The sequence below is a fragment of the Oncorhynchus kisutch genome, linkage group LG6, assembly GCF_002021735.2.
Source record: "Oncorhynchus kisutch isolate 150728-3 linkage group LG6, Okis_V2, whole genome shotgun sequence".
Taxonomy (NCBI): Eukaryota; Metazoa; Chordata; class Actinopteri; order Salmoniformes; family Salmonidae; genus Oncorhynchus; species Oncorhynchus kisutch.
In genome coordinates this window covers 80,105,830-80,166,777 of record NC_034179.2, presented here as the reverse complement: position 1 = coordinate 80,166,777, position 60,948 = coordinate 80,105,830, and the positions used below count along the sequence as shown (strand labels likewise).

General features: G+C 42.8%; 1 protein-coding gene and 1 pseudogene across 1 annotated transcript; both read right to left on the bottom strand.

The window, feature by feature from the left end:
- Positions 1–527: 527 nt before the first annotated feature.
- Positions 528–7,115, bottom strand: LOC109879638 (chromobox protein homolog 2-like). The gene is made up of 5 exons (XM_020471803.2): positions 6,829–7,115; positions 6,698–6,741; positions 5,322–5,387; positions 4,457–4,526; positions 528–4,359 (listed from the first exon to the last, which is right to left on the bottom strand). Exons 1-5 carry the CDS (start codon positions 6,898–6,900, stop codon positions 2,929–2,931), a joined length of 1,683 nt encoding a protein of 560 aa, XP_020327392.2. The 5' UTR covers positions 6,901–7,115; the 3' UTR covers positions 528–2,928.
- Positions 7,116–13,231: 6,116 nt separating this feature from the next.
- Positions 13,232–23,053, bottom strand: LOC109879635 (ectonucleotide pyrophosphatase/phosphodiesterase family member 7 pseudogene; annotated as a pseudogene).
- Between the last annotated feature and the right edge of the window lie 37,895 nt (positions 23,054–60,948).

Here is a 60,948-nt window from a genome sequence, read left to right as displayed (position 1 = left end):
GGAGGGGGCTGTAGATTTGAACACACTGTAGAATGAAGGGAAATGATATATTTCCAATTGGATCAATTAGGAGCTAAACCAGATAGTGATTTGATCTGTCAGAGTGAAAAAATGTGAATATGTGCTTTTTAAATGGAACAGTAAGTCTCACAACCCCGTGAGTGCGACCCCTCTTTACATTGGTGAACCCATCCATCTGTTACACCTACAGGGGAAGAAACATAGTACGCCATTCTGAATGGGCCTTGTTTGAAATGCAACAGCAGCATCTAGTGACTGAATGAATAACTACATTATATTCAGGAGGCTCCTGCAAAGAGTATTTTTGCAAAGTATTTTTGTAACACACACTCGCACATACACGTACCTAATAATTTAATTCAAACTCCTATTGGCTATTTAAATTCAGCAGAATTTTTAATGCTAAGGCAAATTAACAGAAAATGTATGACTTGGGTTGGCATTATGCGTTGAGGGTTAAGGGGCACCCCCAACATGATCAGTGAAAACAGAAATGATTACCAGACTTAAGAAAGTACTATTTATTAAAGGTTAATATCACGACAACATGCACAATACAAAGATTGGTGACATTGTCCTATCCTGAAGACCTCGTTTAAATAAATAGTTTGAAGAATACAGCCTTCAGTTGAAATGGTTAGTATATCAAAAGAAGATTACAAATGTGTAAAGACCACAGCCCAACAATTGTCTTTTCTTGTATGTATTCACTCCCTTGCATCACAGTTTGAGAAATGGAGCGAGGAAAACATAAAACCACTGTTACAGGAGTCCGTAGCCTGGCTCCAGCTAATGTCAAATGTGAGATACAACTGGATTGCTTTGATAATTGTAAGTACCCCATCCTCCCATAAATTGTCAAATGTCATTAACATTTAAGAAACCTGGATGAGGGTCATTTCTCACCTATCAAGGCACAATGCCTTGTCTTCCTTCAAGGTTCTGATTAATCATGTCAGTAATGTTTGCATATGAACATATTTGAGAGAACATTTTTCCAAATCCAGGGTCCAGATAGCCTCAAATAGTGTTTATGGCAAATAGAAACCATCAACACAAACAGCTGAATACAAGCACTTAAAACAACCTAAGTGGTTTCTGGTCCTAGTCTAGTCAATTTGACCGTAAAGCTGTTAGTATTGTAAATCTAGTCTTGTCAATGCCTGGACATGTCTGGACAATGCCTAGCTACTCTGATCTGTATGAGAGGTAAATCACACTCAAATGTTGTGTCTCCAGAATTCTCACTAAAAACATATATTGTTGTATTTGTTTAAACAATACACTACCACATAGGTTACATCATGACACAACTGCACTTTCAAACACGGTGCATCTGCGTGGCAAGATTTAAACAAGTAGAGAGCAATGATTACCACTTCTGTGTATAATTAACAGATGCACTAGAATAACCATCCTTCTCTGCAAACCTGACACGTTGGCTCTCTTTGGGGTAACGCCTTTGTTGATTCATTTTAGTAAAACATTTAAAGCATGGTCTGCAGAGTACGATTAGAGTGGGGAGTTCAGTTGAAGTGGTGTAGCTAAACTCCTCTCTAGGGAGCAGAAAGACAGTAGACGGTGGTTTCTTTTCAGTTACATCAGATAAACACATTTTTCTTTTGTGGGTAGCAGAGCCTAACTCCTGATCCCATGCAGCCGAGTAAAATGAGATTGTGGTGTGTGTATGTATGCACACTGCATGTAACAAAGGAAAATATCTAGCATTTCATCGGCCTACACTTTGAACACCAGCTGCTAAACACTCAATCTGGTATTTTTTTTGTGGTCAAGGAAAAACAATATCAGGCAGTTAGTTCATTGTTGGGTTTCCTTTGCCTCCACCCTTCCTACAGTGGTGAAATCCCTTGCCCTCAGCACTCATAAAGGCACAAAGAGGCACCTCACGGGGAACTGTGGCTGGGGCAGGGGAGGAGTCACGTCAGGTGTGCTGTCCATCATCCTGCCATATCTATACCGACAATTATTCACTGGGCTCGTCCATAATAATCACCAGTTTTGACAGGAGTACACCCGCCAGTGAATGCTCTAGTGGGGTTATGGGGGCACAGACCTGAAGGGAGAGGAGTTACCTCGGCCAGTAACCGGTCTTATCTGAGCACTAGGGGGAGAACAGAGATAGTGTATCTTCTTCCCTCGTACTCCAGCCTGGGTGGAATACTTCACTGATAAGAATGACTGCACTGAGGAATTAAATGTATTTTCAACTGATGAGAACTTGGTCCTCACCGCAACACCGGGTTTGCCTTGCAAACTTCTTTGTTAATGTTATAGCTTCAAGAGCTCTTCCAGTAATTACAACATTTTCAAATCGGAAAATGTTGCCTAAGGAAATGTTGCTATTATTTGTCCTTTCATTGGAATTTTACACTTCATATAAGACTACAGTGCTTTACACTAATGTGAATTGGCAAATTGATTGTAATGGTCATAACATCTTATACTCAAGGGAGAAAAAAACAGTACTCACAAGAATATTGAATACAAAACGAGAGCTGGATTAAACTAGAGGTAGCTACATTACAATGACATCCCTAAGAGTTGCATTACTACTTTGTAATCAAACAAGCTACCAATCTAGTTTACACCTGGCCCTGAATAGTTCCCTTAAGACAAAGCTTCTCTCCAGTTGATTAGCTTGTTTTGTTGCATGTGTACAATATATCAAAAGTACATTGTTTTACTAACAGAGCAAAACAAAAGAGTAAGAGTAAGTCTGCAGATTTCAGAGTAAAACACTGTAGAGAAGGGGAAACTTCGCATCACTGCAGTAAACTTATGTGCATTAACACTGCTAACTTATCTACTTCATTCAATACCCCACTTAAGGCGTCTGCTGTCTACTTTGAAGCCCCTTTGCTAGGCAGCTCAATTACCGGTGTTCAGTCAATAATTATGTATGTTGAAGAAGCCCACACTGGTTGGGGACTCCTTGACTGTGACAGTGACAAGGTTGGCAGTGACGTCAGTAACAAACACATGCTCGATCAGGCTGTGAGTGGGCTTCCAGTCCTGGCCGGTCTGGACTGAGATGGACAAGTCCTGACTGTTACTTGGGTAGGGGGAATCCTGGTCAGAGTCTGAGGTGCTCTCCTCACCGGTGCTCATCTCACTCAGGAGGACCTTGGCCTGTTTGCCACTGTCTTTGGAGGCAGATCTCTCCCGCTTGCCCAGGATGTCTCTGGCCTCTGTGGAGGTGTTCTGGACAATGCTCTTCTCAACCCTCCCTTGCGCCCTTGTTGTAGTCAGCCTCTCTGCCGTGAAACCCACTTCACTGGTCTCCTCAGCTTTGACCTTATCAACTCCAGGATGGTTCTTTCTGGGCTGTTGTCCACCAGGCGTGGCAGGACTCTGTACAGGATTTTGCTCTTGACCATACTGACCAACTGTGTTTTTCCGTGCTGGGTTGGCGGTGCTTCGCAGGTTGGACACTGGCGCGGTGCCATTGCCTGGGGTACCATTGCCCTGTGTTGATTTGTTCACACTCTGCAGGTTTAGTGCCTGAAGGCTTGCAGCTTGGTTGGCAGGGCCTTTAGGAGTGGAGAAGGGGGAAGCAGGTTTGTTATTGGGTACCTGCTGCAGTGGTGTTTGCCCAGGGGCATCTGGTTTCTTCTGCCCGTTGTGGGAACCCAGCTGTGGCTGAAAAGCTCCTTGTGGGTTGCCATTGCTGGTTGAGAGTTTGGAGTTATGCAAATTCAACACGGCTACTCCAGATTTGCTTGCAGTCGTTTTTAAGTCCAAACCTGCTCCACTGTCCACATCAGAGACTGACAGTTTGAAGTCAGAAGCTTGACTCTTGCTCTGGTTGGATCTCTGGTTGAAAGAGAGAGAAGCTGAGGTATTTGACCGGCCAGAGCCTGCAGTGTTCATGGAGTTTTTAGTAGTCCCACCCTGGGCCAGGGAACATCTGCCCTGGACACTCAGAGGGCCTCTGCTGTTCAACCCCATGAAGGTGAAGCTGGCTGGGTGAAAGGGTTTCTTGATTCCACCTCGGAGGTCTGCAGGGGAGTCTTTGGCAACTGTCTTTATAATCTTGCGCTGGCCCTTGTTCTGTTGAATGGCCTTCATTTCTGCAGGCAGTGCTTTCCTGCCTCGCTTCTTCCTCGGGGGCTCCGGCTTAGCCACAACAATCTGTGCTTTCTTCTGAGGGACAGGGTGGAGCTCCCGTGTTCTGGGACCCGGCTTTGCCTTTCTATCATTGTTATCATCGTCATCGTCATCCGATGAGGAGGAAGAGGAAGAAGATGACGAGGATGAGCCAGACGAAGATGACGATGATGAAGAACTGCTTGACTTTGACACTTCAGGCACAGTTTCCTGAAATGAGGAAGAGAGAAGTCATATTACATTATATTTATGACATTTTGGTTGAAAATACTTTTCAATATTTGTAAAGGTCTTGTTGAAAGCATACCACTACTTTTCGAGGTCTCCCCCTCGGCCTTTTCCCTCTCTTGCAGATCAGAATTTCCTTTTCTTGTTCACTGTAAAAACAAAATATAGGAAACAGTCTTCAGCAGTAGTTATGGTAGAAGTAGCGCAGGAGTCAAGGATACAAACCGAGCACTGTTGAGTGTTTTGGAAACCATCGGAGGAGAGGGTATTCTATCACTAAACATATACACTGTGATCCAATACTTGTAGCCTTCTTCTTGACAGAGACATATGGACTGTGTGTTCATGGCGAGACAGAATTTTTTTTACAAGTAACATCTTGTGAAGTATTGTCTGGGTTTGCAATGCCCAATGCTGGGCAAAAACAAATCAGGGGTTGCAATACAAATCCCCAGATGCTCATCTGAAAACATTAGATACGCTTTCACTTTTGGAAATTCGGTTCCTGTTTTTGTTCTACCCCCTCATTTCCTGCTGTATATGCGTTTAAATCATTGTTATCCTTCTACAAATGTATGTTTGCAAAGGAAAGTATACATTTGAAATGAAATATTTTCCCTGCTTCAGTTTTAAGATTAACTGGCACTTATGACTCCTTTTATTTTACAAATGCATTATTTTATCCCTTACCAATACAAAATAATGTATTTTTATATCAAATGTATATTGAACAGAACGACCATCAAATAAAACTTGAAAGGTTGGGAAAACCTAAACTCATATCGATGTGTTTACAGCCTGAAAACACAGATTGTATGCCTATCTGTGGGCTCCACATTGGCTTGAATGGGGCACTATTAACCCCTGCTGGAGCATTTCAGAGGGCATTGTTTGGATATAGTGGATAGCTCACTCAGTGAGTTCCTGGGCAAATAGAAACTCACCTCTTGTTAAATGCAGCCAATAATCTTGGGTCAAGGATGTTCGCTTGGGGCTCCCAGCTATTGTGCCTGAAGCAAAAGGAAAATATGTCCATCAAAATACTCAAATCACTTAAAATGTCCACATTGCAGTACTTCTTGGTAAAAGTTGATGATACAAATTAGTCAATGCACTGATTGGACCATAGTGTACCACTAATGAAATTTAGGCCTAGTGTAACCTAACCTAGTGACTAGAGACCTAGCATAACCTATACCTTAGTGACTGTGTAGAGATAAGAGGCCTGGTGTAACCTAACATAGTGATTAGAGAAAGGAGGCCTAGTGTAACCTAGTGTAGAGATATGAGGCATATGCAAAGAGCTGTGAGTGGGAGGGTTAACCACATAGCAAAGGGGGAAGATAAGGAGAGAAGTTTATTTAAAGCCAAGTATGTAGGATCTGCCACCTTCACAGGAATCAGAGAATCTCAGGAGGGCCAATATTGAGTTAATGTAGAAAAAGATTGCGAATTGGCATGCACATTATAATTTCCACCAGCCACGTCTTACTTGTTTATATCACAACAAGTAAATAACTGACCGAGTCGATGGCGCTGGCAGAATCCGAGAGCAACGTGAGGATGTGGGTTAAGAACTGGGTGTGAGTGACAGGCAGAATGCCCATTGATGATGGGATTAATAGCAACAATGAAACAGAAAGGACAAGGGAAAAGGGCAACTGTGACAAGGACGCGCTGGCAGCTGGAGAGCTCGAAAGGGGGGGAAAGACTGATTTACGAAGATTCTATGTATACTACCGAGACACGTTAGGCAATAAATAAACTATATCACATACATTTAAACAACTAATCACAAAAATTAGGCAAGTGTACCAACTGGACACCGTATTTTGTGGGATGTGTGAGAGACTCGGCATACGTTTCCCAACACAAACTTCTACCAACTCCTGCTTGTAATTTATTTATCAATAAAGCTAGATTGATAAACCATTAACTTGAGCTCCAGTAAGCGAGTGATCAAATAGGAGTTTCTATAGTCTAGTTTGTGTGGCCTAATTACTAAGATAATGTCAAATAGACAAACCAGCAGATATTGAATACGAGAAACCAAAACGATCTGTTTGTTTTGCATAACTAACTAGGTTAATTTCCAAACCTTAAAACCAACAACAATAATAATAATAATAATAATAATAGTAGTAGCAGGAGGAGGTAAGCGTAAACCCATAATTTCTCGTTTTCACGTGCAGCATGTTTTCGAGCAAATTTAGGTAATTTATGAATCCTTTTACTACAACAGTGAAGCAAAAAGCGACACGTTGTTGTTGTTTTCATTGTTTGAGGCTGCACTCGCAGCTGCAGCACCACTTGTACTTACTTGGATGACCATCCCCTCCACTTTACAAGAAACTCTAACTTCCCCTGCGAAAATAGAGAAGGGAAATGTTACCAAACTGTGGGCAGAAAATATTTTGGGATATGAGAAAATTATATTTTACAACATCTAACCTTTCTTAGTCGTTTGTTCAGGATGCATTCAGCGTCGAAAACCTGTTCTCCTACGGCGCTCAATTCCTCCATGTTCGCTGTTGCCTACTCTAGTATTTTATGAAAAGAATGGAAAAGAGGGCGGAAAGAAAACGCATTCTCGAAGCTTGTCCCTTGGCAGATACCGTCCCTGTTAACATCACACCTCGACGTGTGACCAATCAAATCGTTTTCACATAATGTGGTAAAAAATGGTCTATTATATTGACAAGATAATCGAGTGACCGCTCACGCAATGGAACTACATGTCCTCAAAGATGGAAGGCAGGAGGGAGGAGGCCAGATCAGGTGAGAACATTCTAGCCAATGAAAGGACAGATACGTGTCTGAACAACAATATAACATAGTTTTTTTGTTTCCGAAATGTCACGTACGTCCACATATCAGCGAATTTCTAACATAACCATTATGAAACTTATAACAGATCAAATAAGCCTCATGTAACAAATGAGCAATTACATTTTTTGTTGACCAAATTGGACACTCTCTCATTGACCTCCATGCAAAAATGCCTCACTTCGTGGCCTGTTTGGTGGACAGATTTTGGGCGGAGTAAACTCTCTCCCTCCCCTCTTCCTCTCTGTTGTGGTTTATTGAGCACCACAGTGGCAGCGTCATAATACCCATAAAACCTAGCGGTCCAACAGGGAAATGGTTCCAATAATTTTTCCATCATTCATTTTTCCCATAGTGGATTTTAGAAACACTTAAAAATAAGGGCTGTACTCCGTGTAGGCTTACCCTGGCGTGACATTTTGATAACCATATAAACCTCTCGGGCAAGGTGACTTTTATAAATATATTCGGCTCCGTTTACGCTCAGATTCGAAAATGCTAGTTAGCATCATGCACTACTACATGCAAGCTCCTGCACGTCATCTCTAGCTGACACCTTGTCTAACAGAAGTTTAGCCAATTTATTCATTACTACATTTAGCCAACATTAGATGGTAAGAATCTCTGGATTAACTTTTACCCTGATTTGACAGTCTCGTCCAGATCATCATGGCATTTGTAGCCAATTATCATTTCATTTTTGGGGGGTAAATACAGGCGAATATATTGATAAAAGTCACCTTGTCCAAGAGAGATTTACATGGTTATCAAAATGTCACGCCAGGGTAAGCCTACACAAAACATGGCCCTTATTTTAAGTGTTACTAAAAATCCCTATGGGAAAAATGAAGGGTGGAAAAATGATTGGACCCATTTCCCTGTTTGACCGCTAGGTTTTATGGGTATAATGACTCATACTGTGGTACTCTATTGAATATTTCCCGGGAAATATGTTACTGAAAGCCTTGTATGAAAAATAAAACAGTTGCTTATCCCCCCCCCCCCCCCTTAACCAATATCTTTTCTATTATTTAAAATGGAAGGCCTTTAGTCAGTCCTGTTACTTTATTGTAATTGTATTACTCTTCTGGTAATGTTCACTAGCATAATGATGACCTGTAATGATAGTTTACATTATAATTAAAAAAGTTAAAATGGAGATTTATGTAATTTCCTATTAACTTAGATAATTATCTTGTCACGTGTTGTATTTCCAACATATTTTTTTTAAACAATTAGTAATCCCCATGTTAAATCCAGTTATGTCATCAAATGACAATACATATCAAATATATCTGTAAGGTCATGTCAAGAAATACAGTACTGTGCAAAAGTTTTAGGTAGGTGTGAAGAAATGCTGTAAAGTAAGAATGCTTTCAAAAGTAGACATGTTAATAGATCATATTTATCAATTAACAAAATTCAAAGTGAGTGAACAGAAGAAAAATCCAAATCAAATCCATATTTGGTGTGACCACCCTTTGCCTTCAAAACAGCATCAATTCTTCTCGGTACACTTGCACAAAGTCAGGGATTTTGTAGACATAGTCAGGTGTATGATTAAACAATTATACCAAACAGGTGCTAATGATCATCAATTCAATATGTAGGTTGAAACACAATCATTAACTGAAACAGAAACAGCTGTGTTGGAGGAATACAACTCTGGGAGGAACGGCCATGTTCAGCTAACCAGGTGAGGTTGCTGAAGACAGTTTACTGTTAAAAGTCATACACCATGGCAAGACTGAGCACAGCAACAAGACACAAGGTATTTATACTACATCAGCAAGGTCTCTCCCAGGCAGACAGGGGTTTTCAGATGTGCTGTCCAAGCTCTTTTGAAGAACACAAAGAAATGGGCAAGGTTGAGGACTGTAGATGCAGTGGTTGACCAAGGAAACTTACTGTAGCAGATGAAAGACACATCATGCTTACTTCCCTTCGCAATCGGAAGATATCCAGCAGTGCCATCAGCCCAGAATTGGCAGAAAAGTGGGACCCTAGTGCACCCACCTACTGTCTGGTCAAAAGTGGCCTTCATGGAAGACTAGCAGCCAAAAAGCCATTCCTCCAATGTGGAAACCAGGCCAAGTGACTCAACTATGCACGAAAACACAGGAACTGGGGTGCAGAAAAATGGCAGCAGGTGCTCTGGACAAAATTTGAAATATTTGGCTGTAGCAGAAGGCAGTTTGTTTGCTGAAGGGCTGGAGAGCGGTACACAAATGAGTGTCTGCAGGCAACAGTGAAGGATGGTGGAGATTTCTTGTAAGTTTGGAGCTTCATTTCTGCAAATGGAGTTGGAGATTTGGTCAGAATTAATGGTCTCCTCAATGCTGAGAAGTACAGGCAGATACTTATCCATCATGCAAAGGCATCAGGGAGGCATCTGATTGTCCCAAAATCTATTCTGCAGCATGACAACAACCCCAAACACACAGTTCTTAACAGCTTTCACTATCTTCAGCGTGAAGGAGTTCTGGAAGTGACGGTATGGCCCCCACATAGCCCTGATCTCAACATTGAGTCTGTCTGGGATTACATGAAGAGCGAGAAGCACCTGAGGCTCCCTAAATACACAGAACTGTGGTTAGTTCTCCAAGACGTTTGGGCCAACCTACCTGCCAAGTTCCTTCAAACTGTCTGCATGTGTATCTAGTAGAATTTATGCTGTTTTGAAGAGAATGGGTGGTCACACCAAATATTCATTTGCTGTAGATGTTTCTTCTGTTCAGTCACTTTGCATTTAGTTAATTGATAAAAAAATGTGAAAGCATTCTTACTTTACAGCATTTTCACACCTGCCTAAAACTTTGGCACAGTGTTAATGTACAGGATATTTTCCCTAAACAAAGGACCTATTCAGACTCTTGAAAGGTATTTCCATTCCTTTATTTATACAGAAACTTATAGGTCCACTCACTCACTGCAGAGTCAGTATCCTGCTGACTACAATCAGCAACAGGACGTGAACAGATTGAGATCAATCTGGAGCTCAGCCAGCATGCAAATCAGTCTCTGTCCCTAATTGACAGCCCATATCTACCCTGACCATCAAGTGTATTAACAGACAGATCACTTGACTTTTCCTTTTTATTCTTTACCCCTGACAGATTGTTTCCACCGCTCGACTTGTTCAGTTTGTTTACCTGTCTCTAGGAATTACACCTTAACTATAGAAAGCTTCCAATCAGTCCATTATTGTCTTGAGTTATGGCAGAGGAAGAAACCGTGACAGTAGCGGAGAGACTGGCGGAATCCAACATTGGCAGTAAACAAAAGAAATGAAGCATTTAAAGCAATGTTGTTTGCAACTCTGTACTTGCCAGTGGGCAAATATCTGTCTGCTTGTTTATTTTAATACTGTATGTTTGAGGTATCAGTTGCCCTTTAACCACTAGGAGAATGATACCTATCTGAGCCTGTATCTGTGGTTAGTCAAATTCTACTTTTTTCACTTATTACATTACATTTTCACTTATTACATGCTTAGGTACATTGCACACATTTCTGTAATTCCAATTCCCATTGATTTGTATACATATTCAGACATGCATACCTTCATACCTTCTATCATTTTTCTCCTTCTTGAATACATTAAACCACACAACCACTATGAAGACCACAAGAAATCCAGCCACTGCTGCCAATCCAACAAAGATATTTGATTTTATGTCCTGACAGAGGTCTGAAATACGAGACGTAATGCAAATGTAATGTCATTTGATTTGTGTACATGGATGTCAATGACAGACATAAATCAAATTTTTATTCAATTTTGTCATTTGTGTTTCATATTTGTACATTCTATATACATTGCGTTAGACAATAGATTACTTTGGCTGTGTAATGAAGGAGCAGGTGTAACACACTTTTTGGGTCATTAGCCTGATATAAACTTACCCTCTGTGGCAGAGACCAGCATGTGTTTTGTGGCATCCAGGTGGCCATCATTGGGATCAGGCTTGATGCCCAGTATGTGACACATCAAGGGGTATATGTTCACTGTCTCAAAGGGGCCCACCTCCAGGTTCTTTTGGAACGCCGGCCCCACAGCCCTGAAGATGGGATTCATGTCCATTTCTTCGTTGTCAAAGCCATGCTCCCCCACGTTGAACTGCACTGGGAGGAACTGTAGAGACAAAGAGCCAAGAAGAGTCAGGGTGATCAAATCTGTGTGAGTTCATTTAGAGTAGGAGAGGTGAGTGATCAGAATGTTGCAATTCATATTGATCATCATAATGGGAAGCCTGAAGTCCAACTTGTCTTTCTATGATGCACTTTCAACTGGACAGCAGAGGGAGATGTTGACTAACTGAAGGAAAGGGTTGCTTGAGCAACCATTACATCTGCTCAGTGCTTATAAGAACCGAAACGGGAGAATTTCCCTGTTCTCCATTATTAGACACATACTGTTAAAAGGACTGTTAATCAGGTTAAGTGGGAATCCTTTCATAAACTAAGGAGGCCTAAACATCACATAGTTCCTTTGGTCATTCAGGACAACTACTTTGATCATGAAATGGATATTACGATGGATTGTATGAACAGCAAGCGATACAGTTATACGGACACTTTTTATCTTCCCTTTGTTCACAGAAAATACACTGATATATTTAGATACACAGGAAGAAGGCAGGGTAATTACCATAGATATTATGTAACCCTTCTCTGAACATGCATAACATTTGCTTTGATAAAACTGAGAGGAGAATCTTTTGAAATGTCTAAATAAAGGGTCCGTAAACAGGAGACACAAGAGGGTCAAATACCCTGAACTTATGTATTTTGATAATTAGACTTTACACTGAAGATCAACTGACCTCTACCACATACCCTCACTGGAACCACAGCCTTCAATGAGTTTATATGCGTTCAGGTGTAATCACTTCCTCTGATGGGTTACTGTCAGTATAGCATTTGAAGACATTTATTATTGAGCTATTTCTGTTTTACAGTATGTTGATGTGTAGTGGCCATCTCTTGTATACAAAAATGAGAATCACATTTTTTTATGATTTAGTATCACTCAATGGAGTGATGTAGCACTTTCAGTGGTAAAGTTGCAGGCAGCAGGGTTTTTTTTTTTTAACCTTTATTTTACTAGGCAAGTCAGTTAAGAACAAATTCTTATTTTCAATGACGGCCTAGGAACAGTGGGTTAACTGCCTGTTCAGGGGCAGAACGACAGATTTTGTACCTTGTCAGCTCGGGGATTTGAACTTGCAACCTTTCGGTTACTAGTCCAATGCTCTAACCACTAGGCTACCCTGCCGCCCCGATGTAAATGTAAATGCTAATGTCGAATTTTGTGGCATGAATATCTTCATGAAGCATTAGAGAGCTCTGCATGCCATCAGCCAAACCTGCATTATCCTGGGAAGGTGGTAATGCACTTGATTAAAATTGTGATGTATTAAGATTAGAGTTGAATTCCTTGTTTCCGGTCTAAAAGATTCCATTTTCTCCATCGCTACAAACCAAATTCACTTGGTAATTCCTTCAATATTTGTAGTCCATTGAAATATGGCATGTTATCAGAAATCACATAATGCATGCAGGGGGATGCATGAGGTTGTGCCAAACTGTACTGTATATTATAGAAGTTATAAAATATTCTAGATGCCTAAAGATATACTGTATAGGCTACATGGTTATTTTTAAACCAGCTTCTTTGCTCATACTTTGTTCACTGAGGCCAATCCTCTAATCAGTAATTCATATTAAAGCATGGAATTGGAAAGTCTACAACAATATGCATGTTTAGTCTCACAAAAGTAAAAGTATGCCTTCATTTCACTTTTTGTGTTCCTGAAATTGGTTCTGTGCGTGACGGAATCCCTTTAAAAAAACGTCTTAATTTGTTTAAGCGAACTACTATTACTAAATACTATAGAGACATGCTATGAACCCACCCCGTTAATGACATATCCAGGGTCAGAGAAGAGAATGATGGGTAGGATGCAGTTGTTATTAGCAAAGTAAAGGCGCTTGGGCATCTCCTCCTTCTTGAAGACATGAAGGTGAGGGTGCGCCCCCTTCAGGGCGTTGTAGACCTTATCCAGCATGCCTTCTTGGGAAGCAGCATCCCAGAGGGCCCAAAGTCCACCAGGTGAAAGGCTATGTCTCTGAAGGAGAATCCGGGGATCCTGGAAAGGGTGATCTCCTTCACCAAGCCGTTGCGGTACACATTGCTCATCCCATGGTCAGCGGTGATGATGATGTTGAGACTATCGGCAAGTCCGTTTTGTTCAGCCAAGCTGCGGATGTAGCCCACTGTTCTGTCCACCTGCTTGACCATCTCCCTCCGCTCAGGGGAATCAGGCCCGTATTTGTGGCCTGTGCCATCAGGCTCCACAAAATACAGTGACACAAAGTCCAGGTCCATCTCACTGAACCAGGTGCCCATCACCTTCTCTACGTTCTCTTGCCATTTTGTCTCGTTTTTGTAGTCATAAAACCGTGGTTCCACTTCCTTCACTGTCTGCTTCTCTCCCTGGTAGGTGGATTGCGTGCCAGGAAAGTGAAGAGAGCAAGCCCTCAGGCCCTGAATAGACAAAATGGGGATGAAGAGAGGTGTCACGCGCACACACACACACCGTCTTACACACACACAGTCTTACAAACACAGACACACACAGTCTTACATACAACACTCACATACACCGTACATGCATATATGCACAGACATTTAAATGGCTACCCAGACTATTTGCATTGACATAACATTTGATTTGTATTAATGTAAAGAAAATGCAGGAATGATTTAAGATGAAGGTGCATCTTAAATCATTCTGGGCTGTGATCCAGATGGGTAGAGTGCTGTTGTCCCACCACTCATTCTTAAACTGGGTAACATAGTAAGGCAGTTTCTCACTGGTGGTGATGTTGAACCACATGTTGTGGATCACCCCATGGTTTTCAATGTAGCGCCCCGAAAAGAGTCACTGTCAATCTCTCAATATTCAGTTTGCCACTTTCACATGACAAATTCTATCAACTTTATAGCCTGTGAGTGCCATGGCGCTTATTGGACAAGGTCTTATGACCAACACTGGAGATTAAAGGAATTTAATTTCAAGGAAGTTACATTTCTTTTAAACTGGCACTGATGATTCAAAAGTTAAAAATTAGAATTTCTGTCAAGGAAAATATAAATTCCTCCTTCAGCCTTCCCAACATAATCATCTTACTCAACTCTGAAAGCTGCTGGACCCTGGGACATTGAATTACAGTTAATTCCTTTTTTCCAGTTACATTCACAATTCTTATAAACTAAAATGGAATGATTTGTGATCCAATAATTGGAGAGAAAAAAGGACCACCATGACATGAACATGAACCTCCACAGAATCACTGCTCTCTTGGAGCCTGTAGAAAGGGTTGTGCCTGGGTATCGATCCACAGTAGGTACCTGTTAGGAGGGTGAAATGTGTGGGACTGGTGATGGTAAGGTGGGGTCACATATCTGGCCTTGACCCCGTCTTTGGCCATTGTGTCCAGATTCGGCGTGTCCACATCGCGGTCGTAGTCCCACCTGAAGCCATCGAAGGAGACGAGCAGTACTTTATGCTGTCCTTTGGTGCTGTATCTATCCAGTGGTACACCTGAAGAGGACGCGGCCAACAGGAGGCAGAGTCTCACTGTCCACAACATAGTCTCAGCTCTGTGTCGTACCCACTGTCACTTTACTCCGATCCTTGGGTTTGCAGGCTGTTGCTATACACCCACTCCAGCACCTCACGGTTAAAGCCTTAAAGCCCCTCCCCTTCCCATTACACCTGAGCACATTTCCCTTCCCTGTGCCAGCAGCATGTGATCAAAGTTTCATCTTATCTGATCATATAGTATCTAGTTGATTAGATGGATGTTTGCTCAGCGCATTTATGCATGGTGCTTGATTATGCTGTTATGTACTGTGTAATTACCATCCAATGTTTGTTCCTGTGCTTGTATATGAACTCTTTTATTGTGATTGCAAGATATTAAATCAGTTCCAGAATGTTGTCATCAAGACTGTCCACTTGGCTGTTATGTTCATGGATTTTGTCTGCCTGTCCGTCCATCCATTTTGTCTGCCCGTTAGTCTGTCCGTTTGTCCATCCGTCTTTCTGAGTTTCTAGTGAATAATTGACAAAGGGGAATGGCACGTATGGATTTCACCTTGAGTGTGGATGGTACATGATCGATCTGACGCCTAGAAAATTGAGAAGAAAATGAGAGGATGTACCTCTTCATCAGTGAACTCCAGTCTCTAGGGAAACCGTAACCTGGTAGTATTTACTATTTAGTTTAGTATTTTATTAGCATCCCCGTTAGCTACTGCTAATGCAGGTGCTACACTTCCTGGGGTCCAAACAAAACATAAAACATGACATAATACATAATGTAAATAGACAAGAACAGTACAAGGACAGAACTATCCTAATCTAATTGCAACCTTGCACCCTGATATCCTGATCTCACAGAACCAGGGTGTATACTAAGTAGCTGGTTAGAGGAGTTAGCCAGGTAACTTTCTATGGCAATGAATGTTTCAGAACTAACCTTCTCTGGGGAGGCTAATGCTGCGTTTAGATGGTACGAGGTAGACAGCAAACCAGATGTCATTGTTTTCAATGAGAGCATGACGGTATGCGTTGCTATGATGATTTCATTAAACAGACAGTTAGTAAACAACGCTACGGCAGACTGCTAAAGTCTGAACTTTGGCGGCAAGTCCCGTCTACCATGACGACGGACAGCATTCACCGCCAGGCTCAGCAGTATTTACCGTCATGCTCTCATTGAAAACAATGACATTTGGTTTGCCGTCGGGTTGTTGATGTCCTTGATGATCTTTTTGGGCTTCCTGTGACATCGGGTGCTGAAGGTGTCCTGGAGGGCAGGCAGTGTGCCCCCGGTGATGCGCTAGGCAGACCGCACCACCCTCTGGAGAACCCTGCGGTTGCGGTCGGCGCAGTTGCCTTATTCGGTGGTGATACTGCCCGACAGTATGCTCTCAGTTGTGTATCTGTAAAAGTTTGTGAGGGTCTTAGGGGCCAAGACAAATTTCTTCAGCCTCCTGAGGTTGAACAGGCGCTGTTGCGCCTTCTTCACCACACTGTCTGTGTGGGTGGACCATTTCAGATTGTCAGTGATGTGTATGCCGAGGAACTTGAAGCTTTTCACCTTCTCCACTGCTGTCCCGTCGATATGGATAGGGGAATGCTCCCTCTGCTGTTTCCTGAAGTCCACGATCAACTCCTTTGTTTTGTTGATGTTGAGGGAGAGGTTATTTTCCTGGCACCACTCCGCCAGGGCCCTCACCTCCTCCCTGTAGGCTGTCTCATCATTGTCGATAATCAAGCCTACTACTATTGTGTCCTCTGCAAACTTGATGATTGAGTTGGATGCGTGCGTGGCCACGCAGTTATGGGTGAACAGGGAGTACTGGAGAGGGCTGAGCACGCACCCTTGTGGGGACCCTGTGTTGAGGATCAGCAAAGTGGAGGTGTTGTGTCCTACCTTCACCTCCTGGCGGCCGCCCGTCAGGAAGTCCAGGACCCAGTTGCACAGGGTGGGGTTCAGGCCCAGGACCCTAAGCTTAATGATGAGCTTGGAGGGCACTATGGTGTTGAAGGCTGAGCTATAGTCAATGAACAGCATTCTTACACTCACTGTATTCCTCTTGTCCAGATGGGATAGGGCAGTGTGCAGTGCGATGGCGATTGCATCATCTGTGGATCTGTTGGGGAGGTATGCAAATTGAAGTGGGTCTAAGGGGTCAGATAAGCACTTCATGATGACAAAAGTGAGTGCTGTGGGGCAATAGTCATTTAGTTCAGTTACCTTTGCTTTTTTGGGTACAGGAGCAATGGTGGACATTTTGAAGCAAGTGGGGACAGCAGACTGGGATAGGGAGAGATTGAGTATGTCAGAAGACGGCATTAACGATAGGTGATTAAAGAAAGACGGCACTTCTAACAGCCTATTTCACATCATAACCTGCTGAATTTGCAAGATCACTTCATAATGATTTCAGAAAAAAACTGTGTGCCACTGACTGATTTTTCAGTATCATCTCAATGAAGAGTTCGACTAGCCATGTGTGGCTGCTGCAGGCTGCAACGAGACATGCATGCGCAGTTACAAGCCTGCTAGAGTTAGCGGCAGGCAGATGAGCAATATCCACCGTTGTAGTACGGATGAAGCCTGAGCTGGAATGTGGAGCGATCTGAAGCTAGTTCATTTCAGAAAAGCCTGGGTACATCTAGCTATGTACGTAGTATACCCCTCAGTTGTTCTGTAAACACCAGAGAGAATCCCACAACATCAGGAACCATCCGTGTTCTTGGTTCTTCCATTTGTATAGGCTGGGCATGTGATTCATAGATGCTACTTAATGCAAGGGAAACACATGGAAATGGAAATGCAATAATCACAAAAGTCGTTAGCTCCTGCTCAGTTCACCTGGCGTGAACAGAGCCACATATCATATCGTATGGAGTAGCATCGAAAGTATTTCTCCCACTACGTTCCCCTAACATAGACATATTCCTTTTAATAACTCACTCCTCAATGTGTTTTTAGCATCGGGCTAGTGCTAAATATCCTTTTAGATTTGGAATTTGCCACCATGACCATGGACAAACAAACAACCAACAAAACAAAACTATTGGCTGTGGCATCTGTCTTTCTAGCGCTTTACTTCAAATAATTGTACTGTATATCACTCACTGGTTTATGATGCTACTTTATCAATGTCCATCAAATTCCCTGACAAGCTAGCCCTTCAAATGGGTTCTTTCTTTTGTCCTTGGCGGGAGTTCAAGGGAAGTATCTAATCTTCACGGAGATAAGGGATAGCATTCTTCAGCTCTCATTTACCTCATTCATATTCAGTAGCTGTTTCATATTAACTCCATCCCTAGTCCAACGTCAGCAAGATTTGGTGGAGCATTTAGGACTGTTGAGACCAAGGGAGACTCTCAGTTCTCTGCCATGAGAACTTTATCAAAAAACACACACACTAAACTTCAGGGGCAGGGAAACTTTATATGACCCTCACAATTCTGTTTATAATTTCCACAGGGAATCTCTATTTTTGTATCTTGTGGAAAAGTTAATTATTTGTCTTTTGCATTCCCTGCTGCACATATAATACTATTGCACCACACATCTTCAATGCCCTTGGGGCGGCAGGGTAGCCTAGTGGTTAGAGCGTTGGACTAGTAACCGGAAGGCTGCAAGTTCAAACCCCGAGCTGAAAAGGTAGTTAACCCATTGTTCCTAGGCTGTCATTGAAAATAAGAATTTGTTCTTAACTGACTTGCCTGGTTAAATAAAAAAAACATAGAGATTACAACTAAACAATACAGCGAATCTCTCTCAAATTGTATGGATCTTATTTTCAGTCTGACCACCCATCTGGTAGTTGGAGCTCTCTATCTTCTATGAGAGATACAGTACACATGACATGTTATTGATTGAAACATTCCATTAGATCAAATGTGGTATTCCTTGTCATGAACTGACTTTGTTCAGTCTTTAACTGAACCATTTCCCCTAGGTTTCATTTCCAAGTACTCATCGATAAGGTTTAAATGACTAGCATGCTGTTTGTTTGAGCATGCACTGTTTGGTGGCTGATAATCATGGGGTCAAGTACAGGCCAATGTTCAGAGAGCCCACTCGCTGTGTTTTGAATTGTAAGTAAACAGACATTTGATGCATGAATAGCCCTCTATCAGGTTACACACAAATAAGCATTTAGCTCAGTATCCACTGTGCCAGACCGACGGCCACTACTATAATTGTGTTTATGGTTAATTCTGTTGAGATTGCATGTCACATTCATATAGCTCATGCTGATACAGTGTCAAATGTGGTTTCTGTATTCTAAACAATAGATTCATCACTTGTATGTTTTTGCATCTTGGATATTATTATGGTTTGGAGCAGGGGAGGAAGTGATGTTGAATGTCGGCTTTTTGCCCACTAATATAGCTTCAGTTAGTTCTCATACGTATTCCTCCCTGCCGGCATTGCTCAGCAACAGAGCCAGCATAGCAGACCCCCTCCCTGCCTCTCCTCCCTCTCCCTTGTCGATGTTTGGCACTATCTGATGGGGTGTGATCCACAGTGACCAGGCCCGCAGCAGCTAACAGCCTCTCTTGGTGTTGTCATGTCAAGGGGAGGCTTTGTTAAAATGGAGAAAAAATTCTCCAGAGGAGCCCCCACTGAAACAGGAAAATGGCAGAGGTGGTAAAGAGAGGGGACTCTTTCACACCTGTCAAACACCCTGGCCATAACAGAGGGACGCTGTTGGGAGGCCTTACACTCGGGTGCCTACAGTAACAGTACAGACTCACCATGGCCAGTTAACTGCCAAAGACAGCACGTTGCTCAGGTTCAGGAGGATGCTCGCACTCGAGGACTAGTCGCTCGGCTTTGATTTAATGTTTCATGCACGTTACACGTCCCACTCTGCCCGGGCTCTCGGCTGCTATTACTGTATTACTGTAATGTTACCGTTGTAGGGGTTGAAAGTACATGTCAGCACTTCATCAATCGGAATATATGCCCAAACTACAAGGCTATGACCTTCACTGTATGGTTATGCCATTGCATTGCATTAGCTGTTTGCTTGTTGTCAGTGCTTCATGACACTGATTTGATAACAATGAGATGATGATTTAAGGAAGGCCACATTCTGTTTGCCCTGAGCAGCGTTGTGCAGACCAGCAGTATATTGAGTTAGGATGGAACGATTCATCTGAGGACTGATGACCATTTCATGGATAAAGATGTATTGTGGATGAATTCTACTCATTGTGCTGGTAGTGTTTCAGATTAGATTTTTTCATTATTCTCTAAATGTCATTCTTTGAACTGTATATCTGCCATTGTCTGTACTTTGTGTTGCTACAGTGGGGCAAAAAAGTATTTAGTCAACCACCAATTGTGCAAGTTCTCCCACTTAAAAAGATGAGAGAGGCCTGTAATTTTCCTCATAGGTACACTTCAACAATGACAGACAAAGTGAGAAAAAAAATCCTGAAAATCACATTGTAGGATTTTAAATTAATTTATTTGAAAATTATGGTGGAAAATAAGTATTTGTCAATAACAAAAGTTTATCTCAAGACTTTGTTATATACCCTTTGTTGGCAATGACAGAGGTCAAACGTTTTCTGTAAGTCTTCACAAGGTTTTCACACACCATTGCTGGTATTTTGGCCCATTTCTCCATGCAGATCTCCTCTAGAGCAGTGATGTTTTGGGGCTGTTGCTGGGCAACACGGACTTTCAACTCCCTCCAAAGATTTTCTATGGGGTTGAGATCTGGAGACTGGCTAGGCCACTCCAGGACCTTGAAATGCTTCTTACGAAGCCACTCCTTCGTTACCCGGGCGGTGTGTTTGGGATCATTGTCATGCTGAAAGACCCAGCCACGTTTCATCTTTAATGCCCTTGCTGATGGAAGGAGGTTTTCACTCAAAATCTCACGATACATGGCCTCATTCATTCTTTCCTTTACACGGATCAGTCGTCCTGGTCCCTTTGCAGAAAAACAGCCCCAAAGCATGATGTTTCCACCCCCATGCTTCACAGTAGGTATGGTGTTCTTTGGATGCAACTCAGCATTCTTTGTCCTCCAAACACGACGAGTTGAGTTTTTACCAAAAAGTTATATTTTGGTTTCATCTGACAGGGGGACACGTCTGGCACTGCAGGATTTGAGTCCCTGGCGGTGTAGTGTGTTACTGATGGTAGGCTTTGTTACTTTGGTCCCAGCTCTCTGCAGGTCATTAACTAGGTCCCCCCGTGTGGTTCTGGGATTTCTGCTCACCGTTCTTGTGATCATTTTGACCCCACGGGGTGAGATCTTGCGTGGAGCCCCAGATCGAGGGAGATTATCAGTGGTCTTGTATGTCTTCCATTTCCTAATAATTGCTCCCACAGTTGGTTTCTTCAAACCAAGCCGCTTAACTATTGCAGATTCAGCCTTCCCAGCCTGGTGCAGGTCTACAATTTTGTTTCTGGTGTCCTTTGACAGCTCTTTGGTCTTGGCCATAGTGGAGTTTGGAGTGTGACTTTTTGAGGTTGTGGACAGGTGTCTTTAATACTGATAACAAGTTCAAACAGGTGCCATTAATACAGGTAACGAGTGGAGGACAAGAGGAGCCTCTTAAAGAAGAAGTTACAGGTCTGTGAGAGCCAGAAATCTTGCTTGTTTGTAGGTGACCAACTACTTATTTTCCACCATAATTTGCAAATAAATTCATTAAAAATCCTACAATGTGATTTTCTGGATTTTTTAAAATCATTTTGTCTGTCATACGTGAGGCCTCTCTCATCTTTTTAAGTGGGAGAACTTGCACAATTGGTGGCTGACTAAATACTCTTTTGCCCCACTGTATATGGGATATCATTAGCTGGTTATTTGTCCGTAGTGTATTAGCTTTGGGGAAGAATACACTTACACTTTTTATGGTTACTACATTAAATCAAATCAAATGTTATTTGTCACATACACATGGTTAGCAGATGTTAATGCGAGTGTAGATAAATGCTTGTGCTTCTAGTTCTGATCATGCAGTAATATCTAACAAGTAATCTCACCTAACAATTTCACAACAACTACCGTAATTTCTGGACTATTAAGCGCACCAACTGATAAAAAAAAAAAAATCATGTATTTTGTACATAAATAAGCCGCACATGTCTATAAACCGCAGGTGCCTACCGGTACATTGAAACAAATTAACTTTACACAGCCTTTAAACTAACACAGCTTGTAACAAAAATAAATAGGCTTTAACGAAATACGGCTTGTAACAAAAATAAATAGGCTTTAACGAAACACGGCTTGTAACAAAAATTAAACAGTAGCCTACCAATAAAGTCATTGGTCACTATCTTCCTCCTTCTGTGCACTGAAACCACTGAAGTCATCTCCTTCGGTGTCGGAGTTGAATAGCCTCAGAATTGCTTCATCTGATGTTGGATCGTTTTCATTGTCGCTCTAGTCACATTCATCCGGAGGCAAATTCCCCGCTGAACTTCCCTCAACAACACGGAGCAGTCCAGCCTTTCGAAACCCGTTGATGATAGTGGATTTTTTGACAATGCTCCACGCTGTCAGGACCCACTGGCAGACTTGACCATAAGTGGCTCTTCGCATGCGGCCCGTTTTAGTGAAGGATTTCTCCCCACTTGTCATCCAAGCCTCCCACTGAACACAGAGCGCCACCTTAAATGCACGATTTACACTGATGTCGAGTGGCTGCAAATACTTTGTTGTGCCCCCAGGAATCACAGCTGGAATTGAGTTTGTCCTCTTGATGGCTTCTTTCACAGAATCTGTTATGTGGGCCCTCATGCTGTCCAACACGAGCAATGCCTTGTTCTTGTGAAAGAATCCTCCCGGTCGCTTGCCGTAACACTCCGTATGCCATTCATGCATTAGGCCTTCCGTCATCCATCCTTTCTTGTTGACTTTCACAACAATTCCTCTCGGGAAGTTTTGTTTTGGCATCGTCATGCGTTTAAAAATCAACATCGGTGGAAGCTTTTCTCCCGATGCCGTGCAGCTCAGAACACAGGTGAAGTGCGTTTTTTCATGCCCAGTTGTTTTCAGCGTGACGGATGATTCGCCTTTCCTGTTGACAGTCCGAGTGAGAGGCAGGTCAAACGTCAGAGGAACCTCATCCATATTTATGATGTCGTGCGGGCCGATGGAATGCTCCTCTATCTTTGCATCAGTGAATTTGCGGAAGTTTAAAACTTTTTCCTCATAGTCGGGAGGGAGCTGCTGACACAGACTCGTCCGTACCCTGATGGACAGGCCTTTACGTCTCATACATCTTAGACACCACGATGGTCCACCTCTAAAATCCTCAAACTTCATTGCGGTGGCGATTGTTTTGGCTTTCAGTCGGATCTGCACAGTTGAAACACCTCGGCCGTCTGCTCTCTCTGTGTTGACCCAGTCTTCAAGCACATTTTCTAGTTCGGGCCATCTGCTTTTCTTCCCTCTGAAAGCTTTTGTTGTCTTTTTGCACTGAGTCAGTTCCTCACGCGGCTGTTTCCAACGTCTTATCATCGACTCATTAAGGCCAAGCTCCCGTGTAGCAGTTCTATTTCCTTTACCAACAGCCAGATCGATCGCCTTCAACTTGAAAGCTGCATCATATGCATTTCTCCGTGTCTTTGCCACGATGAGGGTGACAAAATGACTACCGTAATCAGAATGATGGGAAGTTTGATTATGGTGCTCAGTTTTTTGGCAGCATGAATCTTGTGAAAGCGGGAAAAATCCATAAATTAGCCGCGTCATTGTATAAAACGCGAGGTTCAAAGCGTGGGAAAAAAGTAGCGGCTTATAGTTCGGAAATTACGGTACCTTATACACACAAGTGTAAAGGAATGAATAAGAATATGTACATAAAAATATATGAATGAGTGATGGCCGAACGGCATAGGCAAGATGCAGTAGATGGTATAGAGTACAGTATATGAGATGAGTAATGTAGGGTATGTAGAAATTATATAAATTGGCATTGTTTAAAGTGGTTAGTGATACATTTATTACATTGATTTTTCATTATTAAAGTGGCTAGAGATGAGTCAGTATGTTGGCAGCAGCCACTCAATGTTAGTGATGGCTGTTTAACAGTCTGATGGCCTTGAGATAGAAGCTGTTTTTCAGTCTCTCGGTCCCCGCTTTGATGCACCTGTACTGACCTCGCCTTCGGGATGATAGCGGGGTGAACAGGCAGTGGTTGTTGTGGTTGTTGTCCTTGATGATCTTTTTGGCCTTCCTGTGACATCGGGTGGTGTAGGTGTCCTGGAGTGCAGGTAGTTTGCCCCCGGTGATGCGTTGTGCAGACCTCACTACCCTCTGTAGAGCCTTACGGTTGTGGGTGGAGCAGTTGCCGTACCAGGCGGTGATACAGCCCGACAGGATGCTCTCGATTGTGCATCTGTAAAAGTTTGTGAGTGTTTTTGGTGACAAGCCAAATTTCTTCAGCCTCCTGAGGTTGAAGAGGCGCTACTGCACCTTTTCCACCACGCTGTCTGTGTGGGTGGACCATTTCAGTTTGTCTGTGATGTGTACGCCTAGGAACTTAAAACTTTCCACCCTCTCCACTACTTTCCCGTCGATGTGGATAGGGGGCTGCTCCCTCTGCTGTTTCCTGAAGTCTACGATCATCTCCTTTGTTTTGTTGACATTGAGTGTGAGGTTATTTTCCTGACACCACACTCCGAGGGCCCTCACCTCCTCCCTGTAGGCCGTCTCGTTGTTGTTGGTAGTCAAGCCTACCACTGTAGTGTCGTCTGCAAACTTGATGATTGAGTTGGAGGTGTGCATGGCCACGCAGTCATGGGTGAACATGGAGTACAGGAGAGGGCTGAGAACGCACCCTTTTGGGGCCCCAGTGTTGAAGATCAGCGGGGTGAAGATGTTTTTACCTACCCTCACCACCCGGGGGCGGCCCGTCAGGAAGTCCAGGACCCAGTTGCACAGGGCGGGGTCGAGACCCAGGGTCGCGAGCTTAATGACGAGTTTGGAGGGTACTATGGTGTTAAATGCTGAGCTGTAGTCGATGAACAGCACTCTTACATAGGTATTCCTCTTGTCCAGATGGGTTAGGGCAGTGTGCAGTGTGATTGCGTCGTCTTTGGACCTATTTGGGCGGTAAGCAAATTGGAGTGGGTCTAGGGTGTCAGGTAGGGTGGAGGTGATATGGTCCTTGACTAGTCCCTCAAAGCACTTCATGATGACGGAAGTGAGTGCTACTGGGCGATAGTCATTTAGCTCAGTTACCTTCGCTTTCTTGGGAACAGGAACAATAGTGGCCCTCTTGAAGCATGTGGGAACAGCAGACTGGGATAAGTATTGATTGAATATGTCCGTAAACACACCAGCCAGCTGGTCTGCGCATGCTGTGAGGACACGTCTGGGGATGCCGTCTGGGCCGGCAGCCTTGCGAGGGTTAACATGTTTAAATGTTTTACTCACGTTGGCTGCAGTGAAGGAGAGCCTGCAGGTTTTGGTAGCGGGCCGTGTCAGTGACAATGTGTGGTCCTCAAAGCGAGCAAAGAAGTTGTTTAGTTTGTCTGGGAGCAAGACATTGTGGTCCGCGACGGGGCTGGTTTTCCTTTTGTAGTCCCTGATTGACTGTAGACACTGCCACATACTTCTCGTGTCTGAGCCATTGAATTGCGACTCTACTTTGTCTCTATACTGACGCTTAGCTTGTTTGATTGCCTTGCGGCGGGAATAGCTACACTGTTTGTATTTGGTCATGTTTCCGGTCACCTTGCCCTGATTAAAAGCAGTGGTTTGCGCTTTCAGTTTTGCGCGAATGGTGCCATCAATTCACAGTTTCTGGTCGGGGAATGTTTTAATGGACGCTGTGGGTACAACATCACCGATGCACTTGCTAATAAACTCACTCACCAAATCAGCGTATTCATCAATATTATTGTCCGATGCTATGCGGAACATATCTCAGTCCACGTGATCGAAGCAATCTTGAAGCGTGGAATCCGATTGTTCGGACCAGCGTTGAACAGACCTGAATACGGGCGCTTCCTGTTTTAGTTTCTGTCGATAGGCTGGGAGCAACAAAATGGAGTCGTGGTCAGATTTTCCGAAAGGAGGTCGGGGAGGGCTTTATATGCGTCGCGGAAGATAGAATAACAATTATCCAGGGTTTTGCCAGCCCGGGTTGCACATTCGATATGCTGATAAATTTTAGGGAGCCTTGTTTTCAGATTAGCCTTGTTAAAATCTACAATAAAGCTACAATAAATGCAGCCTCAGGATATGTGGTTTCCAGTTTACATAGAGTCAAATAAAGTTATTTCATCGCCGTTGATGTGTCTGATTGGGGCGGGATATACACGACTGTGATTATGATGGAAGTGAATTCTCTTGGTAGATAATGCGGTCGGCATTTGATTGTAAGGAATTTTAGGTCAGGTGAAAAAAAGGACTTGAGGTCCTGTATGTTGTTATGATCACACCACGTCTCGTTAATCATAAGGCATACAACCCCGCCCTTCTTCTTACCAGAGAGATGTTTGTTTCTGTCGGCAGAGATGCGAGAAGAAGCCGGGTTGCTGTTCTGACTCTGATGACGTGTCCCGAGTGAGTCATGTCTCCATGAAACAAAGAACATTACAATCTCTGATGTCTCTCTGGAAGGCAATCCTAGCTCGGAACGAGTGGGGTGGCAGGCCGTCTACGGAGCCTGACCAGAATACTGCTCCATCTGCCCCTTCTGCGGCGCCGTTGTTTTGGGTCGCCGGCTGGGATCCGATCCATTGTCCTGGGTGGTGGACCAAACAGAGGATCCGCTTCGGGAAAGTCGTAATGGTCGTAATGTTGGTGAGTTGACGTTGCTCTTATATCCAATAGTTCCTCCCGACTGTATGTAATAAAAGCTAAGATTTCCTGGGGTAACAATGTAAGAAATAACACATAAAAGAAACAAAATACTGCGTAGTTTCCTAGGAACGCGAAGCGAGGCGGCCATCTTTGTCGGCGCCGGAATTATTCCGTATGTGTTATTTCATAGTTTGGATGTCTTCGCTATTATTCTACAATGTAGAAAACCGGTAGTGTATGTGTCATATCAGTATGTGTTCTACATGATTAGCTTCTGCCTTGGATGCTTAAGTAACAGGCCTGATGTAAGAGTGAGGTGTATGTGAGCTAGAAGCTGAGGGGAGGCGAGGCATTTGGAGGCAGCAGCCAGGGTTGACTTGCAGCTCCATTCCAGCATGTGGGCCCTTTCAGGCTCTCCCGCCTGTAACAGGTTGATGTGATAAACTCTCCAGCAGCAGCAGCAGCAGCTCTAGTCAGATGTGGCATGGTACACCCCATCCCCCTTCCTGTGCTCCTCTATTCTCGGCCTGGTGGCTCTCTGTGGCACTGGGTGGCTCCAGCACTCTGGATTTACACCTTCACAAGGAAGTAATTGATTTCTTTAATTTGTTTCAAGAGAAGCCGTTGTCAGCCGACCAGGCAGCCATTTTTCAAGCCACTTTAATTAAATGCCAGGTCTTTAGGTGTGATATGAAATTCGTTTGGCTCCTCTGATCTTCTACTCCACAGACAATTCATTAACATTTCTTATGTGCCTTTATGTTTTACACAAAGCTTCAAAAGGGAGCTCAACTGTGACATTTTGGTTTCTGTACCATATATTTAATCATTTCTTTACGTGCATTTAGACTGCAACGATAAAGTGTGTCTGTTCCACATAAGATAAAGCAGCCTCCGTAGTCTCAGTCTGAACAGGAATTCAGAGAAAGGATTACCTGAAATATCCATCCAGGAACACTTAAAGTTGTATATCATTGTTTTAGTATTATTGTAGAAGGTATTAAAATATGCCTTAAGCTGTAGTACAACTTTGACCATGGTATTATATGTGTGACCACTGCTAATTCCTGGCTTTATTGACCTAGATAAAATGCTCATACTCATAGAAGATAACTTGTCTTGCTGCATTTAGCGGTTCAAACCATTCTAAATGATTACAAGCTGGTTTATAGTTCATAGTTCTGTTTCATTTCCGCCCCCAAAGTGTTTTGTGTTTCTCTAAGCCTGTACTGAATATTACATTTGTCTGTTGAGTGATGCTATATGAGACAGGACAGCTGACGATAATTATCTGGTAACCGGGAGATACTCTATTCTCGCCCACAGAACAGGGTTGCATACACACCTCCATCCCCATAACATCCTCCTGCCTGCCCGCCTGCCTGCCTGCCCGCCTGCCTGCCACCCCACTCGTTCTGACTCAGAGCTCCTCCATAATGCTCCTCTCCACAGATCCTCTCACAATGGCGCTCTCTCCCTCTCATGGAGATTCACAGCAGCTGCCTCCTCCTGCCTGCCTCCCACCGCCCATCCACACTGCACTCCCCAGCTTCAAAGAGGAGGAAACATGCTGAGACTCACAAAACAAAAAGGGGAACCTGCTCCAGGATACCACATTACCTCTCTGAAAGAGTTCTGGGTGAAACATTCCTTAAAATATTGTTTTTTTTACACAAACGAGCTGGGATGGGAAGTGCAGCTTGTGAAACAAGCAAGGCCAGGATTTCACAAGGGATTTTTGGAAAAAGGTTTGAGCATGAAATGGCAGAGGACTCGTCGTAAACGGTACATTAAAAGGAGTCCCAGATCAATTTCCCCAGCCAAATGCTGCATTACAGGAGTCATTTTGACAAAGTAGCCGTGTGATTATTTTGTATTTCCATTTGAAAGCAATTAGCTAGTGGCTGGGTCTTTCCCTTGAGTTTCTGTGGCTGAATGTAAGGAATGACTCAAGATAATTGCTGTGAAATGAACAGAGCGCGAAGTGAAGGGAAGCAGCAAAACGTCAGGGTTCCCTCTCCACGGAAACGCCCTCTGCCTTTGTCGGTGCACCAGAAAATTAGGCAGCAAGCGATAACAGAGCTTGAATGAGTAAACGCCGGGGCAGAGTGATATTTACTCCATTCCAGGCTATTACAGAAATTGAGTGTTTCCCTGGGTCTCACGCTGTGCCGCCAGAGTGGCTGAGTACAGGAGGAGGAGGTTTGACACACATGGCAGCGCTGCAGCCTCCGCTGCCATGAGGGAAAAGCAAGTTGAACAGCAAAACAACAACGTTTGTATAACAGCACGCACTCCATCCAAACACATGAAGTAGCTTAACTTAGCCACAGGTTGGCACTATGTCCGTTCACTGAACCCTGAAAGGACACAAAGAAGTTTGAAGAAATGGGAAGGGGCCGACCTGGTGTTTTCCCCTTGTCTAATGTATCTTAGCCGGAAGCTGCCTCCTCAGCCCCTGCACTAATTACTGGCTTGCTCAGAGGCAGCTGTCCCTTGGTATGCCTTTCATGCCTCTCTTAATTATGTCGGCCAGGAAAGAATGTGATTGTTATTGTCATTACTCTCGTTAGTAATTAAGCATCTATTGACTCCATCCAACATTCAGTCGGTTTCATTAGGCCTGAGGTCTAGAGATATGGATTAGTCTCTCCCAGCGTCACATGGCCAGGCAGGCAGACATAGCCGTGGAGCACCACCACACAGCACCACAGAGCACCACACAGCACAGCCTTCCACTGGGTGGTTGAGGTTTACAGACAAGGAAGAAGAGGAGGAGGAAGAGGAGTTGAACTGTGGCTTTTCTCCCCCTGTGACAGGGACAACCTTCAGCCCGCACTCAGCATGGAGGTGGTGAACGAGGGGAGTCTCTCTCGCCTTCACGCTGTGTCTCCGTCAGTGACGCTGCAGCAGTGACTGGCTCTCCCGGAGGTGGCATGGCAGCCACGGAGATTACTGAGGCAGGAATGTCAAGAAACTGCTAAATCCTCAACCAGAGGTGGATGTGGGTTGACCGACGGGAGAGAAGGATGAGCGGTGGCGCTGGGGAGAAAAATATGACTTGAAACACCAGGGATTCCCTCCCATAGGGAAAGTGGCAGAAGAGGGTAGAATAATAGCCTCTGGGATGGTGGTTCAATAATCGTCCAGGAGTGACAACGAGCCAAAAGCAATTCCTAACTGAGAACTAATCCCCACTTTTTGCGGGGCGAGGAGAGAGGGAGATAAGCTTGGAGGTTAATGCAGAGGCAGCTCTCCTCTGTCCTCCTCGGTGACAGCCCCTGACAGGCAGACCCTAGCAGTACGGCTTGTTTATGTTAATGTAGGCGGCCAAGCAAGCTCCCACGCTGCGCTCCACCAATAGAGACGTCAGAGGCTCGTCAGAGTGGCACGGCAACCTCTCACTGGGGCACCCAGAAACTCTGCCTCCACAGACGGGGACACGCTAGGGCTCTTCCAGTCAACCATGATTCAACCATCTTCTTCTGTGCACTTGATATGAACAACAGCCACAGTTTGCTTTCGAAAGCGCCATGCTCAACTGTCATGCCCTTTCTTTTCATGAACCTCAGAAACAATAAAAATACAGTTTGAAAGTACGGTATGCTCAGTATCCTGATGTGTATTTCTCAAAACATTCTGTACAGTTAGAGAAATGATGCTCTTATTTTCGTCCCAGTTTATGAAACAGGAACACATACAGTGTTTCCCACATTCTACTGTAAGTTTGTTGTTAGAAAACACACAGTATCTTTAAAGATGATGGGATGATTCATGAAGACCCTCCTGCCAGTTTGTAATGAATCAATAACAACAATATGACTGCCTGTCCTCTGAATGTTCTTATCTCCATGTTCATCTTGTTGATACTCTGGGCTATCTTCCTTATCATCAGCCCTGTCTCTAACTGATGAATGGGTCTGCCTCTCTGACCTGGAGTCCCCTTGTTTGTGTCAGAGTGATGTAGGGGCTGACCTGTGGATGTGGCGCCCAGATTAGGCGGGAGCCAGGTGGGGACGTGGAAACAGATGAGGGGTCAGAGGCGTGTGAGAGATGCTTCTCTTTTGGGTCTCCTTCACCCCGCCACGTACAACCTGCACCAGCCTTTCATTCTAAGCTGATGATAATGATATTTGCTCAGACGACCTCTGCATGCACAGTGTAATTACCCCTCCAGGTCTTTATGATCTCGCCTATTGGAAATCGATGGGCCATAAGAGGACCCCATCAGAGCTTATTATTATCACTGCTTGGTTTTCGTTACAACGCGATCAGATTTAATATGTTGTGTAGTTTTTTACATCATGTTTTTTTCATCAGCTGGGGTGGTTAAGCAGGTGTCTGGCCACTGTCAGAACAACATCCCCCAAAAACCTCAGCATGATGCAACACTTTGTTGCTTACCCTTCACTTCACACTGAAGCCATTACCACAGACTGTCATCTAAGTATAATCCCTTCCCTTAATGACACCTTGGTCTTAGTGGTACTCAGCACTATCAACGTCTGTCCATGCGTTCGAGGACTCTCTTCCATTAGATACTCATCCATGGTCAAGAACCCTTAGAATCAGTTTCTTCTCCCTGTTGATTGAGACACTCCAGTAGGGCCTCGGCCCAATAATTGTCTGAACCTAGCTCCTACAGACCGTTTTCTGCGGCTGCCAAGGTCATACGTATGGCCCACTGATCTGGAGCGTATTGCCATTATTTCTGCTTTATGAGATCCAAACTTGTTATTTCAGGAGTCACAAATGTCTTTGCAGTGACCTTCCGTCTCTTCCACCTTCCCTATCTGTTAGTGTCAGTGTTGTCAAGGAGATAAGAGGATCACCGGTGAGATTCCATCAATGGGGAAAATGGGCACTGCTGAGATTTATTATTGGAACAATGGGGATGACCATGTCTATGCAATTAAACTGTCATTCTGGACTTACATCTGGTATCAGGTCCATAGACTATGTCCTTGAAGTTTACCTTTAGTTTAAGCATTGCTTTTGGTGGGTTGTATGTTTTGAGTCATACTACGGGCTCACCAGCTTTCCATGAATTTCCTTCTATTGACCCCTGTAAAAGGTCTGGCTCAGTCAACAACTAGGAGTTGTCATGTTTTTATGAGTGAAATGAACCTTATAACACAGCTATCAACATTTATTGTGCACGAGTGTTCCAGGGATTCCAGAATGCCTGAGACTTTAAAAACCCATCCGTGAGTGTTCAGCAGGGCCACTGACCCCTGAGCTGTGGGGATAGTGTCTGGGGGTAACAGTTTCTGGTCGGTAGAGGTAACAAGTCAGAGTTCGAAGGAACAAACATGGAGGCAGAAATACGAAGAAGGATTACATTTAAGGAGAGGGGCCAAAGGAGGAAGGTGAGAGGATTGGATGTGGTCGGTTGGCAACATTGAATTGAGTGTGAAAAGTATTTTTAGCTGAGGACAGAAAAGGTGACAAAAAGGAGAGGTGGAAGTGATCGATCTGTTTGTGCAAAGGGCAGAGGACTGCCGAGACACAACAGTGGGAGCCATGAATGAAATAGACTCAAGAGGATAGGAGTGTACAACCAATGTGGATGGGGAAAGGAGAGGCACAATTAATGAGGAAAGGGTAACCAAGACATGGGAGATGAGATATGACTCTGTACCGGTACCCCCTGTATATAGCCCCGCTGTAGGGATTTTCTTAAAACTGCATTGTTGGTTAAGTGCTTGTAAGTAAGCATTTCACTGTAAGGTCTACCTACACCTGTTGTATTCGGCGCATGTGACAAATACAATTGTATTTGATTTGAGACTGGAGGACCGAGGCTGCAAATTACAAGGCTATACTGACAGAAAAGATGGGATAAGGATATCTACTGTAGACATACAGTATGTCTGTCACATGACGTTGGCACAAATCGAGTAGACAGAGGAAGGAGACTAGTGATGAAGAATAAAGCAAAGTGAACAAAGGCAAAGGGAATAAGTGGCTGCGAATCGAATTCCAGACAGGGGTTGGTGGACAAGGGACAGATGAGACAAATACATTTTTAGATTTTGGTCACAAATTCTCTGAAAGGACTAGAAGGAAAATGCCATCTCCCAATGAGTATTTCATTCTGCCAAGGCTTTGTGGAGTGCCGGTGACTTAAAGTGATGAGTGAAGTGAGAATGAAAAAGAAAGAGAATAAACAGTTCCAATATGCAGCTTTGTACCCAAGGACACGGAAAACACTTCCATCCTGCTCCATCATTTCCGAGGGATCTGATGCCATTGTGCCCACTGTCACATCCTACCCTACAAGGACACATCACCATACAGCAAATAGGCCTCAAATGCAATCTGTGGTAATGCCACACCCAATGGTCGATCACCAAACTATAATTTGGACCGTGCTTACCAGAGAAACAAACATTTTAATGGTGTTCTGACATTGTTCCATGGTAAGGAAAATATACTGAACACAAATATAAATGCAGCATGCAACAATTTCAGAGATTTTACTGAGATACAGTTCACAGAAGGAAATAAGTCCATTGAAATAAATGTACTAGGCCCAAATCTATGGATTTCACATGACTGGGGCCACCCACCAGGGAGACAGGCCCAGCCAATCAGGGTTTTCCCCACAAAAGGGCCTCATTAAAGACGGAAATACTCTTTGCCCCCCCCCCCCTCTTGGCAATGGAGAAATCCTCACTTACAGGGATGTAAACAAATTTGTGCACAACATTTAAGAGAAATAGGGTTTTGTGTGTGTTTGGAACATTTCTGGGATCTTTTATTTCAGCTCATGAAACATGGGACCAACACTTGACATGTTTCGTTTATATTTTTGTCCAGTATAGATCAATAAAGTATTCTTCATTCTTCTTTATTGACAGCCCTATTACAGAGAGATCTGGTGCAGTATTTGGCTAGTGTTGTGTTATTGGTGAATGGGAGTTTGTGTGAATGCAGTACAACCATCTCCATGGTGGTTCAAGGGCTAATGTCTTGCTTTGTTGAAATCATTTTCAAAGCTTTGCTGGCTTGTATACGCATCAGATTGGTAACAGATAATACCTTTCTAAACCGTGTCAGCATTCCCCCAAACAGTGTGAAAGAGTCAGAGGGCCAGTTGGCAGATTGAGTATATTTCCTGTTATTTTAACACCTACTGTGTGTAAAAGCAGTTGTATTCAGACCAACACTTCCATTCAATCATTTTCAGATAAAGGAGAACAACACTGTGGGTTCACCCAAAGAGACAGAACCTGTACTGTATACTAGAGGTAAAACATTACTATGTATTAGAGATAAAACTCATGCGACTCCTAATCTTTTCACCTCTCGATTAAAAGCTGCCGTTGAGGCTGTTTGAGAGCCATACGGAAGAAGATCATATTAAAAGCTCTGAAAACCTACAGTCAACATTGACAGAGCTTTCCCATAATCATTCCCCATTGGGATAGACTGGAACAATAAAGAACAATAACTATTTAAATGACAGCTCCCTGTGGGCAGCTCTTCAGATCCATCTAACAGAGAATAACATTGAAGCTAACCTTGAATCTCTGCTGTGAAAAGTAGCATTTTATCTCAAATTTGTTTGAAAGGACTTATGGTTTTTGCACTTGGGGGAATGGGTATTGGACGGTCAAGATCTGATGTATTTTGCACTAAGCTCCATACAGAACCTATAACAATGTAAGTGAGAGGTTGTTTAGAGTGCTTCATGTCTCTTTTTTCAATGGTGGATGGTCTGTATTGCTTTACCAGGCATAGAGTAGAGGCTGCTGAGTGGTTCATTACCTATTCCTAAAGCCACTACTGAGGTGAAATGCAATGAGCAATAATTATTGGAGATCTTGGAATGCTTGAATGGACTGATGATATTATATCACTAAAACAATGTTGTTGAAGAGCACACAACTTTCCTATACATTTAAAAAAATACATCCTGCTTACAGTAATTGCTTTTTACCTCTTTCAGAACCAGTTTTATTAGCCAATAAATAATAGCTAATGACTGATTGAACAGTCCTTGTTCTTGGGAGAAAATCTGGTAGGAATAATAACTCTGAAATACCTAATTTATTTTTTACTATTCTTGATGGCTTTTTGTGAAATACAGTTGCCTAGAGAGAGGATCCATAATATATGTCTTTCTCAGTTGTGACTGGCTAAATGATTTCTTGAAGCGGCTGTAGTCTGGTCATTTCATTTTGGCACCTAATAACAGTCAGGTCACAGTGTGCCCCGACTGATCCTCTTTGATATGATCCTCGCACTTGCCCAAGCCCTCTTTCACAGGTGTCAATCATTACCTAGCTAGCACATTTGGTTCCTTGGAAGTTGGGAACATATGTTTTTGGTTTCACATTGGTCGTGGGAACAAAATAATACGTTTCCTGACCGATAAAATGTAACGTTTTTTTAAAGTGAAGTAAAAATGTTGCCTGTTCTGGAAACCTTTATTTGTAGGTTGCAGGGAGGTTTTGAGAACGTTTTAATCTGGTTCCTTGAAAGTTTTCCCGGGTGGTTTTTATTCATGCTTTTTTATTCATGGAAATTATAGGCTATTTGAAGGTAATTAAATAACATTTTGTTTTAATGTTTTCTGAACGTTACTCAAGTTCTCTTGTGGTTTTTATTGAATGTTTTCTTAACACTACGAACTAAATGCAAAGGTTATTTTGATGTTTTTGAATAACTTAATACTTTCACAGAATGTTTCAATCAGACTTTATTAACACTGCTAAATTATTTTGGGTTTAACGTTTTTGAACTCCAAGCACAGATACAGTAGGAAACATGGACATACATTTGCTTTAGGCACTAGTCATGCAAATGAGAATTGTTCTATTTATTGTGACACAGCATCAGTGAGGTTCGACCCTACGGTGTCTTCAGAAAGTATTCACACCCCTTGACTTTTTCCATATTGTGTTGTGTTACTAAGTGGGATTCATTTGTTTACATTTGTAAACAATTTATGAAAAATAAAACACCAATATATCTTGATTACTTACATAAGTATTCAACCCCCTGAGTCAATACATGTTAGAATCACTTTTCTCAGCGATTACAGCTGTGAGTATTTCTGGGTAAGTCGCTAGGAGCTTTGTACACCTGGATTGTTCAATATTTGCTAAACAGCCATTTTCAAGTCTTGCCATAGATTTTCAAGCTGATGTAAGTCAAAATTGTAACTAGGCTACTCAGGAACATTTAATGTTGTCTTGGTAAGCAACTCTAGTGTATATTTGTCCTTGTGTATTAGGTTATTGTCCTGCGGAAAGCAGCATGAACCAGGTTTTCCTCTAGGATTTTGCCTGTGCTTAGCTCCATTCCATTTATTTTTTATCCTGTAAAACTTCCCAGTCCTTAACGATTACAAACACCCATAACATGATGGAGCCACCACTATACTTGAAAATATGGAGAATGGTACTCAGTAATGTATTGGATTTGCCCCAAACATAACACTGTATTCAGGACAATAATTGAATTGCTTTGCCCTGTTTTTGGCAGTATTACTTTAGTGCCTTGTTGCAAACAGGATGCATGTTTTTGAATATTTTGTATTCTATACAGGCTTTCCTCTTTTCACTCTGTCAGTTAGGTTAGTATTGTGGAGTAACTACACTGTTGTTGATCCATGCTCAGTTTTCTCTTATCACAGGCATTGTGATTTTAAAGTCACCATTGGCCTCATGGTGAAATCCCTGTGCGGCTTCCTTTCTCTCCAGCAACTGAGTTAGGAAGGACGTCTGTATCTTTGTAGTGACTGGGTGTATTGATACACCATCCAAAGTGTAATTAATAACTTCATCATGCTAAAAAGCATATTCAATATTTCCTTATTTTATTTTTACCCATCTACCAATAGGTATCCTTTGCGAGGCATTGGAAAACCTCCCTGGTCTTTGTGGTTGAATCTGTGTTTAAAATTCACAGCTTGATTGAGGGACCTTACAGATAATTGTATGTGTGGGGTACAGAGATGAGGTAATCATTCAAAAATACTATTATTGCATACAGTGAGTCCGTGCAACTTATTATGTGACTTGTTAAGCACAGTTTTACTCCTGAACTTATTTAGGCTTGTCATAACAAAGGGGTTGAATACTTACTGACTCAAGACATTTCAGCTTTTCATTTTTGAATTAATCTGTAACCTTTCGAAAAACATCATTCCACTTTGACATTATGGGGTATTGTGTGTACGCCAGCAACAAAAAAAATCTAGATTTAATTCTTTTTAAATTCAGGCTTTAACCTGGTTAACAAGAAAATGTGAAACGAGTCAAGGGGTGTGAATACTTTCTGAAGGCACTGTGTGATTTTCTGTTCTCTATCCCTGGAATTAGTCTAATGCGTCACCAGAATGAGGCTAGCATGCCATGTTTTTTTACACATTCAAACAGACCCTATTTCAAAGGAAACAAGCACTTATTAAGATCAAGTCTGGCTATTTAGTGGGCACGGCCAACACACATGAACACACTTAACAAGATAGTGGATGGGAAGAGTTTTGTTGACTCTGAATGCACTGTATGTTTTTAAACATTTTCTGAACATTAACAACGTTTTCTTTTGTATTTTATGGAATGTTTTTTTAATGTTCTGAGAACGGAATGTATTTGTATATGCTATTAAATAACATTCTTAGAACATTCTCATGAAAATGTTACGAAAGTTTTCTTGTGGTTTTAATGGAAGATTTTTTAGAGCTAATTGATTTAATGTGTAGATTTATAATTTTTTGAACATTTCCAGAATTTTGCCAACAACTGACATACAAGAGAACCATACATTCTCTGAGCATTCTGAGAACATCGCTTAAGTAACGCAATTTTTGAGAACGTTCCCAGAATGTTGTAAAAATATTACATTAAAAATAACCACATGGGAACTTGTGTGGAATGTTCTGTGGAAGTACTGAAATCCCTACAGAAGAAAGTTGTTTCTGAATGTTCTCTGAACTATTTGGTAAGTATTACTAGCCAGAGCCCTTCAACATTACTGCAATAAAAGTCTGTGCCGGCAGCTAACTTGACTGACATACACTATATATGCAAAAGTATGTGGACACCCCTTCAAATTTGTGGATTCGGCTATATCAGCCACACCCGTTGCTGACAGGTGTATAAAATCGAGCACACATCGATGCAATCTCCATAGACAAACATTGGCAGCAGAATGGCCTTATTGAAGAGCTCAGTGATTTTCAGCGTGGCACCATCATAGGATGCCACCTTTCCGACAAGTCCGTTCATCAAATTTCTGCTCAGCCGTAAAGTGGTAGGCCACACAAGCTCACATAACGGGACCGCTGAGTGCTGAAGCGCGTAGTGCGTAAAAATTGTCTGTCCTCATTTGCAACACTCACTGCAGAAAGCAACGTCAGCACAATAACTGTTTGTCGGGAGCTTTAATAAATGGGTTTCCATGGCCAAGCAGCCGCACACAAGCCTAAGATCACCATGTGCAATGCCAAGCTTTAGCTGGAGTGGTGTAAAGCTTGCCATCATTGTTTTTGTGGTTCGGGCTAGGCCCCTTAGTTCCAGTGAAGGGAAATCTTAATGCTGTATTATGCAATGACATTCTAGACAATTCTGTGCTTCCAACTTTGTGGCAACAGTTTGGGGAAGGCCCTTTCCTGTTTCAGCATGACAATAGTTTGCCGAGATCGGTGTGAAAGAACTTGACTGGCCTGCACAGAGCCTTGACCTCAACCCCATCGAACACCTTTGGGATGAATTGAAACGGCGACTGCGAGACAGACCTAATTGCACATCATCAGTGCCCGACATCACTAATGCTCTTTTGGCTGAATGGAAGCAAGTCCCCGCAGCAATGTTCCAACATCTAGTGGAAAACCTTCACAGAAGAGTAGAGGCTGTTATAGCATCAAAGGGGGTACCAAATCCATATTAATGCCATGATTTTGGAATGAGATGTTCGACGATCAGGTGTCCACATACTTTTGGTCTAGTAACTCTATACTATGCACTACGATCACTACGAACGTTACGATCTGCTTCTCTGAATTGCCTTGTGAAAGCCTAACACTGTAAGATTGTATTTTGTAACTTAGCTAGCTGTGTTTGCAATAGAACACACTTTCAAATGATGCCCACCTGACCAGATTGCTGTTTATAATAGACTGTTTTTGGACTGCGTAAACAACAACAGTAATAGTCAGATGGCGGGATGCAGGGCTGTGCTCCATACTAAACAGCTACAAGTTTGCTTCCTATACTTCCTCAATAGCACAGCCTGGAGAGCTCAAAAAAACACCTTATAGTTGAAGACTCTTCTTTGAGTCATAAAAGTGCACTGAAATTACGTAGAAACTGTGCACACTTTGGAGAGGTTTGTGGCCACTTGGAGACACCAGTTAGTCCTCTCACTCAAACACTCATGTTGCTGAATGTACCCAAAATCTGAGTATTTTCAGATTTTGTTATCAACAAATGTAGCAAAAAGTACAGTAAATTTAAAATGCACATAAAATCAGCAGTTTAATGTCTGGATTCAGCCTTGTGTCAGAATAACTGTTTTGACCTCACCTTTAGTCTAATAATTTCCCCATAATCTCCAACTGTTCCCTTTTAATTGCTACCATGGTTATGCATATGTTTTTATATTTCTTCTGTAAGGAACATTTCTTTCCATATAGGCCAATTCCCATGAGTGTAAAGGGTTAATGCAAATACAGTTTTTTGTCAAGTTCCTTAAACGTGATGAGAATGTTCCAAAGCCAAAAAACTATCCTGGCCCATTCCCAGAAAGTTGTGGGAAGGTTGTAAACATAGGACAACCACGTTCTCATCAAGCTCTAAGAAACGATATGGTTCTCAGAATGTTATGTGCTAGCTGGGTATAATCAAGCTTCGTTGGGCCTTTACACCTAAGACCCCTCTGGCTCCAGAGCAGAGTCGGGTTTCAGGAGAAGAGTGTTAAATCTGCCCTCATTCAGGGGAAGGAGCTGTTCTCTGACCCTGTGTTTATACCAGGGGCAATCATATCTCCTCTCTGTGTATCATTTCAAAATACATTCAAAGTGCTCTCACTGTCAGACATTTTACTCCTGTCTATAGGCTGAACCCAACCGGTCACACACTGCTGGCCGACCAAAATGGTTCCAACATCTGAATGAAAAAAGCAGGATACAATATAGGGATTGCTTTGGGTGTCCCTATAATTTAGGATGCTACAGAATGCTTTCTAGTAAACGTGAAGGCAGAAGGAAGAGGCACCCAAATAATAGAACTGATTCAACTGCACAAAATAATATTATATCTGTCATTAGTGCAATTATTTGGAAATTACATTGGTAAAGAAATGACAATGGTCAAATGAGAAGACATGCCTTGCTGTCTCCATGTGTTCCACATAATGTTGATTCATGATTATGACATGAAATCTTTCTGGACTGCAAGGAGTATGGCCTTTGAGGCTTTGATGGTGTGCCATTGTTTCCACCAGTTTATGTTAATTTTTGTTATAGCATATAACCACTTAAAAAATGGTTATGTCTGAGGATTTAATGCATGTATTGCACTGTTTGCATTGTCAGTGTTACTCTTTCTAGTGAACCATAGGCCCCTGGAGCTGGATTAGATGTTGAGGAAGGAAGAGCTAAACCTCTGTTGTGCCTCTAATCTGTGATTGAATCCAGGGTAGGCTTCTCTGCCTCTCCACTGACATGGCTGGCCATGGAGCACAAGGCCAGAGCAGCCATGCCAAGCCAGGGAGATGGAGAGATTGAGCAGTGAGAGCAAATATACAGTGGGGCAAAAAAAGTCTTTAGTCAGCCACCAATTGTGCAAGTTCTCCCACTTAAAAAGATGAGAGAGGCCTGTAATTTTCATTATAGGTACAAAAAAATCCAGAAAATCACATTGTAGGATTTTTAATGAATTTATTTGCAAATTATGGTGGAAAATAAGTATTTGGTCAATAACAAAAGTTTCTCAATACTTTGTTATATACCCTTTGTTGGCAATGACAGAGGTCAAGCATTTTCTGTAAGTCTTCACAAGGTTATCACACACTGTTGCTGGTATTTTGGCCCATTCCTCCATGCACATCTCCTCTAGAGCAGTGATGTTTTCGGGCTGTTGCTAGGCAACATGGACTTTCAACTCCCTCCAAAGATTTTCTATGGGGTTGAGATCTGGAGACTGGCTAGGCCACTCCAGGACCTTGAAATGCTTCTTATGAAGCCACTCCTTCGTTGCCCGGGCGGTGTGTTTCGGATCATTGTCATGCTGAAAGACCCAGCCACGTTTCATCTTCAATGCCCTTGCTGATGGAAGGAGGTTTTCACTCAAAATCTCACGATACATGGCCCCATTCATTCTTTCCTTTACACGGATCAGTCGTCCTGGTCCCTTTGCAGAAAAACAGCCCAAAGCATGATGTTTCCACCCCCATGCTTCACAGTAGGTATGGTGTTCTTTGGATGCAACTCAACTTTGTCCTCCAAAAAGTTATATTTTGGTTTCATCTGACCATATGACATTCTCCCAATCTTCTTCTGGATCATCCAAATGCTCTCTAGCAAACTTCAGACCGGCCTGGACATGTACTGGCTTAAGCAGGGGGACACGTCTGGCACTGCAAGATTTGAGTCCCTGGCGGCGTAGTGTGTTACTGATGGTAGGCTTTGTTACTTTGGTCTCAGCTCTCTGCAGGTCATTCCCCCCATGTGGTTCTGGGATTTTTGCTCACTGTTCTTGTGATCATTTTGACCCCACGGGGTGAGATCTTGCGTGGAGCCCCAGATCGAGGGAGATTATCAGTGGTCTTGTATGTCTTCCATTTCCTAATAATTGCTCCCACAGTTGATTTCTTCAAACCAAACTGCTTACCTATTGCAGATTCAGTCTTCCCAGCCTGGTGCAGGTCTACAATTTTGTTTCTGGTGTTCTTTGACAGCTCTTTGGTCTTGGCCATAGTGGAGTTTGGAGTGTGACTGTTTGAGGTTGTGGACAGGTGTCTTTTATACTGATAACAAGTTCAAACAGGTGCCATTAATACAGGTAACGAGTGGAGGACAGAGGAGCCTCTTAAAGAAGTTGTTACAGGTCTTTGAGAGACAGAAATCTTGCTTGTTTGTAGGTGACCAAATACTTATTTTCCACCATAATTTGCAAATAAATTCATTAAAAATCCTACAATGTGATTTTCTGGATTTTTTCCCACTCATTTTGTCTGTCATAGTTGAAGTGTCCTATGATGAAAATTACAGGCCTCTCATCTTTTTAAGTGGGAGAACTTGCACAATTGGTGGCTGACTAAATACTTTTTTGCCCCACTGTATATGGGATATTATTAGCTGGTTATTTGTCCGTAGTGTATTAGCTTTGGGGAAGAATACATTTACACTTTTTATGGTTGCCCCACTGTAGATGTAGAGCATGGCTCTTGCAACGCCAAGGTTGTGGGTTTGATTCCTACAGGCGGCCAGTATGGAAAAGTATCCACTTCCTTAAAGTCGCTCTGGATAAGAGCATCTGCTAAATGTCAAATGTAAATAAAAACGGATAAAAAACAGAAAGCAAACAGATTGACTTTGGTAAGAGGGCACTTTTAAAGTCCTCCCGAGTGATTGTTCCAAAGCACCGTTTTTTCTCCCTTCAGGACACCCCAGAGATGTGAAGTGTAAGGTTATAGTATGGCCCAGTGCTCTATATTAATGGTGACTTTGGCTCACCTAATACAGATTCTCAGGGTTATAGCCCCCGGGTGCCTGCTGAGCAGAATGCGAAAGCAAGAACAGACGATCCCTCTCCCCATCCCCTCCCTGGTCACCAGGGCCCACAAGCCCTCGCTCAAGGTTACAGCCCATACAGCCTGGCAGCAATGAAGCCATCAGCACTGATTCTAAATTATATCCCAGACTGGCCAGCACTTAACATATTCCCTTTCTCTTCCACTCCTTCTTTAAACTCCTGATTATCCCCTTTTCATGTTCAGATTGTAATGCATAATCAGATGGGAGGCTGCAGTTCCCGCTGTGAGGAATAAAAAGCAAGGTTATAATCAAGGGGTCCCTCTTAAGGAGTGAACTGTGTATGGGATGTTGGGTATGTCAGTGGGTTTTGAGCTTAAGTCATTCTGAGCTCAAGCGTTGCTCAGTGTAACGTCTTAAATGGCAGGACGGCAGGCCTCCACAAGCATGTCTTACACACACAATGCACAACGTTTCTTAGGAAACTGGCTTAAATCAACCTATTTCAGGATGACATATGCTCTAGAATGTGTAACCTGTGAAAAGAAGCCATCTACCCAGGGCTGTTAAATGACAGCTCCAGGGGACACTGACGCTTTTTTGTTATTCCATCCTCATTGCTCATGTAGATTCCACTAATGCTCACTTGACGAGTAAAAATGTTATTCTAATGATGGTCGATGGAGCAGGTTTTTGCAGGTAGTTGTTATGGAAACTGCAGCTGCAGCTTAACTGCAGGAAGCTTCCTCTCCTACCTTCCCCTCTTCTTCTCCTGCTCTGCTCCTCTCCGTTCTGTGTGATGAACACTGCCTGGTGGAGTCATTACCAGAGTGGACATTAGTTAATAGTTAAGGACAGAGCTATGATATGCTGAGAGTATTCATGGAGATGGCAGTGAGAGAGTGTCCAGGATCGGTGATGTTGAGTGTTTTTTTTGAGAGCCTTAATTCCTGTGCTAGTCAATGTTTTCATGCCTTGGTGGCTTCCATCATCCACGTTGGCATATTTAATTCCCACATTCCTTATTTCCACTGCAGGAAAAGAAAATGTGAACATATTATTTTGTCATTTTAACAGGTCTCTGCACTGGGCGTGCGCACTGGTTGATTCAACGTTGGTTCCATGTCATTTCAATGAAATTACATTGAATCAATGTGGAATAGATGTTTGACGTCTGTGCGAAGTGGGTTGTTTGAGACTTCTCCTAGGCTGTATGCCTATCAGTGTCAGGGTGAAATGGTTGAGCAGATATGAGCGCAGAACCTATGAAATGGGAAAGGGCTAAGTGAAATGGGACAAATTGGGGATTTTGAGGCAATTCCCTCCCTGACTGTTATTTTTGTGATTGAACATTCATCATGATGTGGAGGTGCTAGATGAGGAGCAGACATGGGGTCAAATTCCATTATGACCATCCCCAAGGAAGTGTTGAGATTGTGACATCAACTCTTTAATTCCATATCCTTCAGGAGCAAGTAGGCTAGAGCAAACAACCAGTCATAGTGGCAAGAGCAAAGCAAACAACCAGTCATATTGGCAAGAGCAAAGCAAACAACCAGTCATATAGGCAAGAGCAAAGCAAACAACCAGTCATGTAGGCAAGAGCAAAGCAAACAACCAGTCATATTGGCAAGAGCAAAGCAAACAACCAGTCATATAGGCAAGAGCAAAGCAAACAACCAGTCATGTAGGCAAGAGCAAAGCAAACAACCAGTCATAGTGGCAAGAGCAAAGCAAACAACCAGTCATATAGGCAAGAGCAAAGCAAACAACCAGTCATATAGGCAAGAGCAAAGCAAACAACCAGTCATAAAGGCAAGAGCAAAGCAAACAACCAGTCATAGTGGCAAGAGCAAAGCAAACAACCAGTCATGTAGGCAAGAGCAAAGCAAACAACCAGTCATAGTGGCAAGAGCAAAGCAAACAACCAGTCATATAGGCAAGAGCAAAGCAAACAACCAGTCATGTAGGCAAGAGCAAAGCAAACAACCAGTCATATAGGCAAGAGCAAAGCAAACAACCAGTCATAAAGGCAAGAGCAAAGCAAACAACCAGTCATAGTGGCAAGAGCAAAGCAAACAACCAGTCATATAGGCAAGAGCAAAGCAAACAACCAGTCATGTAGGCGAGATAAAAGAAAACAACCAGTCATATAGGCAAGAGCAAAGCAAACAACCAGTCATAAAGGCAAGAGCAAAGCAAACAACCAGTCATAGTGACAAGGACATGGATGTCATAGAAATAAAAAGGATGAATACACTGTGTTTCTTTAACTATAAGGATTAAGTTAATCTAAAGCTTAAACTATTTATTTGTGGAGTAAATTGACATTTATTTGTTTCCTTTCCCCCGTTTTTAATTTGTTGATAATGGTTTGTGTCATGACTAATGATAAAACATACTAATTCACATCCCCTGCCTTACACTTGATATAATAGCATCCTAACAGCTGTGGAGCTAATTAAACACATTTGGAAAGTTTCCGAGAACAATAGCAGGCACAATCGGCAGCATCACTAGTCATTAGCCATAGCTTACCATCTCTGGATGAGTTCCTGCTTGAGGCTGAATGTGCTTCCTTGGCACTTCGTCTATTGACGACTTTTGAACTTCAGCTGGTTAAACTAGAATGATGTCAGTAAAGGTCTGGGAGCAGGCAAAGATAACACATTACAATGACCCCATTATTGTTTCCATAGATACAGAATGATAGGGTACAGTTATTATATATTATATCATTGGCGTCACTTAAGGCACAGCACGTTCTAAACCCGAAGTTGGATGATTACAAACTCAAACATATTAGTATCTAATACTGTAACAACCCATCAAAATACATAGGTTTGTTGTTGAGCCAAAACTGTGGTGACTGTTTGACTTCTTCTTTTTATCAATATGAAATGTTTGACTATTTCAGCTTCTGTTGTTTCAGAGTTAATGTGAATGTTTCGAGAAAAACAGGAGTGGTTTTTGCAGTGGGCTTTTGTTTTATGCACAGGATATTATGGTAGTGTAACAACTAACATAACATATGTTACATTAGGGCTTAATCTACAGTAACGTCTATGATGAATCATGAGAAATGTAAGAAGTATTTTAGGTTAGATTTTTACGAGATAGCTTTCAGATTACACTTAAGTGCTACTCCATCCCAAGTCCACATCTCACCTGCTGTTTTGCTGTTCAAAAGTATGGATGTACATGGATGAAATACATAACATAAGTTTATATCGAACCAATGAGATATATTTTTTAAAGTGTTGTTTTAGAATACTCTGCTGTATTTAACCAGAACAGGGGAGTAGCTCATATTGGATGTTTTGGATGTTTTGACCAGGCATTGTTTTGACCAGGCATTGTTTTGACCAGGCATTGTTGAAGTGAAAGAGTTCCTCTGCTGACAGGTGCTCCTGAATATTCATTCATAGTGAGCCCTTACCGATTCTAATCACTGTCAATATGTGCACACTTTGCAACTGTCAACCGTTCAGAAACAAAATATGTCCCTGCCCCAACTGCTTAGGGATATTTGTGATGCAGGTACCAGAACAGAGATGCTCTTCAACTGAGCTTTGTGTGAAGTGAGGTCACTTGAGAACTCTGAAGCACCCAGCTCACATGCCTCAGCAATACACTGGTGGAGCATACTGTCAATCATTACATATCTTCCCCTTTTCCCACCCAAACTCAGTTGTACTACAGTCTGTCATGTAGTAGCTTGGTACGAATGGCTGTTAATCTCTGTAGTATTTTCTTAATAACCTAGGCCTAAATGAATTTACATTTTTCGAGAAGACTCAAACTGGAGTTTATTGGCATTTCTTACGGACTGTATTTACAATCAAGTGTAAGATAAACTGTACCTCTGCAGATTTGGGGATTTAGCGTGCCCAATCTGTAGAAAGGATTCGAGCATGCTTGCTGGTTTAAACAGTGGTCTTGGCACAGCACTGAGGCCTGTGTTGTATCATGAACTGGGACGAGAGAAGGTCAGAGCTAATGCCAGTCCCAGGGCCGACTGACTCATCACTCTTATCACAGTTTAACCCTCTTTCACAGCATCTTGATTGGTCACTCTTATGTGGAACATCACTTCAACCCTGGAGCAAAGGCTTTATCTATGATTCCTTATCATCTTCAACTCCACCTCTCTATCTCTCACACTCTCGCTCCCTCGCTCGCTCTCTTATTCTTTGTCTCCTGTTTCCCTTTCGGTTTCCCCTTCCTCCTACTCACCTGATATGAGAAACGTGGAGAAGGCCTCACCCAGTCACTCAGCAGGCTGTAACAGCAAGACATCTGGTCAAAACACAGGATGACACATCCACACTTTACTCAGTTGATGTAATTCATGATTTGATCACTTTTCTATAAAATGTGGAATGTTTTTCAGAGGCATCCCACACACTATCTGGAGATAATCAACACTATCAATCAGTGAAAGGCAAGTAATTTGACTTTACACTGCATGATGTAAGATGGTTTATCACTAATTGTCAGTGATACACATACAGTGCCTTGCGAAACTTTGCGACCTTTTGCAACATTTCAGGCTTCAAACATAAAGATATAAAACTGTATTTCTTTGTGAATAATCAACAACAAGTGGGACACAATCATGAAGTGGAACGACATTTATTGGATATTTCAAACTTTTTTAACAAATCAAAAACTGAAAAACTGGGCGTGCAAAATTATTCAGCCCCTTTACTTTCAGTGCAGCAAACTCTCTCCAGAAGTTCAGTGAGGATCTCTGAATGATCCAATGTTGACCTAAATGACTAATGATGATAAATACAATCCACCTGTGTGTAATCAAGTCTCCGTATAAATGCACCTGCACTGTGATAGTCTCAGAGGTCCGTTAAAAGTGCAGAGAGCATCATGAAGAACAAGGAACACACCAGGCAGGTCCGATATACTGTTGTGAAGAAGTTTAAAGCTGGATTTGGATACAAAAATATTTCCCAAGCTTTAAACATCCCAAGGAGCACTGTGCAAGCGATAATATTGAAATGGAAGGAGTATCAGACCACTGCAAATCTACCAAGACCTGGCCGTCCCTCAACTTTCAGTTCGTACAAGGAGAAGACTGATCAGAGATGCAGCCAAGAGGCCCATGATCACTCTGGATGAACTGCAGAGATCTACAGCTGAGGTGGGAGACTCTGTCCATAGGACAACAATCAGTCGTATATTGCACAAATCTGGCCTTTATGGAAGAGTGGCAAGAAGAAAGCCATTTCTTAAAGATATCCATAAAAAGTGTCGTTTAAAGTTTGCCACAAGCCACCTGGGAGACACACCAAATATGTGGAAGAAGGTGCTCTGGTCAGATGAAACCAAAATTGAACTTTTTGGCAACAATGCAAAACGTTATGTTTGGCGTAAAAGCAACACAGCTCATCACCCTGAACACTCCATCCCCACTGTCAAACATGGTGGTGGCAGCATCATGGTTTGGGCCTGCTTTTCTTCAGCAGGGACAGGGAAGATGGTTGAAATTGATGGGAAGATGGATGGAGCCAAATACAGGACCATTCTGGAAGAAAATCTGATGGAGTCTGCAAAAGACCTGAGACTGGGACGGAGATTTGTCTTCCAACAAGACAATGATCCAAAACATAAAGCAAAATCTACAATGGAATGGTTCAAAAATAAACATATCCAGGTGTTAGAATGGCCAAGTCAAAGTCCAGACCTGAATCCAATCGAGAATCTGTGGAAAGAACTGAAAACTGCTGTTCACAAATGCTCTCCATCCAACCTCACTGAGCTCGAGCTGTTTTGCAAGGAGGAATGGGAAAACATTTCAGTCTCTCGATGTGCAAAACTGATAGAGACATACCCCAAGCGACTTATAGCTGTAATCGCAGCAAAAGGTGGCGCTACAAAGTATTAACTTAAGGGGGCTGAATAATTTTGCACGCCCAATTTTTCAGTTTTTGATTTGTTAAAAAAGTTTGAAATATCCAATAAATGTCGTTCCACTTCATGATTGTGTCCCACTTGTTGTTGATTCTTCACAAAAAAATACAGTTTTATATCTTTATGTTTGAAGCCTGAAATGTGGCAAAAGGTCGCAAAGTTCAAGGGGGCCGAATACTTTCGCAAGGCACTGTAGGATGGCATCATGGCAGCGATGTTACGTTTAGTGCTGTTACTAAAACAACTGTACAGGATCATTTCAAATGGGCCTACTTGGCATGGTACTTATTCAAACTTAGTTTGAAATACTGTATATTATGATAGCATCTTATGGCCTTTATATAAATCATTTGCAGTAATTAAAGTATTGTATGGTTGTTTTCTACATTTCTGTGTTGTCAATTGGCCCCACAGAGTGCAGAATGAAGGATGTTGAAGAAGTCTATACGGAACCACACTTGTCCTTGAAGGTTCTCCTCCTCATTATTTCATATGAGTCAAACAGTGTTTGTTAAATTTGACTGAGGTACATCAAGTAGCGTGGGTTCCCTCTGCAAATATTGACCTGAATGAGGAACGTGTAAGACATTTAGAGTACTTCTGAGAAGGGCTGAACATTAACAGTGAAAATGAAATATGAATCTGTACGTTATCTATTATTTATTTATTTTATATGTGCATTTTATTCATAATTTTGAACTTGTATTTTAAGTGTAATATACAGTATAATAATCCTCTAGAGGATGACCTTTCCTCACACAGGAAGCAGCGCAGGTCCTAATCCAGGCACATGTCACCACCTGTCTGGACTGCTGCAACTCTCTGTTGGCTGGGCTCCCCGCTTGTGCCATTAAACCCCTGCAACTTATCCAGAATGCCGCAGCCCTTCTGGTGTTCAACCTTACCAAGTTCTCCCATGTCACCAAGCTCCTTCCATACACTCCACTGGCTTCCAGTCAAAGCTCGTATCCACTACAAGACCATGGTGCTTACCTACGGAGCAGCAAGATAAACTGCCCCTCCCTACCTTCAGGCTAAGCTCAAACCCTACACCCCAACCCAATCACTTTATTCTGCCACCTCTGGTCTCTTGGCCTTCCCACCCCTACGGGAGGTCAACTGAAGGTGTGTCTTTTCCAACTAGCACTGACTTTGCTGATAACTTGTTTATTGAGGAGAAAATGTTCTCACTACGACTGAAATATGTGTTTGTCTCACCTAGCTATCTGAAGATGAATGCACTGTAAGCAACTGTAAGTTGCTCTGGATAAGAGTGTCTGCTAAATGACTAAAATGTAAAACATGTAAAAATGTCTAAGGTTCACGTTGCACTGACAAACTGTGCTACACTATTTTCAGTCAGATTTAAGGGGAAATTCGCCAGGCGTCTCCTGGTGAGTCGTTTTAGGAGGAACAAAGTGGACATGAACTCAAAGGTGCCGGTAATCATTGAGTCCATCAAAGGCCCTGAGCACTGAGCACTGTCAGGGAGCCCTGGCTGCTCCAGTCCCTCCGTGTGCTGTGCCCCCCCCCCCCTCCCCCCTGCCACCACACAGGGTAATAGCTTCCAGGAGCGGGCTGCACACGCGCGCCCCACTGGGCACGGCCACCCACTTCCCTCAGTGGGTCTGACCCCTGACCCCTGCCCTCCTGCTGTTCCTGCTCCCATTACACCTCTGTACTTTACTCTCACCGCTGCCTTCTTCATCTCCCCTCACACTCAGATATTAACAACACATTTCTGGGAACACCTTGAAGTCAGAGGTGGCAGAGTTTTTGGGCAGAGGATAGAAATCTGGAGAAGACCATTTTTGTTGTATTCTTGTTCAAGTCACATATTGTTATTTGCAGTGTTGTCTAATGGAATTGCATTATCAAGCCTCTGTTTCTATGAGATAAACTGTGGGTAGACGGTGTTTAAGTTTCAGCATGGTCCTGCTGATGGCAGATTACAACTAGAAAATATTTTTTTCCCAGTGCCCATGGCACAGAAAGGCATTGGAAATAAAAGCATAGGTATTCCTGCTATTACATGCCTTCACATATAACACAGCCTGAGATCAAAGTTATCAGCACATTACAGTCTCAGCCACGTCAATAATCGAATACATGTCCTTTTTGTGAGCAATGAAAATAACCAGCACCTTATGCATAAGTAATGCCAGAGTAAGGCATTGTATGAAAGGGCCGGTCCGGTTTTCAGCGAGACCCATTCCCATTAGTTCCAGAGGCGAGTCACAGCTTACATCGCCTTATGTTTCCTCCGTGTTGTCATTCTCAGCATATTTTATAACGGATTAACATATTTCCTTCGTACACAGGAAAACCCTGATAATGAGAGTTATCGTTCTTTATAATTTGCACCACTGATGATAATGGACTTCATTATGTCCCTCTTCCACTAAGCTGTCACCCTGAACACATTTAAATTAGCCAGCCCAGAACAGATCTTAAACCAAGATTATTCTTTCATTCAAGTCGCCATTTGGAGCCATTTTGATTCCTTTTAATACAGCGCCTTTTCACTCCAGTGAGCAGCAGCCCTGTTTATTTGACTGTCACAACATTATAAATCACTGGCAGCTCTCGAAGCAGTGACCAGAGGGGAGAAAAGTCACCTACAGACAGACAGGGGAATGTAGTGGTGCAAAGGCAAGCTCACTGACTAGGAACAGGGCAAGATGGAGTCTTGACCAAGGGCCCAAGGGAGTCAGTGATGGGGACCATACTGTGCCTTATTCAATGAAGATAATGAATGATATTGGATACATAATTAAGGGCACTGTGTCTTGTGATGTTGAGTTTATTTTGCCCTGTACTCAGGATGGAACCATGCAGACTTGAAAACAGTGAGGAATACAGTTGGGTGATGGGAGGCAGTCTTTTATCAATTCTGATACCCAAAGTAATTGTATTACACACATTATTTGGGGGAAGTGAAAGTTGTTCACTCTGACATGGTTTTATTTTTAATTTGCTAAATGTGGATAGTTGTACAGGAAGTTGCACAGTGTTCTTGTTAGGCCAAACACTATTATTGTGACAATCCTCTAACTTGTGTGGTATCACAATATTACTGTTCTATTGTATTGTTGAACCTGTTTCTGCTCACCTGTTTTGGCCACACTACTAGGTTCTGAGGATGTCTGCGAGGCTGTGCCTGTGGGAAGCATGTTAACTGTTGTATTGACTGATGGAAAGGCTCCAGGCTGCTATCCCTGGAAAGGTGTAATTTGTGAAGCTCGGGAGCCTGCAGCATCTGCATTAACACCTTGGCTGTGGCGTCTCCCAGGGCCCAGGAGCCGAGGACAGTGCCTTCCCTTCACACCTCGTTACTCCTGTTCCCTCCCCTGACCTTCCCCTGCCTGCAGGCACAGTGTACACACCCCTGGAGACAGCAGACCAATCAGGACCTCTGCTCTGAGTGAGTCTGTACAACCCCCACCCAAACACACTCACTGTCACTGTCATACTCTCCATCTCAGAATGGGCTTATTGTCGCCAGAACCCATCATTGTCCTCTCGTCATTGACCTCTTGTATCAGGCAAAAGTGGTTTACTTTACGTTTGGTTTGTTCTGAATGGTTTCCAATGTGACCTTGCAGAGCGCCAGGCAACACCAAGGCCTTAAGACAAAAGTGTTGCATTTCATGTTGGTTATTGAAAGATTGTTACCTGAATGCTAAGTAATGGTCGATCATTTCAGACGACCGGTTCAGACTAGATTGCCTTGAATGCGCCGGGCCTCGGGGAAGGAAAAACGAGTCATCCAGGTGGAAAGGAAAAAGGTGGAAGGCAAGTTTGCTGTGTTTTGTCTCTGTTGCTCCTGGCCTGAAACCTGGATGTTTACCTTGACTGGGTCATTTATTTTGCCACAGTCTGTCTGAGTCACCTGGCACTCTGAGACAGAGAACAATTACATTTAGCCTTCATGGAGTGACGACACCAGGGCTGCTAAAAGTCACCAGAAATGTAACTGTGATGCTCCGGCCCAGTCTCAGAGGTCACACTTAGTTAAGATACAAGTATTTTGGTCACATAAGAGTAATTGAAGAGAGCCTCAGCTCTGGATATTAATGACAGTCACACACACACTCGTATTTTCTTGGATTAAAGGTCCAATAACATCACAGTATTATTAACTCAAATCTACACACTAATAACAGCCTTGATAACACAACCTCAGCTCCAATCATACCCATGTTCCTCTGTTCCAGACCTCTATTCCTCCACCGTTTCCAGAACAAAACACAGGCCTACTGCGAGACACGGAGCCGTGAGAAACATGTAAATGAGCCGTCTAGTCCGGCATTGTCCTCATCCCCTTCTTCCACCTTCCAACCTGGGAACACTGCGTCCAGATCTGACGACAGAGGAAGAGGGGATCGGGCCTGTCTGCCTGGGTGTGTGTGTGTGTGGGGAGCCCAGCCGGAAGACTGGGAGAGTGGCGAGCAGAGAAAAAACCTGTTAATTGGTCCAGTCTGGCTGGCCCCTGTCAGAGGAGGCCTTTCATGGCCTTTTCATGGCTTCCTCCTGGGAGAGCAGAGGAGGAGACTGCCGGCCCGTAATGAGGCACAGTACCTGGCTGCAGAGGGGGGACTCATGAGGGTCACTTGTGGGCAATTAGGAAGAAATAATGAGAGCTCTCTTTCTCTTTCTCTCGCTCTGTCTCCCCCCTCCTGCAACACACCTTTGAGAGAGGAGCGGGGTTCATCAGACAACTTTTAGGGGATCCCGTGAGAGTGTGGCTCTAAGCTGGGAAGATAAAGTGGCATTGCAGGAAATGATCCAAAATGTGTCATCAACAGAAACTGTGGTGTGTCTCTGGCAAGCACGGATAGATACATACAGTGACACAAGTACATATATATCATCCTAAGTTCATACTCTTTAATATGTGCTTGTGTTATGTATGCTTGTCGAAGACGATGAACTTAAGACGGAGTTATCGTGACATACATGCTCATGACACCACCCATCCCAAAGGAGGTGGAGACGATAGATTTGATGAGCACCCCTGGTGCGTTCACATCACTACTTTCTCTGAGCCGAACCCAATTTATCCCCAACCCAATAAGTAAAAGGGATGAGGTGTGAGAGTGCCTCAATACTAAGCCGAGGTGTATGCCACAGTGTCCATTATCTCCAGCTGGGACTTCCTGCTTTTCATGCAGCTCATGAGTTTCTTCCTGACTGACAGCATCTGTCTGGAGAGAGATTTTCCACTTCTCTGACAGAGATTGATGCCTCGTCTGTCCCCAGCTGTAATAGCACTCAATATCCACTGCACTTAATATCCAAATGGCAGCAAATCAAAATCACCTTCAGTCTGAGACACGGGGGTAAAACACCTCGGCTAAGTAATGCACCATATTTACATGCATACAGCCAATTCGTTTTAGGGGCGGGAGGTGATCAAGCATTTTCATATGCATGCAGGGGGTTATCCGTATGGAAGTCTATACACACCCCCAGAGTAATGGTGAAGTATACAGGAACACCTTAACAGGCTATGATTGTTCCTGCTTTTTTACTGGTGACATCAGCCAAGGAAATGGATGAATAAACAAATTGAAATGGCACAGAAGGCTGAGCAGTAGAGAGCTCTACTTGTACTTTAAGATGACATTTCTCATGCATTGGAATTAGAGGGAACATTTTCACGTTTGAACAAAGGCGTGTGAACGGTTCCTGTTTGTTCTCGCTGATTTAACAGAGCATTAAACCCAGACAGAACCATCGTGTTGGATTGAATTTTTGCTCTGCCTTTGCAGTTCAAATAGTGTGTGTAACATCAAACTGTGCCAGTCCCAGAAAGTGAACCCATCAGCTGGGCGTATGTTCTTCCTCCCCCTACCACTGATGATTATCACTGATCCCTTCTCTCTTCTCTTGCCAGTGCAGTTCATATAGTTGCTGTAGTTGAAAAATGTCCTCTTTGCTCATTCATGTGCTCTTGAAGAAAACTTGTGAAGTATTGGCGGCCATGTAACAGTGTGGTGATGTATTTTGTACAACCTGGCCCACTCCAGGACATGTTGCACATTACACATTTTAGAAGTATAATGACACAATCTGTGTTTTATTTCTGTGTGTTTGTTGTCAAACAGAATGAAGCATTGATGGCTCTGGCACGGAGTTGTGTGATATTGCTGGAAATGTGAAGTCAGACCCTGCTGTTGTGCCATTGAGAAAGGAACATAACCACTATGGCGCCAGTGAAATTCCCTGCACTGTAAAAGCCCCATCTGTAGGCATGGCAAGACAGAATGTGTGTAAGGCTGTAAAAAATGAATGTGAGGATTGTAAGATGGCCAAGGGAGTCTGTTAAACTGATAGAAAATGTAAAGTGCTATAGTCATGGATGTAATACAGAATGATTGTCTCTCTCCCCTGTTTATTGGCTAGTGTATGGGGTGTAATGAAGATAAATGTTTGTCTGAGCCTGCGGGCCTGCTGCTTTGGTACTCTCCCTCCTTGGTACATACAGATGTGGACTCCAGACAGGCAGCAGCACCGAGAGGCCCTGTGCGAGGCCAGGGGAAAGGTCCTTGGGTGACTCACCTGGGTTTTATGCCTTAATGACTCCTTGTTACTCGCACAGCCATTTCCAAATTGCCAGCGGCACTTCCACCCTCTACGTCCATTAGGTGGACGGAACACGGATCAATATGTGATGCAATTTCCCTGGGGAATGAGAGAGAGCATGGCTGCTTTAGTGTGGCTGCATGGGCTGCTCTCTCTCCCCCCATCCCCCTCTCCCTCCCTCCCTATCTCACCATCCCTCTCCCTCCCTCGCTCTGAACACACATCATTTTGGGAGTCTATTTCAGGTAGACGTTGTGAGTGGGAGAGGTGACGGGAATTGACTCATTCAATTATCTAATTGAAGTAAAATGTTATGCCGACAGTAAGCATGTCAGCGGGTGCAGCAACAGCGACAGTGCCTTGTCACAGACAGTACCCTGCCCGCTCCGCCCACCTCCACAGGAGTAGAATGAGTCATCTCTCCAACACCTACCTAGTGGCGTGGGACACAGCCTGGCAGCATTTGGTTCGCCTTAAGACCAAAGGTCAACATTCATTTTGTTATTTTAAGCTCATATGTATATTCATGGTAAATGGACTGCAAATGTGCTTTAAGGACAAACAAGTCCATATTAGCACAGCTTTACTCACAGAGAATAAAGCAATAGAAAGATAGAACAGCTGTCAAATAGTCAGTCTCATTTTTTCCTTACTCATTGGAAACTTTTTGCAGAGTTCTCTGCATTGTGTAATCCATTTCGCTGTTAGAAAACCATTATCTTCACTGATGAAGGAGTGTAGGTCTTTTGAGTCAATACAAAACACTCTGAGGATGTATAGAATTTACAAATACATTTTCTTTAGGCTGACTTGCCGAGTTAAATACAGGTTAAATAAAACTAATATACAATTATGGGGTTTGGATGAGTTATTTCAAGGCTCCAAATGTGTGTTGCTGACTTGTGTTTCCATGACAACAACATTTAAGATATACAGTATTTTCTACTTTGTGTGTCCTCTATTGTGTATTTGTAGAGACTGGTACAGTATGTGATCAATATATTCACCATAATAACATACTGACAAATCAAATGTTAGTTTTTATTCGATGTCTGGATAGGCAAGGCAATGCTATCAGAACATAGATAGTACATGTAATGACTTGCCATGCCATAGCTTGGTTGTTATGTGGCAGGACGTGGTTCATTGTTTTTCAGCGAACAGATTGTCAATGGAAAATAATGGATACTATACGATTAGAAAGGTTAAAAAACATGTAAAACATCACAGCACAATTGAAAAATATATGGCACATGGAAACCAAACGAGGGTGGTCTATGGTGGGAAGGCTGGGAGTGGCTGAGGGTCGCTGAGGGTTTGGATTAAAGAGCTTATGTTTGGTAATGTATTATTGTTATGTGACTGCTTTGTTTAAAAGTACCATGTATGCAAAATGTGTATGCAAAATGTGTATGTAAAATGTATATGTAAAATGTATGTATATGTAGAAGAAAAGTTGTAAAAAAACAGTTTCCCATGCTTGTTCAATGAACCATAAACAATGAACATGCACCTGTGGAACGGTCATTAAGACACTAACAGCTTACAGATGGTAGGCAATTAAGGTCACAGTTATGAAAACTTAGGACACTAAAGAGGCCTTTCTACTGACTCTGAAAAACACCAAAAGAAAGATGCCCAGGGTCCCTGCTCATCTGTGTGAACGTGCCTTAGGCATGCTGCAAGGAGGTATGAGGACTGCAGATGTGGCCAGGGCAATAAATTGCAATGTCCGTACTGTGGGACGCCTAAGGCAGCGCTACAGGGAGACAGGACGGGCAGCTGCTCGTCCTCACAGTGGCAGACTACGTGTAACAACACCTGCACAGGATTGGTACATCCGAACATCACACCTGCGGGACAGTTACAGGAAAGCAACAACAACTGCCTAGTTACACCAGGAACGCACAATCCCTCCATCAGTGCTCAGACTGTCTGCAATAGGCTGAGAGAGGCCGGACGGAGGGCTTGTATGCCTGTTGTAAGGCAGGTCCTCACCAGACATCACCGGCAACAACTTGCAGGTGCCTTGGTGGAAGAGTGGGGTAATATCTCACAGCAAGAACTGGCAAATCTGATGCAGTCTATGAGGAGGAGATGCACTGCAGTACTTAATGCAGCTGGTGGCCACACCAGATATTGGCTGTTACTTTTGATTTTACCCCCCCCCCTTCGTTTAGGGACACATTATTCTATTTATGTTAGTCACATGTCTGTGGAACTTGTTCAGTTTATGTATCAGTGGTTGAATCTTATGTTCATTATTTATTTATTTATTTATTTATTATTTTCCATTGGCAATCTGTTCGCTGAAAAACACTTAACCTTAACATGGGCACATTCTATTTGCTCTCCGGATATGCATAAACAGAACCACAAACAACACTACCAACATTATTATTACTATATATAAACTCAGCAAAAAAAGAAACGTCTTTGTACAAATATTTACAAATGTTAAGTTTGCTGAAAATAAACACAGTTGACAGTGAGAGGACGTTTCTTTTTTTGCTGAGTTTATATATAGTAATAATAATGTTGGTAGTGTTGTTTGTGGTTCTGTTTATGCATATCCGGAGAGCAAATAGAATGTGCCCATGTTAAGGTTAAGTGTTTTTCAGCGAACAGATTGCCAATTGAAAATAATGTTTGCAAGCAGTAGTTCTGTGCTCCGCCGGGTATCATCTTAAGTCAGTGATTTCCCCTTTACCTCAAGACGCTGGCTTTTGGAGTTAGCATTCGTTGCCGTGTAGATGGGAGAGGGGAAAGTGGTCCAGCGGGCGATCAGAAAGTCTGAAACTGGCCCTGAGAGAGTTCGACTGTCAGAGAAAAACCACAACACTAAGGAGGAGAAGTAGTAATAGCAGTCCCCTGCCGAGGGACTGAACACTGAGCTCCTTCTACAAGTCCCCCACCACATCCTGTTTGGGAACACAACAACAGAACAGAACTTTTACAATCTACTAGATTTTCTCTAAGTGCACGATAGTGGTAAGGGTTATCCATTCTAATGCACTTGTGAATACACAGAGGGGGTAGGGGGATGTGGCGAACAATGAATTTGTTCCGATTCTGTCAATTATGTGTTGATTTGCCAGGAGATCTTTAATGTTAATCTGTATGTTGACTCCCTTTGATGTTGTGTCTAATCAACTCACCATGATAGAGTAGATGGGGTATGTTCCAGTGCTCACAGCCCACAGACCTTTCATACTGTCTCTCTCTGCCATGCTGCCTCTACCGAATGGCACACAGTTCCCAAAGATGAAATAGCGGCATGGTAAAGCTGTCATTAAAAAGCGAACGAAGGCGAGGCTCGCAGGGAGACTAGGGAGGGAGAGTTCTGTGGTTTAGGATCTAACGAAGAGAGAGTTGAGTCTCTGGTGTTAAATAATTTACTCCTCAGTGATCAGACCCCTATTTAATTAGCCCTTGTTCTCCTGATATAATCAGGCCCCCATCGCCTCCATCACCAGCTGAGGTGTTGGGCTGTGAATTATATGTTCCGCTACTAAGGGGGGTGGTGGTGGTGGGGGTAGAGGACACAGGGACACAGGGCCTGTTGGCTACACAACACTGAGGCTAACAGTAACAACACCAGCAACGCCTCAGTGACTGTGATAACTCTGTAAACAGGTCATGTCTACCACCTCTCATGTATCCACTTTACAGGTGTTAGCCTCCTTATTGCCCTCCCTCTAAACATGTTATACAAGCATGAGTGGATGTGAATGTACATAGATCAATGTTGCTGAGACAAGTTGTTATTGAATGGAGGACATCTGGCCATCTTGCTGGGTATCACTGTGTTGTCTGATCCCTGTTCCCCTGCACATGATAGTGGGGTGCTCACTGTCAGTGCAACCAAGCATTTTGTTGCACACCGAGACCCGGCCAACACCATCCTGCTCTCAGAGAGCCCATTGCTGTGCTGCTGCAGCAAAAAATAAATGTCTGAGGTGGAAAATCACACTTGATGGCCTGCTAGAGTTGGCTTTCAAGCCCCATGATGGTAGTCTGGAAGTCTTTGTACAAATACATTTTCGGGAAAATGGGTTTATGATTTTTTTTAAAGAAAGACCGGACAGAAATCCAGACGATCCACTGTCCTTCGGTAAAAGCTACAGGTTCAGTGGCGGTTGGTTGCGTTAAAGATGAGGGAGGACAATTTGTTTTTATTGTGCATGGCCTTATTTTTATTACAGCATATTGGATGACTGTCAGTCATATTCCACTTACCCAGCACAATGTAACATCAATAAGTTTAGGCTACTACATGATAATCACATTTTCCCTATACCCATCATGAGGTTGTTACAACCTAGCCCATGAATGAAAGATTACAACGTAGGTGCACAGGTTGAGAGAAATATGAGATATTAAGGTAACAGACATTGACACATTCAATACCGCCTTGCACACTCTGGCCTGCATCTAGCTGATCTAAGGCGTAATCATTAGTTCAACAGTTGCAAAGGAGAGTTTCTATTGGACAAATTCAGGTATGTTTATTCCAGTTTTTTTCTGTTTGCTTCCCTTTAAGAAATGTTTTTCAACAGAATCGGCGGAATGAATACACCCCTGATCACATGCAAACACAGTTCATTTTCATAGCAGCCACATACAAACAGCATGATCCCTTTGATCGTTGTATATACACTACCGTTCCAAAATTTTGGGTCACTTAGAAATGTCCTTGTTTTTGAAAGAAAAGCAATTTTTTTGTCCATTAAAATAACATCAAATGGATCAGAAATACAGTGTAGACATTGTTAATGTTGTAAATGACTATTGTAGCTGGAGACGGGTGATTTTTAATGGAATATCTACATAGGTCGTACAGGGGCCCTGTCACACCCTGATCTGTTTCACCTGTCCTTGTGATTGTCTCCACCCCCTCCAGGTGTCGCTTGTTTTCCCCAGTGTATTTATCCCTGTGTTTCCTGTCTCTCTGTGCCAGTTCGTCTTGTATGTTAGTGAAGTCAACCAGCGTGTTTTTCCTGTACGCCTTTATTCTATTTTTGATAGTCTTCCCGGTTTTGACCCCTGCCTGACTCTGAACTACTTTCCTGCCCGCCTGATCATCCTGCCTGCCCTGACCTTGATTCTGCCTGCCATTCGGTACCGTTTGGACTCTGAACTGGTTTTGACCCTTTTGCCTGTCCCTAACCATTCACCTGCCTTACCCTATTGGATTAATACATATTGTAAGACTCCAACCATCTGCATCTGGGTCTCTCCTTGTGTCATGAAACTGTTGTCCTGATTAAAGAAGCAATAAAACTGGCCTTCTTTAGACTAGTGAAGGGAAAAGTACACAGTGTTGTACGAGATCTTCAGTTTCTTGGCAATTTCTTGCATGGAATAGCCTTCATTTCTCAGAACAAGAATAGTCTGATGAGTTTCAGAAGGAAATTCTTTGTTTCTGGCCCATTGAGCCTGTAATCGAACCCACAAATGCTGATGCTCCAGATACACAACTAGTCTAAAGAAGTTTTATTGCTTCTTTAATCAGAACAACAGTTTTCAGCTGTGCTAGCATAATTGCAAAGGGTTTTTCTAATGATCAATTAGCCTTTTATAATGACAAACTTGGATTAGCTAACACAACATTCCATTGAAACACAGGAGTGGAGGTCGCTGATAATGGGCCTCTGTACACCTATGAATATATTCCATAAAAAATCTGCAATTACAATAGTAATTTACAACATTAACAATGTATTTCTGATCAATTTCATGTTATTTTAATGGACCAAAAATGTACTTCTCTTTCAAAAACAAGGACATTTCTAAGTGAACCCAAACTTTTCAACAGTAGTGTACAGTATATGCTTCCAAACTTGATTGGTAAGATTGTGATTCCTATTTCATTACTATGTCTCTTGGGAGGTAATTTGCCAATTAAGCAGACATCGCAAACATTCCATGTCATAGATATTTATGGAATATACATGTATTTCTGACTGATTTTGATCATTGAATGGATCATTTTGCATGTGATGAGTCACACGATGAAAGAATGTTTAGAAGTTGTGACAATTTCACTGAGAATCAACTCATCAGTTTTGATCAGCAAGCCATGTGCATTTGTGCTTACTCTTTTGCACACATGCCAAAACACGTGCAATTT

Excerpts from the sequence above, each read along its gene's own strand:
- LOC109879638 (XM_020471803.2), bottom strand. The coding sequence starts at position 6,900 with ATGGAGGAATTGAGCGCCGTAGGAGAACAGGTTTTCGACGCTGAATGC. Across the intron at positions 6,742-6,828 it reads TGAACAAACGACTAAGAAAG|GGGAAGTTAGAGTTTCTTGT; the intron begins GTTAGATGTTGT and ends CTATTTTCGCAG. Across the intron at positions 4,527-5,321 it reads TTGGCTGCATTTAACAAGAG|TGAACAAGAAAAGGAAATTC; the intron begins GTGAGTTTCTAT and ends TTGTTTTTACAG.